The following is a 71,544-nucleotide window of genomic DNA, read 5'->3' as shown; positions in this document are numbered from 1 at the left end:
GGGCTTCTTTACCATTCTGCAATCGGCCGTTGTTTCTTGGCAAAGTTGAGACGTAGGTTTTGTAGTTTGTTGGGGAGATATAAAAGGCCTAAATTAAAGCAATAAATGAATTACCTCTCATATTTTAGGTAGCAGTTGAGAATGGTTTAGTCAGAAAAGCTATTTTGTTGAACATAGACGTGTAAACTTCCTCTCTAGTTTTAAATTTTTTCCCAACCTACACATTCCATGTGAGGTATTTTGTTGTTTGTACTGCCTTGTAGCGACAAGTCCCTGTTGTGACTTGTCTGACCGCTCCGCTCGATCTTAACAGTCCCAAATCTGTTTTTAATGAAATTTTCTTACCCCCCAGATAAAATGGGAGATCTATAAAACGTTATAGAAAAATGGAGCAAATACGGAGATCTCACTGAAATCCAGAGAAGCTAAAATTGTAAGTTTTCATTTTGTCTATCTTTCCTACGAGATTTAACCAATATTACTTGCACAGGTTGCTCGATGCTTGGGGTGTTTAAACGAGTACGTATGCAGCAAAGTATTGCTGTATAAACGCGCAAATGTGATCGAAAAATTCTTTCAGAATCTTCACAAAGGCTGCAAAGGTACTGCATTCTCAAATAAATTTTTGCGTAAATATTGATGACTTACGCGATGTTATTAATACAATTTGCACCGTTTGTACAACTTTCGCCCCGTCAGCGTTCAGCTTAGTCATTCTGACGTGGATGTGGAAGCCGAGGCTGCTGATAGCGGCGTGGTTGCAGCTCTTCGAAAGGAATGCAAAAGAAGATTTTATTAAAGTCGTCGTTCAAAAAGTTCTGTATCTTTGAACTTATTTTACATAATTATTGATGTATTGTTAGATAATGTAATTCACATGTTATGCCATTAATACAGATTCTAGCACGCATTATTTCACTCATGCAGTGTGTCTTTCACCTTCGTGACTATCGCCATCCTGTCTGTCGCCGTTCTGCCCGTTGCCGTTCTATCCTTCGCCGTTCTGTCCGTCGCAGTCCTCCCCGTTTTGATGTCATCCTCCATTCTTCCGCCATCGAATCTCCCAGGGAACCAGAATCTCCTCCGTTTTCCCCATTTGAAAGACCCCAATACTACCGCAAATACTGAGGAAGATGAAGGCGTAAGGTAAAAAATATATCTATTTAATCGCGAATCAGTGGTATCGATCTAACTGGTACCTTTGTTTTCTAAACAAGTTTCCGTTGTCATTGCACGATCACGAGTTTCAATTTTCATATTCGATTCAAATTTCTACTATCTTCCTCTGGCTGCGTTTTCGCCAGCAATTTAGGTGTGGTGATTGTAGGAGTGTTGGCAATATTTACGTTCGAACCCTGAGCAGCCTAGTCCTTCTGTTGAATTCGCTGGTGAAGAGCTGGCGACACAAAAAGAAATGAAGTTGGCTGACCCGTGTGTGAAAGTCGAAGGTGTTGCAAGCGGAGCGGAGGCAGCGGCAGCTCCACAAAAGAAAAAAAAACATGTTGTTCCTCCGTGGTTGGCCCGTAAACTTGCCCGTCGTCTTCTTGCCCCTCATCGTCTTGCCCATCGCCTTCTTCCCGGTTGACGTTCTGTCCGTCGCTGTTCTGTCCGACGCAGTCCTCCTTGTTTTGAAATATCCATTCATCTCCATTCTACCACCATTGAATTTCCCAAAAGGGAACTAGAATTTCCTCTGTTATTCCCAGTTGAAAGACCACATTACCAACGCAAATACTGAGGAAGATGAAGGTTTAAGGAACAAATAGATCTATTTAATCGCTTATGACTTGTATTGGTCTAACTGGCACCTTTGTTTTCTAAAGAAGGTACCATTATATGCACGGGTTTTGCACAATCACGAGTTTAACTTTTCATATTCAATTCAAATTTCTACTATCTTCCTCTGGCTGCGTTTTCTCCAGCAATTTAGGTGTGGTGATTGTAGGATTGTTGGCAACATTTACGCTCCAACCCTGAGCAGCCTAGTTCTTCTGTTGAATTCGCTGGCAAGGAGCTAGCGACACAAAAAACAGTGAAGTTGTCTACCACACATACAACAACTCCACCAAGGAGTCGAAGCCGTCCCAAGAGAAGAAGAAGGAGCCGTTGGAGGCGGAGAGAACAAACAATTGGGGGCGGAGAGAAAGAAGAAGAAGGAGCCGTTGGAGGTGGGGATAGCGAAGAAGAGGAGGCCTTACAGGTGCTGTAAGAGGATCTCTCAATGGAAGAGCCAGCACCGGCTCCCATCCCACCAGCACCTCAACCAGCAAAGCCACCACGGCAAGGCCGCAGCAGAGGGAGAGGATAGATAGATATAGAATATATATAAGATAGATTAAATGTGAAATTTTATGCAGACTGATTGCGATAGTGCCAATGACATCGAGATAATGATGCTAATTGGATCGACGATGTTTACTAAACCAATTTCTCATTTCTTCGCCAAAATAGACCTAAAATTAAATTTCCAGTCAAATGGCCGTCTCAGAATCTGAAAAAAGTGAAAAACAAAAAAGTTAAATTTTTCTCCGGGAAGGCTGCCTCTCTTGGCTCTAAATAAGAAAGTTAGTAGAAACACAAAAATAAACTGCATCACTAATTTGGTAAGGATCTTTAAACTGATGTGTAGCACTTAAAAATTAGTACATATTGCTAGCTAATACCTCAATCAAATATTAGATTTAAAACATTTATATTGAAGTTGTAACTGTACTGATGTACCCGAGAGAAAGATCCACTTCCAGGATAGGGTGGATAGGGAAACTAACACAGCAACAGGAGAATAATTAGTCGCTCTTCATCCTCCCACATGTATCACTGTATTCATGGGATGTATTTATAACGATAAATACAGGCCATGTTTCTCCTCTTTAAACTTTAATCTAATATAATAAAAAAAAACAAAAAAAAACTTTCTTACAGAATAATCTATTTAATCACTAATGAATTGTATTGGTCTAACGACACAAAAAGAATTGAAGTTGGCTGACTTGAAAGTTTTTCCTTCATCTTGTATGCCTATAGAAATCCCACGAATGAAAAGTAATCTCTTTTAGTTCGACAAGACCATGGATATTTCCCCCTGAATTTGAAAAAAAAATGAAGATTTGTTGTTCTTTAATTGCATTGCTATCAAACCGGAGCTGTTTGATTTTATGTTAGTTTTTGATATAACTATAAATTCTCCTTTTATAGATGATTTCTTGCATGCTATTCAAACCGTACAGAAGATTTTTATAACAGTATTTACAGGTAAATAAAACTATGAATACGATAGAATCATTATGGGAGCTGTTATAGAAGAGAAATCTGTTTAAAAATTTTGATATTAGTCTCTGACTAATAGCATTTATCATGTAAGCTCACTGCTGATGATGCTTGGCAGTATGCGCACAACATCGCCAAGAGGCTGACAGCCATCAAGGCCCATTGCAAAATCAGAAGATTAGTCGGGATAACCTGTCGTGATGGAGATTTAAAAAACATTTTAATGTAATAGTAAATTATGATCATATCAAGGAATTTAGATTTCGTTTGAAACGTTATTCTGATCAGCCCAAAAGCATTGAATTCCTCAGGTGTTGGTTGCCGCAGATGTGTTGGTTTTGCATATAGTAGCCTAATATTGCACCCTTGTCGGCGTAATGAACTAAATTCCTAATTGATTTCCACTGCCTATGCGCTGCGGTTTACCTAATAATAGGCTGTTGCTGGTCATTCTTTTTTCATGTCGTTGGCACTGAGCGACGCCCTGGTGGTGGCCCCACTCATGCACGTCGTTCACCTGCACGTCCAGCGATTGACAAACCCGTCGAGGACTTTTTTCTAATTCCGAAGATTAGGAATAAACAATACTTGTTTGTCGATGTCATTTAGCCAATGCATGTTCACGCATTTAATCTGGAATAAGTCACAAGCATCGGTGATGACTAGGAAGATCTAGATCTAGAACAAATTGGAAGAAATCTCACTGTAACGGCCACCACAAATCCTACAAATAACTCGTGTCTTTATCTTCATTAACATTGAAGTCTCTAGCAGAATTTGCTCCCACAAAAAGCACATTGCAAGCAAATGTGAGTGGACAAGAATGATTGAAATGGGCAGATGCACATAATCATTCAGATTCATGAATTTTTTGTTTTGCATACCGAGATTATTATATAAGATAAAGATTAGAATATTATGACAGTTTTCGGTTTGCATACATGAAGATTGGAATACGAATATGTGATATCATTTACACTTTGTCACACGTACGCTTAATTATAATTTGAATCGGGTGGGGTGGGGGTTTCTTCATCGGGGTTTTCTCGAGTTTGTTTCCTCTACACGGGGTTGATATCGTTGGTGTCAGTCCGTTTTGCGGCAGGATCGCTTGGGTTGCTGGCGGGTGGGCTGTGTGTTCTTTGGTCGTCTTTAGCGGGTGCGACGGGCTGGTGGTTGTTGGGCCGATCCGTCGGATGGTGCTTGTGCTGGCGGTTCTGGAGGAGTTGCTGTGACGTTTTGATTTTGGGTTGGTGCGGCTTGTTGGCCTCGCGCTGATTCTGCGCATGTCTTCGCTGGTCCGTGTGTTCCGGGCATTACGGGGAATCGGCAAAGGAGATGACGGCGGTTACGGCGGAATTCTTTTCCGTTTTCGGTACGAACCAAGTAGTCCCTGTTTGGTCCGACTTCGATTACCTTGCCCGGGATGGACCATCGGGAAGTGTCTGGGTCTTGTATGAGGACATGATCGTCGACTTTAAGGGCTGCGAGAGTGTGGGCAGTGGTGTCATGGAAGTCTCTGATTTTCTCGCGGCTGGCAGTCATACGGCGTTCCAGCTCCTCTGGCTCTCGTTGCCATTCGTTGGTGAAGGAGCGGTGGTGCGCCGGAAGACCATCGCGAATCGGTCGGTTGAATACACTTTCGGCTGGTGATGGTCCACCACCGCAGCGGCCACACACACCACAATCCTATAAATGAAAATCGTTAATTTGACTCAAAATAGATGATGGACCAAAAAGTAATGGCAGTTGATAATTGCTTCAAGATTTAAATCACATCGCTCGTCTTCCAGTAACACTTGAACACATTCAGACACAAAAGTTAGGCCCTCCATGTTCAAATAACACACGCACATTTGAAAAAGGAGAATTTTGGCAACGCATTACACCGGATTGCGTAACAGCACACGAAGCCGCTAGCCGAGTTCATCTCAAAAATGAATTATTCCATGGCGAAATAAATGAATGAACTACATTGATTCCAACAAACTTGTCAGATGTGATTCTTCAGGAGGCATTGGCCCAACATTTACGCGTCTGATTTACTTCGCCTTATAAATTTAATATCCCGAGCCCTACGCTATAAACTAAGCTAAAAAAAAGGTACACATTTAATTCAGTTGTTTCGTCGTTCATTTTTTTTCTCCCCGCAACAATAAGCGTCTTTCTTCTTTCACGAAATTTATTATAAGATTTTATTTTTTGGGACTAGAGGGGATTAAAAGAATAATATAATTCAATCAAACTTTGTAGTGCGGGTCAACAGAAACTTGGAAAGCTTATTTGTAGCGCTTCATGAGCAAAAATAGGATTGGATAATTTGAGATCAACTTGCATCTTATCTGGGCTATTTAAAAAAAAGTCTGAACTGAACTCATCGTCTTTGCCTTTGATGCTGTGATTTATAATTGAAATGCGGAACTCATTAGCTAATAGCTACGTATAAAGAATAACTTTCCGAAAAATTAATGTTGCGTAATTGCGTCTGGTTTACAAAAAAGTGAAGTAGAAAATGGTTTACTCGTTTCTTGTTTACAAAAAAGTGAAGTAGAAAATGGTTTCTTGTTTATTTGCTAAAAAGTGGGGTTTAAAAAAGTGGGGGTTACAGAGAAATTTGGCAGAAATATATACACTGGAGTTTTGAATATATGCCCCACCATAAATCTCAATTATGAAAATCAACATCAGTGTTTTAAAATATTTTTATGTATTGAAGAATAAGAAAACGATAAGCAGTAACATTCAGATACCCTTAAGTTTGGACCCCCCTTAGAACGAAAAAAAATTCGACTTATTCAATACAATTCTTTTTCATTTCTTTATTGTTATCTACGACAGAGCTATCTACTGACGAAGCTGTCGCCTCATTAACTGAAATGTAGGATTGCATGGGGCATTTACAGCAATGCCGATGTTGCCAAATATGAATATCAAAGGATGACATTTAATATATCCTCATTCGGCAACGTTGCCTATGTTGAGCGGGATTGAACATGGACAAAAAAAATACTCCAGATTCAGAACGGGACTCTTCGACGTTAATTCCTATGTCGGCCTTGTATTTTTTTCGGGGATATCAGAATAAGCGTGAAAATTTCATATTGGGAACAACTCCGGTTCTCTTTGGTTTGTTTGTAAACAGATGCCCATGCACTCCATATTCGAGAGAAAACCAGTCTGATTAATACATGTGCCATAAAAAAACCACCATAAGCTTTCAAACAATCATCACACCATCTATGGATACGTCTAAAAATCAGTATTAGCCCTACTTACACTGCTACATTTCCGGGTTGTAAAAAAGTGAATCTGGGAAGCGTTTTTCTTATTAAGCTTTCTTATGGTAATTGTGTGTAAACCAAACAATAACGGTATCATCCTTATTGAAATTTTGGAGCTTAATGGATAGCTGGTAGAGATACAACTAATTTACTTGATTTTCCCATATCTTCTACCAAAACATGAAATCGACAAAACTTTCTGGAGACCTTTCCTATCACACATAAATGTCAATATCAATGCAAATCAGTGAAGAATAACCTATTCTATGGTAATTATGCAAGATTACAATTCATATGTGATGGGTATTGTATTTGTATGGTGCGCCATTTGTAGCAACGAAATACAGAATCTTTTTTTCTTCATACATTTATTTCTACTTTGTCTGCTATACTCGTCTGCTTACAACTTTGCCATGTATTCTTTTTATGACTTCTTTTTTTCAATGTGATGGTAAATGCTACCCCATAATTTCAAAAATAAATAAACCAAAATAATTAGAATAATTCTTTAATAATATTTTTCATTTTACCCCTTTTGCAGTTTATTATTTTCAACTGACAATTATTAAACGAAGCCACCTAGCGGTTAAAAACATAACCACACGCCGCATTCACTTTCCTCTTTATAGCTAGTGAATATCGGAACGTAGGGTCGGAATGCAACGGCAAGTTCCGTACCTACTCACCGGCGGAACTCGCCTGCCAAAATGCCGTATGCCTAGCCAAATCATATTACTTAGACAAAAAAAAATTGCGACGAATAGTTGGATGAGAAGCACGCCCGCTATTTTATCACAAAGGGCCGCCTGTCCGTTGTTACAGGCGGGTATCTACGCGAAAATAATTAGGTTAAATATTTCACACTAGAACAAGCTCTAATAAGAGCGCATGGTAATAATTATTAAGTTGTGCATGATAGGATCAATTTAGCGCAATTCATTTCATCGTATGATCACGATAAAATAGGAAAGGTATACTCTCGGCTATCCCTAAGACCGGCGGATGTTTAGTAAAGTTTCCCAATATTCCCCGCCAGGTTCGCTAGGTTAGGTTTTTAGGGGTATAGGAAAATTAGGGGTTTTCTTTCGTAATCTATAAAATTACTAATCAATGCGTCCAGAAATTGATTTACTTTAAGCTTAATTTAATTCCCTATCCTTAAATACCGAATTCATCTAGATTAGGCAATTTTTTATATGTTAAATTCGTGATTGAAATTCTCAATTTTTTGAAAATTGCGCCTAAAAAACAAACAAATGAAATGAGTTTTTAATTACTAATTTTTGTTTATTCTATTTAAAAATATTAAAGATGAATTTTCGAATTCATTTTTCATATTTTATGAATATGAAAACCTTACTCCACCGTACTCCTTAACATATTCGGTCTTGCACTAAACGTTCAAGCGTTCAACAGGAGCGTATGAAGGCAGACCAGTATTTTTTGTATTAGGCGTTTACTCACACTTGAGTGTTGCCTTTGCCGATTGTGCACATCTATCACGTTTCATTGTTAGACAAATTAACAATTATTTCTATACGTGGACTTTGATATGTTTAATTACAATTTTAAATTTGGACATAAACATTCATCATCCTCTTGAACAACCTTCCATTCAAAATCCTTTTAGAATACTTTATCGCCGACGGTAATGCCCTTTGGCTCTTATGGAAGATATGGGTGGGTGTTCTTGAACCTTTGAGATAACTAGAGATGCAAAAGCTCTTTCTCTACCTCGCCTTCTGTCGCGTTTTGCTTTCCAAACTCTTCAATACTTGCTATTACTTGTGGTTTCAATCGCTAATTGACATTAATTGTACTTATATCGGCAATCTCGTTAAGCTGTTGCAAACGCAAATGCTGTTTTTTTTGCAGTTGGATACGCAGATAATAAAATAATATAATAAGACGAATCATTTAGTCAGAAAATAACAGAGCTATATGTTATCTCGGTTTATTCGCTATTCTTCCCGAAGAAGAAACTCCCTCACATTGATGGCTTGCCTTAAAAAGTTCCGAAAATATGTAATGGATGAATATGTTTTATTACAAATGTCTTAATAAAATAAGATTTTTTAATCCGTGAAAAAAAGAATAAACGAGCTTCAGTTCAAGAAACATGACATTAAATATACTATGATGTGTAACACATCTCGATAAACTGAAGCGCTTTTGAGCATGTAATATGAAAAAGGCGCTATATAAATCTAATACTTACTTACTTACTTACTCACTCAGTAATTAGAAGAAAAAATTTAAATTTTATTTTAACGTGGATCCCGCAAACCAGCTATTAATGAGACCATGGCTCTATAACTTCAAGCTCTAATTGTAAAATTGAAATAATAATCAGGACTATTGCCTTAGATCAAATTCTTTGAATTAACGATAATCTTGATATTAATGTCTTTTTATAATCACCATCTATAGAATTGCATAATATAACTTGGCGTGGCCTTTCCATATGTTATTATTGTGAAACCATTAGTTGAATCAATATTTTATGTATCAATAAGATACAAAAGGACATCTGTTTAAAAAAAAACTTTATCTATCCCTAAATATATCCTAAATACTTTTATCTTTCCCCATTCTGACTTTAAGAGCTCTTATAGTTTTCTTTAAACGTGTTTCAAAGAGGTTTTCATGCTTCGATTTGATTTTCTTACCTCAAATTCTTTTTCTTTGTTTAAAAGCTCATTACTAATATTTTCTTCGAGCACAATATATTGCTCGATTAGCTTTCTGAGACTGATAAAAAATGTTTGAACTTTCTTCCTTTTTTTAGTTCTGAAGCTAACCGACTATTACCAAACGGTGATGTGCTTTTAGTGTGTTTTTAGAAAACACCAAATTGGCCACCGAGCGTAACCTAGATCTAAAGAGAGTGTTAATGGGTGACTTTTCCCGATAGGCTGTGGGCATTTGTAAAGAGTCGTGTTATTGAAACGGCTGCCGCTGCCCAATATGGTGTCCCTGTTCCGGCCTTCTCAATAGCTCTCTCTTTCTAGGATGATGATATCAATATGATGTACTATGAAATCACTATGATGTATATCGCTATAGGAATAGGATAAACATATATCCATATTGATGTCTGAATTGGGTTTGTTTTTTAACTTAAAAAACAAACCCATTACTTACAAATTGATGCTCAATAAAGTGGAGTTTGTAATTTCAATGTGTTTTATTAAACAGGTTTTCTATGGTTGGGTAAAAGTACTTCGCTCACTACCTTGGCAGAAGTTTAGTCAGAGGTGGTCGCCTATGAGTTTATTACATTGACATCAGTTCCTGGCTGCATTCGATACAAGATTGACAGTGATGTAATAACACACATGAAGTGGCGATACTTAAATGCAATGATAATTATCAGTAACATGTTTTTTTTTGTTTACAAACGTCGTCTTCAATTTGATTTTTTCCCCTTTCGAATAGTAATGGCTGATGCTAACAAATCAGCACAGCACACTTGAGCAAATCGCTTTATTTTGATACTAATGATAGTAATTGGTTCCATTGAAAAAATTTAAATCCGATTGAATTACAAAAAACTTCTTTGTTCTTCTACATGAATCCGGAAATGGCTAATTTAAAATAACTAATTTTTTTGAAATTCCATTTAGGCTAGTAAATGCAATCAAAAAAAATATTTCATTTTACCTGTTGAACACGTAATGAATATATCCTCAAACCATGTTTCGTTTACGTTGTATAAACGGAAATCCAAAATTCGAAATATTGTTATTCATTGAAAGTGTTTGTCGAATAATATTAAATCCGTAAATTCTAAGCCAGTTTTGGTTTTTTGAATGTACAAATAATTAGTTTATTTTATGTAAATAATTTGTATTACCTTCAATACAAGAGCAAAAATTGAAACGTATTCCTCGTTATTTTTTTAATGAAACATAATATCAACTGCGTCATCATGACTATCATTAGTATTTGTATCAACAACTTCCAATGTATTTTCGGTGGCCTTTAAAAGTAGAAAAAGGATTAATATCGCCAACAATCAATTAATCGAATCCAAAACAACCGTTTGCTGTTTGGAGATGCGCAAATAATGGATGTTGGCTCATGGTGTACCGTAGGTAGTTTTTTGTCATTTTCAAAGTGTAGAAGATATCTCTCGAGCAATTCATAACAGCTTTGGAGAGAGAGATTCGAAGGGCTCTCCATCTCCATTTGGACAAGTAACTTACAATGCTTTTTTTCGCATGATCTTCAGCTTCTTTGGCCCGTCACCGATTACTATGAATGGAGGAAAGAAACTCTTGAAGTGAAGGCATTCGTTCTGTTTTGCGCAACATTTTGCGTAGCTTGTGTCAAAATATGTCCCCATTCAACGCTTTCCATGCGTTTATGAGTATATTGGTCTATGGATCAATCTATTGACTTCAATCTTTTCTTGGCCAGTTTCTTTTTTCCGACCAGCACGTCTGTTTCGAGCTTGCAGAACAGTTCGACAATTCGATTGGTTTTCACTCTAGTCCTTGGAGTTTGAGTTGATCAGCTGCCTCGGGACTTGCTGGCGTTCTTCCAATCCACGATATCCTTCTTGTTCAGAAATAAAAGACGTGTTCTTTGTCAAAGAAAAAACATGTCACTCAGGAGAAACTTCCACTTCTATTTGAAAACTCCAACCAATCATGGTTCGGCTAAAGCGGCTATTAATTGATTAGTTAGCCTACTGCAGGACGTCGTGTCCTTCTCTCTCTGCTAGTTATGTAACTTTGCTCTTTCTTTCTAGAGATGACTTGCCATGATTATGATTTCATTTGTGTGTCATCTTTCTTCTGAAGGTTCGTTTGTTGTTTAGAATGTTTTCATGTTTTGAATTTAACCTTGTTTTGTGTCTGCATGAAGTCTGGAAAGGTGGCTGTCTATATATTTGTATCTTTATTTTTTAGTTTGGTTGATGTGAGAAATCCCTTTCTGCAAGTGATAATTATTTTCATGCTTTAAAAATGCTCTTAATGCCGCCGCTTCTAGAAATATACGCCTGCTGGAAATGCTTCTGACGCAGCCGCTGCGGGGAATGAGCCTGTCAAAGCCGCTGTTTGTAGTTTTGTTAAAGAGCAGGTCGTCGTGAAAGAGCAGGCCGTGGCAATCAGGCAGGCCGGAGCGTTAGAGAACGCTGTGTCAACAAAGCAGGACGTGGCGAAGGAGCTGTTTTTATTTTCGAAAAAGCGGGACGTGGTGAAGGAGCAGGCCAAGGTGAAAGAGCAGGACATGGAGAAGATCTACCTCCATCCGATAACCTGCCGAAACCAGCTTGTGAAATCAGAGACGATTCTGAATGGGGACGAAGATTCCAGAATATTTTTAACGCCCTGGATGCACAACACCTGCGCAGGAGTGAAAATACAAGGGAAAGACTTTAACAAGATTGTCTAAGAAGACAACAAGAAGAGTGAATATTATTTGAAAGAGAAGTGGCCATGATTGAAGTACGAGAGGAAATTCGCCAAACAAGGAAGCGGCAACAATTAACTTATCTTTTTCATTTTTCTGTAGCAGGATCTCTGTAGACTTCCATTGAAATAGGATGATTGTTGTGTACAATTTTTGAATCCGAGCTTACTTCAATGCGTTTCGCTGCGTCTGACTGAAATCCTTTTGTTTGACTGTTGCTTCCAGAGGCACTAGCGAATTCATTATAGGCTTCTAATGGTCGTTCAAGTATGATTTGAAAATTTAAAGATTATTTATTTAGGAATACTAAATGAAGGTTTCGCAACGGCATTTTCACGACGGAAAACTAGTTCCATTCCACACAACGGTTGCTTGAACCGAACACATTTTACGGTTAAAAAAGCTGTATTGTAGCCCAGATTTTAGTTGATTAAAAACATTTCCTGTCATTTAAATTCACGAATAATATTATCGATAGGGATAAGTGTTTTCAAAATTCTCCAAGAGGAACATCGACATTTGTTTCTCTGGATGGAACAGACTTCACAATCATGGAGCCAACAGAGTTCGATCCCAAATGTCGGTCACACAAATTCAATTGCTCTTGTTTATGCTATGAATTAGCTTTTTGTATTCACACTGGGGACATAGTTTTGGTCGACGGTGGACTTCCTTGTGGCGAATGACCTGACCTTAAATTCACTCGGAATGCGGCCGTCTTCACTGTAGAAATGTGAAAACAGCCAGGGGGTCGTAAGTATATTTTTAATTTAATTTTATTTTGTTTAATTACGCGATTTTAGCCTTTTATTCAGCAATATCAATTCATCAAAGGTTTTAAACCATCAAATGTGCATGAGCCGTATGGTAGCTAGCCATCGATTAACTAACACATTGACTTATGTAATGAAACATGTGAGAGCATGATGTAGATGTGACAAGTGCAGTTGTCTTTATAAAATTTCATAATTTCAAAATTTCAATTATTTTCAACTTTTTGTTTCGAAGTGTCCGAGATTCAAACCTCGGACCTTTGGCATTAGAGCCCGGGCATCTGACTATTAGACCACCGTTGATATGATAGCCAAGGAGGGAAACATGGGACCGTATAGTATCGCCCAGGAAAACCCCCCTTTCATCACCCCTCTCCCAAGGGTGCGCGCAGTCCCCTCCTCTCGACCCCCCTTTAGGCCGGCTTGGGCAGCGTGTCAGCTCCATAAAACTCAAAACTTTGAACACGTTTTACGGGCACTTCCGCTCGTTTGCACACCCTAACCCCTGTGTTAAAAATGATCAGCGTAACGAGATCTACAATCCAGTTGTAATCTTTTTTCGACATTAGAAAATTGTCTTGCTAGGGAAGAGCCGAAACTTTCTGTTATAAATTCGGTTTATAAAATTAATTCTTAGTAGGTGTAAAGTTAGGATTAAAGTAGATTTACTTAATAAAATTAACGGAAAGTAAGGCTGTGCCAATGAAATACAACGAAAAAAATTCAATAATTCTCGATTCACATTTTCTTTTTCTTTCATTTTACTTAAAAATATCTTTTATATTATCTTAACTTATCTTAAGTTTAGCCAAAAAAAATACGAAAATATCTTATCTTGACCGTAGATAGAAAGATAATTACTTGTTTCGTATGGTCTCTAAAAACCAATGATGTTGCTGAAATTTCAGTTGAAAATGAAACCACCATTAGTTTTTAGAGATTACGTGACCGAAACTAATTTGAGCAACGAGGGCTCGACCGTAAGTCTTCTTCGTCTTTCCATCCCCATGTGTATTTTGTGGTCTTGTGGTTTGTGAGATCCATGGTTTATTTTATTCCCTCCAACTCCTTTTCTTTCTGGTTTGGTCGGCTTATAATTTAATTTCTTTTTATGGCTGCCGAGGATTTTCTAACCTTTATTTTTATGGAAACTGCGAGACGTATCAGGCGCTCTTATAGACAGGCGCCTTCATGCAAGTGGTCTTTCGTCTCAATGACTACGTACACACACACACACAAACGATGATCTGGAAATCCCGGTGGAATAAAAATAAAAATAACAGGCAAAGTGTGTCAAGAAGAAGACGGGGAAAAAAATAATAAAAATTTTAAAAGGAAGACACGTGAGAAGGATGGTCGAAGAGTCGACCGTCAGGTTCGTGACAAAGAACAGCAGTTTCAGATAGGCTGCTACCTTCTCGACGGAAGAGAGAGATTTTTTTTACTTAACCAACCGTCCAGATGTTGATATTGTTATTGATCTCTATTTATAAATTAAGTGATACGGTTAGGGAAATAACTTGACAAGGCCGGCTCCTGGCACGTGCGCTTCTTCTGCCTGGTAAAAAGTGAAGAAGAGCCAACAAAAATGTTGCTTTCTTGCTTCACATCTACTGCAAAAATTTGTTGACCAATCAGAACTCAGAACCAATAGCTCCCTCATCTCTGATCCATCCTGGTGATGTCTGGTTACAGGCCAGTTATGGAGATGTGCCACTATTTTGGATCACAAAAATGTCTCACAAGCCCAGCGTAAATAGTCAATAACCTCAGCCGATAACCCCTATCAAAGGTACAGAAAAAAAAATTATATGAAAATAAAAAAAAATGCAAAAAAGAAATTTTTTTTTGTTGGGGGGGATAGGGCTTCAGTGGGTGATATACCAAATATTGAAGCACAATTATGAAGCTGGTTGGTTGAGACATGACACACCAAAGTTTCAACGGGTTGGTAGCAATTTTGGCAACATTTTTATCGGATGCCAGTTTGCTGCCATCTTTGAAGTTCGTTCTTATCTTGGGCTCATGTCAGAGGTTGCCGTGGCACGTGCGACAAACTTGCCGACCATTTCCAGCTGTGTTGGTAAACCGGGTCGGTTAAATCGACCGAACAGCTCCGGATTTCTGCACAAGAGTTAAACAACAAAAAAACCTCCCATTCTTATAATGGTGTGCTTATTTGACTATCACCGTAGAACTCGAGAAGCGATTCTCCCCATAAGTAGATTTTGGTGGCGACCACGATCTCCTAAGGGTCCTGGCCTTGGTGACGTTGATTGGGTTGACGTACCTGGCCTCGATGACAGGGATCGTCTAGACGGTCCCGGCTTTGGTGATCCTGCTCGTAGAGACAACCCCAGCCAGTGAAGATGGCCTTCCTTGCCTATCTCTAGGGAAAAACTCTAAATCCCTAATTCCCATTGGATATCTCGGCCAATGATGACGAATAAACCCATAAAAATAAGCTATAAACTTGCGACGAGGAATAATTTGAATATTGTTACGTACTGGCTTGTATTCGACTAGTTACTAGAAAATCGATTAGAGTCTCACAATCCAACTGTATTTGACCTTAAACGACAATAAAAACACGGGCAGCATTTAGGAACGCGCCATCATATAGGACAAACAATGACTTTTCACCTCTTCGACAGATGTCAACGTAAATTGAGTAGTTGTTGGCAGACTAGCAGAATTCAACGGCCGATTTCAGCTGATCGTGTTCCAGATAGCACTTGCTAGCACGGCCACAGTCGATCACGCTGGTTACAGCCATTCCATGTTGCGCATGTCCACAAAGTGCGGCGTTGATCTCAAGATCAGCATGCAGTAGCCGTGAAACCAGCGACAGCAAATCCCGCAACGCAGGGCAAAACTCGATCCAATTACACGTTGGTACTTTGGAAATTGGCACACTTACTGTGCGGCCTTTGCACTTAGCTCGTTTTGCCGGATATTGTATAATTACATGTATTTGAACCAAAAACTCCATAACGTAAAGTATCCTACAAAAGAAATCCAAACAGCGATTTTTTATTTTAAAGCCACCTATTCATAGTGCGGGAAACTGTGTTTTGCTTGTGAGCCAAATTTTGGGGCTACGAACGAAAGTTGGGAAGAAAAAGAAACCCCAGCCAACAAAATAAAAAATGCGGATGAAACCTGACAGGCGCCTGAGATAGCCTTTGGTTCACTCATAAGATGGGGTATATAGAATCAACGTTTTTTTAACGGTTTTCAACGTTTCTTTTCACATGAAACCCACTCCCCATCATTAGGCCCACTTCCCCATCATGAGTCCCACTTCCATAAAGATTCTCAAAAATCCAAAATTAGGTAATAGAAGTGGGCTTAAGGATGGTGAAGTGGGCCTTTAAAAATATCTACCTGTAAACTATATCGACCTAAGGATAACAATTGGCAACCTGCCCATTTCAGGAAATTCATGAATCTAAAGAAAAGAGAAAATCCCCAGTTTTGTGACGCAATTGTGACAAACGGGAGGGGAAGTAGTAAACAGCGTGTGATGTCCAACATGCAGAGCACAATCTAACGAACAATTTATTAACCTAAAATAATAATAATAGCGAATAAAAAGGTTGTAATCATGGTAATTATGTACCTTGTAATTGTTATAATACATTAATAGTTTTAAATCAAAACCAGATATTTTACTCGCTTTTTGTCGATATTTACAACATTCCACCCTCAACGTATTACATGTCCAAATTTTTTTCATAAACCAACCCAAACACATTTTTTAACTAACTTGTATCGCTACGTCAAAAATTATAGCCTAAAGGTGTAAAATCCACCCCATTAACTACTAACAACGTCTAGTTACCCATCCCAGACAGTAAACCAGAACAACGTTATTATGACGAACTTAACAATCAATAACTGAATCAGCAATTCAATTGAGTTAGTGCAAGGTGGTTTATTATCCATTGGTCATCAGTGATTGTATTTAACTTTTATTGACTTTTAAGTGACATTGGCGTGGTGATTCATGTTTCCCATTGAAAATCTTGACAAAATGGTGCACATTTTGTCTGCCCTTCATTTTAAATGAAGTGACCATAAATCATCCACAGGGATTATTTACAATATGAAACAGAAGAAACAACTCGAAAAAAGGATAGTAAAGACCCATTTCCAGTGTAATAATACTTCCCTTCTGGTTCCTTGCCGAATCCTCTGCCCTGCAATTAGGATCACATGGATTCCAAAAATGTAAATATTTCTTTAGCTTCATTAGCACTAAACCAGCAAGACACTGGGGTTGGGCAGGTTTGGAGTGAAAAACACTGTTAATTAAGTATAAGGGCATTATTTGTACACCACGTGTGTGTACAAACAACGAGCACGGGTATCGGAACTGTCACGGTGTCGTCGTGATGGTTGTGATGGTAAGCGATAAGTTGTAATTAAAAATAGGTATTGTAGTTTGCCAATTAAGATTAAAATTAAAGTAAATCTTGTTCAGGACATAACTTTACTTTTTGACTTAACATTTTATCTCCTATTTTTATTATGAGTTGTTTTTTTACCTATTGGGTTCCCGGCGAATGTAATTTATTTTACGTGAAGATTGGGATTTCAACTATTTTTGTTTTCTTGTTTTTTTATTTCTCGATTTGGTGGATTTTTTTTTTGTTTCCAACTACAATCGAACTTGTACATAAAACGCAATAACGTACCTAACACAGAGACATAGAAGAGATGGATCGAACACTTACGTAAGTGTGTTTTTCTACTTTTTCTTCTAATATTTTGCTTACGGAGGGGATACCGGGCCACGGCTGGGCATTTGAAACCTCCAAGTGCTTGGTTTTGTCTTCTGTCGCCCTGCATTTTTACCCTGACCGCGAAACGACTGTTAAGGTGATGCATCTCGAAAGAATGGTATTGGTTATGCTTTTCTACAGCGGCACTAGGAAGGATGGCGATCTGTGTACGCGAACTCCAGGTGGTGCATGAAAGTGGAATCGCGCTATGCCATCGTTGAATTGGAGTTGATTGCGGAAGTGTGCCATTCGGAAATACCAATTATACTTATCTGGCCTCCTCAGCTTCACAGTGATGGTGGATCATTAGGCTCTAGGGGCCATCTTGGATCAATACAGCATAACTGCCATCGAAAACCCGAAGATTCAACGTTTGAAGTTGGCTGTCACCGTATTCATTCTGAACCATGTGGCGCATGGGAAAGTACCACGCTAAACTGGACACCCTATTCCCGGATCCGGTCACCGACCAGATGGCGGAGGACGAATGTAGCGGCACCGATCTTACTTATTCCATCTAAAACGTTGTTATACAGTGCGTGTCAGCTATTTGAAACCCTGACGATGAGCCACCCTCGATGAGCCACCCCAGTTTTGGGCAATCCGCAAGTTAGGAGCCGGATACTGCCATACCTATTTTCGTCACTCTTTGAGGATTCGGACGACCTGTTTCACACGGGAACTTTTGTAATTATTTAATTTGTCTATTTATTCTTTCCAAACAAAGACTTGAAAATAAATTACATTGCATTAAGCAATACTTGCTGATTATTTTTATTGTATTACCATATTTGTTATTTTTAACGTTAGTTAGAAACAATGGCATTAATAACACAGAAAATGCTTTCGCCCGTAGTTGAGATACATCCTTCTGACGGCAATATGATCGCAGTCGAACACCATTTGCAATTTTGCATTGATCAATCTTCAAAGTTTTGGATTAAGAATTCGTAGAATCTAGAATAGCGAGATTGAGAAATGGAAAGGCACATGTGCGCTCGTTTTTCGAAATCCAGCAGATTTTTTGGATATATCACTGTGTGATGACACTCAACAGCTTCTAGAAAACCATTTAAAAATTTTTTTAACCAAGTAAATGTTAGCAGTGAAAAAAATATACTCAAAGAGTACCACGGAATCTTACAGGGTTACAACAGTCATTGAAGTTGTGAAAATCATTTAATCGAAAGACAAACATTTTCTTACTGTTCTCTTAAAACTAACAAAACTAATATGAGCAAAAATTTCTAGCCTATACAGATATTTCAACAACCACCACATTTTGCCTGTGACGGATGAAGAGGAAATCAAAGGACTAGGTATTCATAATTTTTTGCATCTTTTTCACGTCATAATCAACTATGTACATTTTAGGATTGAATTTTTGGAGATATGCTTCAGCCGTTAAAGGTCAATCTTCTGAGATCTTTTTTGGAAGCCATCCGTTCTAAAGGAAATGATAAATCTCTGGATGAAGAATATCCACTTTTTCGGGTTCAGGGTGTCATCCAATCGTTTCTTCAGGACCAAAGGAATAAGACAGCGGAGATGTATGAACTTTATCATACGGTTTTTGAAGAACCATTAACAGGTGCGATCGGAGCACATTACGGGTATGTATAGACATTACAATGGTATAAATCATTGCATTATTGTATTTATATCTTTCAAATTTATGAAAGAAGTCAGTCGACTCATGCAGAAGCATTCGGCTACTACGGTTGATGAAAAACTTTTTCTACTTCGGAATGAAGAAGCTATATGTACTGAGATATACAAGGTTCAATGCCTCTTACAACAAAGTTGGAATGGAATTGGATGAAAGAATGAAATTTGCAACTATCTACCACAGATCCCCGTCAATGCTTTTACGAACGAAGATCAAAAATATAGTACTGGGAAACCCCTTCAAAGACCGAAATCCACAAAGACTCTTCTTTATCTGGGTGGGTTTTGAATGGGGGTGTGGGGATGAGATTGATGGGGGTTGGATGGGATGGGTCAGACAAAGCGGGGCACTATGCCTGAGGCTCTCTAGCAGATGATAAATTCCAACGACTGCTGCGTTGCCGCGATGGACACAAATGTTAAAAAATATGTCGAACAACCCTATAGATGCGATCATCCCAGGGAGTTTCGGCAATTTGGCTCTTAAGCAACAGATAAAGGTTGCCATGACTCAAAAGTTCAATCGTTGCTTGCAAGAAAACAAAATTTGGCTAAAAAAATACAATGCACTAAAAGATAAGTTGGCCCGAGGGAAGAAAATGGGAAAGAGGAAATTATGGGCCCCCTTTTTCATACTTTCCTTTTCTCCCTTTTCCTCCATCGGGCCGATTCTCTGTGGATTCGGTCGAGAAAACAGTAAACAACAGGGGAAACATTTAAATTTAACTGATTTTCTTTCAAATACGTAACAACAATTTATACTAATACTAAATGTAGCATGTTCAATTACCTTTCACATTAAATTATTCCAAGTTGTCTTTTGTTAACTGGAAACGTTTCACGAATATTTTTTCGCGACACCCTCTTTTTTCCTATGCGAATCACTCAAAAGTACACGAACAAGAGACAAACATGGCGGATTCCGCAGGAGTACGTTGAAAAACCAGGGGGGGGGGGGGGGTTCGCGTCAGTCACTTTCTCTATAGGGACTCTTCCGTGTGTGTGTACTCCCGGGGTTTTCGTTGTCAGACACTGTAAATGGTGGTCTGAGAATGTTGGTTTTTCCCGAATGTGTGTAGATTTTGTTTGCTCTACTAACTATTTCTATTAAATATTTTTTTTTTATTTGAATTCAATTGAAAATCTGACAATCTGACATACTTTGTGTAATAAAAAAAAAATTGTAGAACTTTTAGCCAGAGATAAGGAGATGGGACACTGCCGTGTTAAAGCGGCCATGACACTTTTTGTCGCGCCATCTAGCGGCCAATGCCCTAGATATCCAAAAGATGCGCTAGTGGCGTGTACTTTTTAGTATCGTTTTCGAGGGTGAAGCAAGATGAGGTCATGGTCCATGGCTCTGCTAGAGCGCAACCATTTCCAGCCACATCTGCGACGATTCTCAAAGGTATGTTACTTCCGACAAATTGCTGTATTTCCCTATAAATTTAAAATACAAAAAACCCATAATAAAAAGAAATTTAAGCATGAAAAAAAAGTTTAAAAAAAATTACCGTGTTCTATCGATGATCATATTTGTCAGGCGAACTTATATGTTCTTGGAAAGATGTTCTCCTCTTGAATGTCTTGTTATCAGACCGAGTAACATCACGGGATTCAACGTAATGCTACGGATTGGACAGTACACAGAAAAATGTCCTCTCTTCGAATTTTTTGTGTAGCCCGTTTTGTCGCATTTTTTGCAATTTTTTTTTGATCCAACCAGAATACTAGTTCCTAAGCCACATGCCTTGTTCTGGCAGTTTATGCCTGTTGGCTCGGAAAAAAATCCTTTCTGATAAACCCGTCGTTAAATTGAGCAATATGAAAGCCTGAAGGTTTGTCGATTACGACATGGTCGACTGTCTCCTTAAAACCATGTCTTTTTCTCATAACTCCGGAAAAAGTTGATTGCTTTTCACGACGCAAAATGTTTTTCAGTTTCTTTTGGAATTTGTTCACATCTTCAGCGGACATCCTTAGGTCATCTAAAGTACCATACAAAAATATAATTTAACGAAAGTCGGCTAGAGTTTCATTCGAACGAAAAAATTACCGTGTTCTATCGATGATCATATTTGTCAAGCGAACATATATGTTCTTGGAAAGATGTTCTCCTCTTGAATGTCTTGTTATCAGACCGAGTAACATCACGGGATTCAACGTAATGCTACGGATTGGACAGTACACAGAAAAATGTCCTCTCTTCGAATTTTTTGTGCAGCCCGTTTTGTCGCATTTTTTGCAAATTTTTTTTGATCCTTGATTGACAAGATTACAAAAAAGAACAACTTTTTAAAGTAAGCAAGACATTTGTAACTGATATTACTGTATTAACTAAAAATGGTGTATTTGTTTAAATAAACTTTCAGTTAACTAGCATTGAGTCCTTCATCAGTATATCATTTTCAATTGTGTCCGTCATCACTACTATCATCTGATGTGACAGAATAAATTACACCTCTTGCAACAGGAGAAAGGTCCGGGTAATCATCTTCAATTGCATGGATGGAACAGTTTCAACGATGTAAAAATAGTCTTCTTCTTCAAATGGAAGACAACTTTGGGCAGCAATACATTTGTAAATCCACGATGGAAGAATTAGCTTCATTCTCTTGGAATAACTGTTTGTGAGGAGGGTGACAATGTTAGCTACAACACAGTATTTTTCCCTGTGAATAAAATAGATTGAAAGATGCATTTAGTAAATTCATAAAAATAGATACAGTTATAGATTATATTTACCTGGATTGAACGTAATGTTCCCACCATGTTTTACAATAATGTTTTCCGCAGTATTTCTTTATCTGCATGAACTGGTGGCGGAATTGATTTTTTGACAACGCAGATTTCTTTTCCGGAAAATATCATTGACGATAGGAATAAAACATTAATTGGTTCCATGTTATAATCCTCACTTATAAAGAACAACAATTTATAAAGTAATTTGGACTAACAAGTGACAACAGCAGTTTTAACGACGCCGAGTACAAGCGTGGTTGCAATACTTGTGATATATACACACATTTCAATTTTTGATAGAGAAAAACGTCGAAAACAACGGGTTTTAACCTGTAGAAGACAAAATGGTCGAAACTTTCAAAAAACGAACGTTTTAAACTTGAGGTATCGGAAAATTGAATTCTGTTTTCGAAAACTGAAGGTTACAATAAAACCTTTACTTTTAGAAACCCTTTTTAACAGAGTGGATTAAATTCACCTTGAAATTAGAAGGTAAGAGGGAGGCCGGAGAGGGGTTGTTGGCGTAGTTTATCCAACATCCCACATCACGCCTTGGCCGAATAGTAGAAGGAATTGAAACTTTCTTTCTTGGCAGGATAACTTGGCCTTTCAAAGTTGATGAGAGCCATCAGCCGGGTATTAGAATCAGTGTCCCTGGTAGCACGCTTCTATCCATAGGATTTACGTCGCCCATCTAATCAGCCGAGTGAGATATCTTAACCCGACGTCCATAGGATTGTATATTTCTATACTAATATCGCGCTGTAAGACATCCAAATGGGTATGGCTTACAGCCGTCTTCAAATGTCGCTCTATAGGAGATCTGATTGTGGACAGCTCATGAATATCACCATGAGTAAATTTTTAGACATACTTTTTGTGTCCAGAATACATCCTCTTTCCCGTTTTCTTTAGACTGAATATGGACTTGTTTTGGACTTATTCCGAACCATTATTCGCCTCCCCAATGGCAGTAACGAATAACGAAGCAAACTGAATTCAAGAAACTTGTTTATTAAATGGATTGACACAACTACATCATCTCTAAATCTAAATTGATTGTCTTGATTGTCTTGATTGATTGTCTAAATTGATTGCCTTGATCCAGATACATCCGGATGTATCTGGATCAAGGTAAAGGTCTGAAAAACAAAAAGGATTATGACAGATGTCTAGGTTTTCAATTATGGAACACGAATAAATTTATCACCTGTCTATCTGAAAATTGACGAGAGAAAACATGTAGAACAAACTCATTTGCTCAGAATCAGGACAATAGTTGCTCAGGTTTGAGGTAAATTTTCCGAACAACTAGTTAACGAGATTTTAATTCTTAATTCAATCCGATGCTGCACTCACAGTACTGAAAAAGATATCACAAATTAAAACGTAGCTGATGATAATTGCTTAGTAATTTTTTTGTTTGTGCATTTGTTAACAAGTCGACCGATTCGAAATGCATCATGTGTGACGATGCCGTAGGTAAGGATCCAACCAATTTAATATTTTTTTAAATTTTACTTCAATTATTGAAGAATCCTAATATTTGCAGAGCTCTTGGATGATAAATCAATTGATGTTGCTTCTTACCATTACGATTACAAGGCTTACGACTATGAAGGAGAGGGCGACTATGAAGGAGAGGGCAACTATGAAGAAGAGGGCGACTATGAAGAAGAGGGCGACTATGAAGGAGATGACAAAGATGAAAATGTGATGCCAGATCAAAAAGGGGATAGTAAGACTGAAGAGAAACCAGAACCAGACAAAGAAATTGCCGGGCAATTTCAAGCCAAAGAAGTGAAATCACCAGAGATGGCTAGGCCCAGCAAAGAAGAAAGAAATTTCTTCGTAAAAAGAAACTGAAGAAATCGGCTAAGGGAGCCAAAACAGCTACAACCCTGGACGAAGAAATAAATGGGAAACTGGCATATGTCCTAAGCGACTGCAGTACTAGCAGTGGTAAGTTATTCTGATGCCAATAATTTATATACAAATATTTAACTTACCCATTTTCTAAATTTTAGATTGTGATGAAGATTAGTTAAAATTCCCACGATGGGAAATTCCCATAACCAAGCCTTAATTGCAACTGTTTGAGGTTCTTCGTTTCAACTTTTGAGGTCATGTTCTCGAATAAAATTCGTAAAATTTTCTTAGTGCTACTCCAGGATGATGATGAAAACAACCCCGAGACACCATAATACTATGACTGGAACAATATTAACTATGATGGGGATTGTGAGGATGGGCAAAGTGAGGATGATCAACACCAGGTTGGAGACAAAACCGAGAAGGATGCGCCTAAAGTAGAGGAATCAACAGCAACAGAAACTAAAGTCGTACAAAAGGATGAGGCAAGTTTGCAGGCCCTAGCAATTGGAAAAAGAGGCAAACTAGAAAGAGAGAAAGGAAGAATGCGAAGAAGCCCAGAGCTGAAGCATCAACTGATGAAGTCAATAACACTTTGGCAGATGAATTTAAGGAGAAAAGCGACTCGAGCAGTGGTAAGAATTTGATTTTACTTTTATCATTTGAAGAGAAAGAAGAAGATAAGATAAGAATTTAGCATTTGTTCAGTTTTACCTAATTTGATTTTTGATTACCGTAAGGAAATGGCTGATAAGAACGAAGAATTAGGATCCTGGCCCTGTGAAAGGTAAAGTAAAATAGTAATATTTATTTTTTTTAGTTATTAACTTATTTTTTACTCATGCAGGTGCTCGTTTCTTAACAAAGCTGAAGACTCGGAATGCGTCGTTTGTGAACCCATTACACGTAAGGTTTTTTATTTTAAGTTAATCTTACTAAATATATATTTATTTTTACTGTATTTTTCTTAGTTGTTATGCATGATAATTTAACGCATCCCGAGAGTCCTGACTATGACAACATCATGAATGATTATGAAGGGGATGGTGAGGATGAGCAAAGCGAGGATGATCAAGACGAAGTTGGAGACCAAACCGAAAAGGATGAGCCTAAAATAGAGGAAGCAACAGCGGCAACGGAAATTCCAGACAAACAGTGTGAGACAAGTGTTGCAGGCCCTAGCAATTGGAAAAAGAGGCAAACTAGAAAGAGAGATAGGAAGAATGCGAAGAAGCCCAGAACTGAACCATTCACTGATGAAGTCAATAACACTTTGGCAGATGAATTTAAGGAGAAATTCGACTCGAGTAGTGGTAAGAATTTGATTTTACTTTTATCATTTGAAGAGAAAGAAGAAGATAAGATAAGAATTTAGCATTTGTTCAGTTTTACCTAATTTGATTTTTGATTACCGTAAGGAAATGGCTGATAAGAACGAAGAATTAGGATCCTGGCCCTGTGATAGGTAAAGTAAAATAGTAATATTTATTTTTTTTGTTATTAACTTATTTTTTACTCATGCAGGTGCACGTTTCTTAACAAAGCTGAAGACTCGGAATGCGTCGTTTGTGAACCCATTACACGTAAGGTTTTTTATTTTAAGTTAATCTTACTAAATATATATTTATTTTTACTGTATTTTTCTTAGTTGTTATGCATGATAATTTAACGCACCCCGAAAGTCCTGACTATGACAACATCATGAATGATTATGAAGGGGATGGTGAGGATGGGCAAAGCAAGGATGATCAAGACGAAGTTGGAGACCAAACCGAAAAGGATGAGCCTAAAATAGAGGAAGCAACAGCGGAAACGGAAAATCCAGACAAACAGTGTGAGACAAGTGTTGCAGGCCCTAGCAATTGTAAAAAGAGGCAAACTAGAAAGAGAGTTAGGAAGAATGTGAAGAAGCCCAGAGCTGAACCATTCACTGATGAAGTCAATAACACTTTGGCAGAAGAATTTAAGGAGAAATGCGACTCGAGCAGTGGTAAGAATTTGATTTTACTTTTATCATTTGAAGATAAAGAAGAAGATAAGATAAGAATTTAGCATTTGTTCAGTTTTACCTAATTTGATTTTTGATTACCGTAAGGAAATGGCTGATAAGAACGAAGAATTAGGATCCTGGCCCTGTGATAGGTAAAGTAAAATAGTAATATTTATTTTTTTTAGTTATTAACTTATTTTTTACTCATGCAGGTGCTCGTTTCTTAACAAAGCTGAAGACTCGGAATGCGTCGTTTGTGAACCCATTACACGTAAGGTTTTTTATTTTAAGTTAATCTTACTAAATATATATTTATTTTTACTGTATTTTTCTTAGTTGTTATGCATGATAATTTAACGCACCCCGAGAGTCCTGACTATGACAACATCATGAATTATTATGAAGGGGATGGTGAGGATGAGCAAAGCGAGGATGATCAAGACGAAGTTGGAGACCAAACCGAAAAGGATGAGCCTAAAATAGAGGAAGCAACAGCGGCAACGGAAATTCCAGACAAACAGTGTGAGACAAGTTTTGCAGGCCCTAGCAATTGGAAAAAGAGGCAAACTAGAAAGAGAGAAAGGAAGAATGCGAAGAAGCCCAGAGCTGAAGCATTAACTGATGAAGTCAACACCACTTTGGCCGATGAATTTAAGGAAAAATGCGACTCGAGCAGTGGTAAAAATGTGATTTTACTTTGATCTCAACAATTACTAATTAGCCCTAATTTTAAATTTTAGATGACAGCGAGTAAAATCATTTGGGCATGAGCTCAGGACTACCCACTAATTACTTTTTTAACTTTTCGAAGCAAGTGTCTGTAGTCCCTTTTGTCTTTTTTTTCCAATAAAATTCTCAAACTAAATTATTATGTCTGAGAAAGAGAAAAGTTCGACCTTCCATGGCGCAGGTATAGTCAGTTGTAAGTTCTAACCTTTTGTGGATTAAAGAGAGGGGTGTTGGAAATAGGGGGGTGAGAGAGGGTTGCGAAACATTGCGGGGGGTACGGCATTGCAACATATATAATTTTGCCGCGAAACAGAGTTTTTGCCCCACAGCAGACAGCAGAACTGTAGAATACTGGTACCGCCACTTATATGGCGAGCCCTTCCATTGCTTTTTTCTCTGGGAGTGAAACCTGCTTGCATGTGACCTGCTCCTTAGCTATAAGCGCCACGGCGGGTGAGTGGGGAAGTAGGGTATAGGAATGGAGGGAAAAGTGGAGGAGTGGCAAGAAGCGAGATCGATATCTTAGCTCCAATTTTCACTATCGATTCGTAAAGTTGGCTTCAGCCCCAGAGAAAAAAAGGAGGAGTTAACATGGCAGTGGCTCTACCAGTATTCTATAGCTCTACCCACAGCACCATTAGCGACACAGCGGGTGTGTTTGGAAACGGGGTCCGTGTTAATTTAATGAGTCCCAATGATTTTATTTAAAAAAAAAACTTGGGCCTGAATGTCGTCAAAATTGGGTCTGAAAGGCACGTAAAAAAAGGTGGGCCTGTAAGACGCGGGCCTGAATGACTGGACCATGTCGCACCGCTTTTAGCTTCTGATGTAACTCTAAAATTGACGTTTATAAAGCATAAGAATCTAAAAAAAAATTTAATCATAACTTATTAAGAAAACAATTAGGTTAAGTAGAAAAAACTAATTCAAAAAAGGTCGGACGTAGAGGGAAATTCGCGAGCGAAGCGAGGGTTCGGATTGGCCTGAATGTCCCCGGACACTGTAGTCGAGGGTAATTAATTTTTAACCTCGAACAAAATGTAACATGTGATTTTTTACGTGTGCTTTATTATTGTAGTGTTTAAGATGTTACATCCAAAACCCTCCGTGAAAATATTAATAATTTCTGTAGAAAAAAAAACAATTTTAAATTCATTTTTTGTATTTTCGAAAAAATATGGTACTTCTAATTATAAATAAATTATTTAAAAAATTCCCTCGTCTTCTACGTCTTTTACTTAATAAGTTATCAAATGAAAACCGAGATAGGAAAGCCAACACAGCCGTGAAGCGACCAGGAGTCTATAGCTCTGCCTTAAAAGTTAAAAAAAAAATGTTCCTATGGAGCAGTTACACATCGTCCAAATTGTGTCAAATTTTGTCCAAATTGGCCAATCAGCGCACAGCGTTTTAAAGAGGCCGTACGCTGATTGGCCAGTTTGGACACAAATGAGATTTCCAGACCTGGCAACGCAGGATGTGTAACTGCTCCATTTCACGTAATCATGTTTCATCATTTCCGCCAGCTTTTATGAAACTTAGTTAAGGTTCCAAAATACTTTGTTTTTATTAATTAAGAAAACAACCAGACAGAGTGGCACTGGAGCATCTTAGCAGCTTAGCTTTCTGGACTCTGGAGGGCTCCAATCAGCCATATTAGCAAATCCATTCAGGTAATCAACTTATTTGCATAATCCATCAACAAATCAAAGGGAATCCGGGTTTTAAACTTTAAACCGGGGACAATCCGATCTGCAGTCGGATGCTCTACTAATGAGCTATATATTCATAGCCGTTATATATTCACACGTGAGATAAAAACAATTTTGCCAATAAAGGCTGAAATAAATAGAAAAAAGGTAATATTCACTTTCGTATAGATATCTTTCAGAGCACATCTTACGTACGTTGTTATGTAATCTGATTAACTAAAATAAATTTTCAACGCTACCATGCACTTCCCACAATATAAAAATACTTCCCGCACATGGAAGTTTTTGAAAAACTATAAAACCAAACTAAAAACTCTGGCACTCTGCAACATCTGACAATCGACATGGAATACAATCTCATACAATCCCATACCAGTAACGGCACAATAAAATTACAGAAATAAATTGAAGAAAATACTAAATCAGGAATAAAACTTCAATTGTGATGAAATTGCCCAATACACCGAGAGAACTTGATACCGGCTTCGCTTCTCCGTATCAGCGAGCAAGTACTGTGGGTTGGCAACTTCTTCAAATCAGAAAATTTCACTCCGGAATTCGACATTGTAAGAATCCGGACTGTCTGTTAGTAAAATTAAAACACTCTTGCTAAAAGAAACTGGAATGGACCGATCCCAAGTTGGCTCAGCCGAGCAACCCCCGGGGCCCCGGCCAACACAGTTTCTGTAACATATATGTCTTCCTATTTCCTCTTTTCCGTTGCTTTCGTTCCCTTAATGCTGGAAATGAGAGAACCGGGACCACTCATTGAGGTTAGATAGTCTCTGGGTATGTTCTATTTTGATTCATCAGCTCCCCTGTATATTTCAATAGTTTACTTAGTCAATACAATCACAGAAAGTTCCTTTTCTAATGGCCTCCTAAAATAGTTTGAATAAAAAATCGGAATAGTTAATTGGTCGAAAAGAAAACCAAAGTTACTTTATCATAACTGAGAATAACTAAATAAGAATTGATAGGATTGCAGCACGGGTGGACGGTTCTCCTTAAGTATGTCGCTGATGCTGCCGTGTGCTGCAACTCTGCCCGCTAGGATAACGCGATTCAGTCAAATAATTGAAAAATTGTTAATATCTTTGTTATTCTAATACCGGAATCTGCTAGTGTCAGCCATTCTGTCCTACCACAGAAAGTGGGTTATTTTTCAAATACATGTACCGAACAGAGTGAAATGGAATCCACGCAGTAAGTCCAGTCCGACGGCATAACCTGCGGCTATGGGTAAGAAATGGTAATGGTTATTTCGTTCAATCCAGATTGAAAGTCGTGGAACAGGGTATAGTTAATATATTTGCCACAGACAGAAGTTGATGGAATTTAACGACTAAAGTAAATTTACATCCGGTGACACAATGAGCTTCAAAATCTGTTGGGTAACGTATTTCTCTTCTACCGGTATTGTAGCAGCCAAGGAAACCTCTTGAAAGATGCAAAGAGGCGCACAGTCGTTGCTGAACAAATAGTAGAATCTAACGCCGTACGACTCCGTGACGCCAACCAGATGATTTTTCTTTTCAATGCGGCTGACGGTTGTTGGCTAAACGCTTTCAGTGCACCCAATTGGTGTATTTGCCCAATTCTTCCCAAGGGAAGGCCAGCTGTTGTTTACTCAATACTCATGCAGCTAAACCTGACAAGTTTGCTGTGAAAAAGTCTTTCCAGCTAGGTGGCCAGATTGTGACGCTTCAATTGCCTGTTTCATTGCTGTAGTTGTTTCAAGTTGCTCTCAATTGCCGAACCTGCTGTATTTTTGGACAGTGTTAGTCGTGATTTGATGTAAATGATTAAATTCTTTAATTAGGTGAAACTGTTTCATGTAATTTCCATCTTTACTTACGTACGTTTATTTACACACAAGTCTATTGTGTGAGAGTTGGCATTAATTGGGTAATTTCACAATGAGGTGATTAGTTTACTGATGCAGCAGTGCTGCATCTGCATCAAGGATTCTATCTACTCTTTTTTTTAAGGATCCAATCCAAATTGCGATCTTTTACACATGTGCTACCGTCAAGGTGACAAGGACAACTGTTTTTATGTTAGTAAAAGTTGTTCTTCAAACCCAAAGATTTTGGCGGCATAAAAAAATTATTAAATAAAATAAATAAAAATACAATATGGTTGTGGCCATTCCCCACTAGGGGATGCTAGTCACTAAACATCAACTATCGTTCCTTGCAAAGTTCCAATATCGATTTGCAGGACAAAAATTTCAAAAGACAACTACAACAAAAAGTAAATTCCCTTTTTTTTTAAAATGACGGAATAAAAAAAAAGTATTATGCAGTTAACAAACATTCGTGGAGGAGAGAGAATTTTGAAAAGAAAGGCACTTATTTCTTTGTTACACAGGCTACGATGAAATCCCAAGGGATTCCCACGTAATATTGACGTTCCTGTTTCCGCTTTATTTTTTCCTTGAATTTCATGAGTGTATCGCCTTGTTTCTTGCCAAACTGCATCAACGTTAATCCTATTTTTCTTTTTCAGAATCTCGTCTGTATAGTGGCGATACCGTTTAGTGGCATTTGATCTAGCGCGGCGTGAACTGCATTTCTGTTTCGCCGAGTTAGCGTGTGCAAGAAAAACGGGCATCACGAATATTAGCAACGACCGAAAATGGAAGTTACTAAAAGAAAAACCTCAACTTCCCCAACCGTGGAACCTGGTCAAGAAGAAGAAGAATTTGCGCAGCGGTGTAAAGAGAATTTTAAAGTTGCCACTTTAAATTGGTTGATATTCTCGAATTGTATTTCATTGTTTTTTTACGTCTCTCACATTGCTTCTAATCTTTATTGGCTAACTTACTATTACAACCAAGAAGAAGATTGGTATTTCTTGTGGTACTTGGAGTTTTGTTTAACATCTGCAGTCGTTGTGGCTCTTCGAAGTTTCTTATTTTACAATAACGGTTGGATATATGACAAAAACACATATGACCCCCGAGATCGTTTGCCAGAGGAATCCTATACCAATTGGGCTTGGTGGAGCAAGTGGGTTCTCGGTTTCGTCTGTCCTATTCCGAGGTATGCTCCAAAAGCTAAACAATTTATTGGCTAAATTAGAGTAATATGGAAATTTCCTTGGTTTAAATCCCTCACAGGTATTTGGATCTCATTCAGTATGCCAGTAAAGCAAAACAAGCCAAGAAAATAGACGACGACATGCAAAACATTTATTTCATCGCCATGATTTGGGAAGATGCAGAGGTAACCCAACTGCGCCAATTTGACAGTTTCATGGAATCTGCGCCTCAATTATTGCTAAGTCTATACATTGCTTTAAAAGGAGGATTCCATTTTGAAGGTAATTCTTATTTTCCGATTACAAATGTTGCCATTGAAAAATTATCCATCTTGTTTTTTAATAGTTTTATCGGTGATATTCAAAATCTTCTCTATCGTTAGCTTATCATGGGCGTTGGTCTCGTACGATCAAAAAATATGTTTAATGGATGAAATAATAAAACACGGCAGTGCGAACCAACGAAACCGATCAAATGGCATCACCATAGACTTCAACAATGATGCAGCTATTAATTGTATTAAAGACGTAAACTGGACCAATAGCGCCATTCTATTTTTAGCTAATTTTTGGTGGATAGGTAAATTACTTAAATTGCTTAATTTGATAGAAAACCTTTTTTAAAAATTACTTTTTTTTAGTTGGCCGACTCATGGCCTTAAGTTTGTTCGCGTCGGCATACGGCTGGGTTATTTGGCCCGTCTGCCTGGTGCACCTGATCCCAATTTTCGTTTGGCACAGGAGAAAAAAGTACCGGGTCATGGACTCATTGAGGTTGTCATTTGTAAACGTTTTCTCTTACCTGTACCCCACAGAAAAGGCGGGAGAAAAGGAGTCTGATGCACACCCTCGATTCTCACCTCCCATGTACCAATCTGTGAGTTAACAATTCTTGATTTAAAAATATTATCCCTTAACTATATTACCTTAATGTTTTGATATGGTCATAGGTCTGCATGTGCGAGAATGTGATCCTTATGATCCTGTGGATGGAAAGTTGCGGTGACGACGGGCCTTGGAATAAACACATCTGCATCATTCAGTTCGCGACGACTCTTACCAGTTTCCTATTATTTTGGTGGTTTAACGAAATGCGGGAACGCGACACTTTACCACCCGACTCCAGCCCACCTCAAACAGAAGACACCTGAAACAGTCAACATTATATTCCTATAAATCGTTGATACCGTCTTGATTTTCTATGCCATATCGTACTTTGCCCCCTGTTTAAGCGTCCCTTGGTTACGTAAAGAGACATATTACTACTAATAGGCCTACAGAATGACACCTGTCTGCCCCTTCAGCTGTAAGCTGACGATGAACAAATGTAGTCGCGATCTAATGACATGCAACATTTTTCTCTTACGCATTTTTATTTTCTTACTTAGGCCTACTCTGTTTTTAACCTAAGGAACGGTAGATTCGTAGATTATTTGATTGGCACTTACCCTAAGACGAAGTGATCCACAGGACTTGATTGGATTCCATTCAGACGTGGCACTGCAGCATCAGAAGCTACGATACTACTCCCGTCCCGGGTGTGACTCCTCCCACCCTCCACAGTATACTCGATTGGATTTCAGATAGACGTGGCAGTATCAGACGTCAAATACAGCAGGCTAAAACTCTCGTTCCAGAGCAGTTATTATAGGTTATTAACTTATTACAGGTTATTACTTATTATAGTTCCACAGCAAGCTATGTTAAGGACGATTGCGAATCGGTCAGTTATTTCCTCTTGCTTATTCGCAACATCGTACACGCCCCGGAAGGTTTTCGTGCTAACTAATCATCCTCATCATGACTAGACCAATGAAATGACACGTTTGCGGTTGTAAATTTGCAGGGTTACAGTGGCGGTCCACTTCTCGTCCAGTCGTCACCAGGATCCCCTTGGATTTAGGCTGGAATCGTCAGTTGGGGAATCGGATGCGCCCAAGCGAAATATCCTGGCGTGTATACCAGAGTGACGTCATTCATGAACTGGATCGGGAAAAACACCGTCTGAAAACCTTAAGCTATCAGATCAGAACTCCATAAGGCCAACAGTGAGAAGGGGGTGGTAGGGGATAAACGGAACGAATTTTTTCATTTTCAAATTTGAAATCATAAATATTTACTATATTATTTGCCCACCAATTTGCGCACGCCGGCACGCGTGAATGCAGCACCATATTTTTGTTTTAGTAGTTTCTCAGCCAGATTCATTTTTGGAAATAATAATGAAGACAATAAACGGGTTTCCCCTCAAAGTTAATGCGTCCTTCAAAAAATTAAAATTTGGTTTTGTCTGGTTGCATTCTAGCTCTTACGCCCTTTTTTTTACATTTTTCTGACTTAGCCCTTTCCTTTTACTTTTTTCTTTTTCATGGGGGTTTATTTTAACACCCATTTACCTGGCTGCTTTCTTTCTTCTTTTTGGCGTAGTAAATTTGCTTTCTTACTGAAAAAGGACCCCTGCGGATATAAGTTATTTCAATTACGGCAGGTTTTAACCCGTGGAGGTAAAATCTGCCCGACATCATACTCCGTTTCTGTTAACGGAATTAAAATCCATTTGAAAGACGTTCCAGCAAGTACAGATTCCCGAGAAGAATTTTAGCGTCACAGGACCATTCCGTTTGGCTGCACTTAAAGAAAACGCGTCTTGAAAGAGTTTTATTAGAGTTTTTCTGTTGCTTTTGCTTTTTCAGCAGAATTCTCAATTTTCTATTTTTTGTTCACGAAATAATCGGATGTATTTTGAAATTTTAACAAACTTACACTTCCCGTTTTTTATTGTGATATAAATGAGTTTCATTTCGTTTTTTATATCCAGTAAGGCTTTGTTTATTTATTTCAATTAAATCAATTTCTTTCACGATATCTTGTTGGTTTATTTGATTATGAAATAACATGTTTACCAAATAATAGTCTTAGATTAATTTTGAGGGGTAGGCTTTTCGCTTTTAGAATAAACGATTCTCGGGATCTCATGAGAAATTTCTAGAAACCTAATGAGTCAAACAGTCAGCTGAAACAATTTATTTCTTTTCATATCCAATTTCGGGTTTGAACCATAGTCTCTTTTCATAGCAAGCCAAAGCTATATCAATAAGCCATACTCGATATTTCATTTGTGTAAAAGGGCTCAAAAGGATTGCTGCACCATTAAATCGTCTTCACAAATTCTTCTACTTTTGACGAAATAATCTAACCTTTTAAATTCCTTTTCTGTATTCATTTTGAAGAATATAACTGATTTGTTTATTGCATATTCATTTTGGTTTATTAGTGCAACAATCTTACACGTAATATAGCTAGATGCTGATTAGTCCCAATCACCGTGCTTGTTTTTTGAAATTTTCTAAAGTCGTCTGCTGTTGATTTTGACAGTTTAACAGAGTTAGTTCGAATTAGTAGCTGTCAGAATTCTTAGATTATGTGGCTTCGTAAGTGTTTTTATTTATTTAAGTTGTTTTTAAATTTTGTGGTTGTCATTTATTTAGATGTTTTGTATTTGAAGTAGACTATCTGTTTTTCATAAGCAAAGTGGTGAAGAAGGGGTTCCATAATTTGAAAAGGTTACTACTTTCAGCAGTTAGCTGAGTTGGAGTTTACATTATTGCTCTTAATCAACCAAGAAGTGAATAAGCTATGGTGATTGACTGATTGCAGTCAATTAGTTTAATATAGGAGACAACCGTGATCCTGTTAAAGTGCATTCGCTATTTCCTTAAACACTAATGCACAACTTTCTGTAACTTCTGTATACCAAATTGGGATCTACCAGCTGATGTGTTTCGTTTCACTTTTGAACAAGTGTGTGTGTGTGTTTTCAACGCTTTTCTTCTTAACGAACGTTCTTGTTCTTATTCTAGTCTGAATATCGTCAACAGACCAAATCAAAATTTGCATTTAGGTGTGATTCCAGAATATGTGACAGCAATTTTTTAACTTTGTCCTCAAGGTATTTGCTGTGTGTTAAAATATCTTGGACAGTAGTCTAACTTGATTTTTTTTAGATAGAATTCGACAACTTTATAGTTGTGAATTCTTATTAAGTGAATGTTCACACACAGTGTCATTACTGATATCATTCATATAGGAAATAACCGAGAAACATAAATTTATGTTCTATTAATCTATGCAATACTTTGAGATATTCTACAAACAATAGGTGATGATCACCATCAACTTTAATACCAGAAACAACTCAAGCGACTCGCCTCATTCCTCGGCCAGTTGGCGAACTTTACCCAGGAAAAGAATGGTCCTTTGGCGCTGTGAAACACGAAAATTTATTCGGAAAAAGTCCATCAGTATAACGAAGCCGTTCGGGCTGAACTACGGTGAGTAACTTCCTAATATATGCACAAAGAAATCTATAGATTAATAATTTATTTCTTTTTAGGAGTTGACCACCCAGAAATGCGAATCATACATGGGATTCAAGTAATTCGTTGGTTGAGGAATACATCCGTGGGTGTGTTCACTTTCAGCAATGCAGCATGCAATTTGGGAAGTATCTTCTCTCAGATCCGGATTATTCTTATACATTAACTGCAACAATAACGCCCACCCAGCTTATTACTCGGACCAACCGCTTGCCACACCAAACTCCTTTTTAATGACCTGGTGATGGTAACAAATTTGATTTCCCATTGACATTACACTGGCGTACAAGTTAATATTTTTTTTTGTAAAAGGGGAATTTCGGTTTGTAACCGACAAAGAGTTTTCCTTGTCACAATGGAATAGTAAAAAGGCAATATTCGTTCCGTTATTATTTTAAAAGTTTTATTCTCCTTCATCCGGGCGTTTGCGACCATCGCTACCATTCCATCACCATCGACCGATGCAAGTTGTGCCTTTAACGAAATATTCTTGAATGACCAATCTGATAGAAAAATTTTATTATTTTCTTTCAGCTAGAGCTAATACGGAGGCGCATTTTTCGTTGGTGGAAAGTTATTTAGCCTCAGGACTAAAACTGGAATAGCGCAACTAATGTTGCAATAGGCTACAACGAAATGTCATTTCATCTTACACATGCTAGCTAGCTGATACCTGAAAACACTTCGATGCCCTTGAAATTCGAACGAGAACCTAACGAACTGCTATAATTAAAGATCCGCACACGTGCACAGGTAACGGGTATCATGATATTCAAGGGGATTTCAGTTGGAATTTGACAAAATGGTAGCTAAAACACCGCCAACAAATTTCTGGATTGTAGGCCTACGTAGCATTGTTCCTTTTATTTTAAGTAAAACCATTTACCGATTTGCACCTTCGTAGCAAAACTTATCTCAATATCTCAATTTTGTTTTTCGTTTCATCGTATTTTTCTCTGTGAAATCAGGCGAAATTTTTCTCAGTTATTAATGTGAATCACTTGAGAAAATTAGGCCTTCATTTTTTAAAATCAGCTGCAAAGAGACCTAAACGTCAAACGTGATCCGTTTGTACCGAAAGCACACTCTGTTTATTTTATTATGTCCATCTTGTGCAATTTTAGTGTGAAGCGTTGCAACACCACACTCAAATGGAATGTATTAATGTTGGGCGTCTTCTTTTTTATATCATGCGTGATTATTTTAATCATTTCTGCTAGAAATCATCTTCAGAAGACAGCTGACTGTTGGCAGCCTTTATGTTCGGATTCCCCAACGGGCGCATTTACGTAAGATTAGACTATAAAATTATTTCTCACAACTGTAATTGTTCACTTTAACGGATTTATTAATTTTGTTATATAGTGTAGAATGGCCCGGTGAAGAGCTTCGCTATGCACGGGGAATTTACTAGATAAACGGGAACACCCTTCAGTTCATTTCAGAAATGACTTTAGTCGAATTCAAGAACTTGATAAAGGAACTTATGACATGGCATTTATTAAAAACCATGCAAAGAATAATGTTGCGTCCCTCACATATTTTCCAGTAAATATTAACAAGATATTAACTTAAATCTGAGCGCAAGTAACGACATTTATTGCTTAAAACTAATTCAATTTTACTTCTCATTCAGGGCTGAGAAAGAGAAGTGAAAGTTTCAGCAGGAGCTGTTTCATGCTCATCATTAAGTTGAGTCAGCGAACAAAGATAAGGTAAGATCCCATTGTAGATTGTTGAATACGACGGTCTAATTATTCTTAAATCATTGTTTATTTTTTCAGGCAAGATGAAACGTACACCAACGAAGTAGAAAAGTCAGAGTTGTTCGTGCATGAGTACAAACTCTGAATGGAAGAGCTCAAGAGCACTAATAACGTCATCAGCAGCAAAGTACGAACATGCCTGCACTTTTCACACCGAAGAGATCAGGTAGGACGTCTAAATTTCCCCTCCGATTTCATGAAAACGGTTCGTGATTCATTTCCTGTACTTTTTAGGCGCAAATTTCACATCCAGGTGACTGAATTGGAAAAAAGACCAGTACTTTAGTCTCCAAATGCTCAGGTTTGGAGATGAGCACGTCACGTCTACAGAGTGAGGTAGATGTTCTTATTATCGATTTTGAGAAGGTAATTTATCAAAATACTAAAGAAAAGCGAAGTATCTATTTTATAATTGAAACTTATTGATCAATCCAGGCTGATAGCACCACCTGAGAGATGCAAAAGCGCAGCAAGCAACTGGAGCTCATCAACATTGAATTCAAATCCAAGTTGGATTAGATTGAGCAGACTGGCCTATACGACGCTTCCCAGAGAGATAATCGTAACAAGGCGACAGATATTTTCCGTTTGACTCACGAACTTGACAAAACGTGCGAACGAAAAGATCAGCTGACCAGCGAAAACAAGAAATTGGGCGGTAAATTCATATTTTCCGAGTTTAACTTGTTATTTCCTGACAATATTTCCTTTACTAGATGAGAACGCTTAGCTGAAGAGCCAGTACTCTGATCAACAGCAGATTCCGTGAGTTAGACGACGTTAGACGACAAGGTTTGGGTGAAACGAGCTTTCTTAGTAACAAGGCCTCGCCCTCAATGAAATTTTGAACTTAACGAATTTAACTCATAGTAAACTTGTTTGCTGATTTCGTTTTACTATCATATGTCACTCTCGAGATGTTATTGTAAATGACTGGAAAATAAAATATCTGTAATTAAAAATGCTGTGTGAATTTTAAAACTTATTATCGATATTTTAAGTTTAAAAAACTGGATATCGATTCGATTTTATGACAATAATTAAACGGGATTTAAATGGTCCGATTTACAGTTTTAATATAGTTTCAAAACGGAAACAATCAGCGTTTTTTACTAATTGGAAATCCGCTTTTATGAATTGATTTCGAACGCTTTTTGCATTGATTTGAAATATTTAAATCTGGTTTCCGCACGGAAAAATTCTTCTCGGGTTTATGGTTTTTATAAGAGAGGGTAACGAAAAAGACAAAGTAGCTCGGCGCCCACTCGGCGCAATTTAAGCTGCCGTGAAATTTTCTGTTTGAAAAACGATTGCCAAATGTGTTATTTATGGTCAAAATAGTAACCAAATCCGTTATAAAAGCATTTCACGAGCAGATTTCCGACATTCTTAGGGGTGGGTAACGAAAAATAAGACAAAGTAGCTGGGCGCGAACTCGGGCGAAATGGCGGTACAATTTTTTGTTTGGAAAAAGGATATTAGATGCGTAATTAAAGATTACATAAGATGAAATCGGCGATTCAGAAGTTACGTCTCGAGTTACGAACATTCCACAAATTCTAAGCACATGTAACAGATCTGAAGCAGGGTTTGAACCTAGGACCTTTATCTTATTAGATATGAGCTCTAACCACAACACTATATGAGATATATTGATTGTAATCATTATTTATACATTACAAATAAAACGCAGGTAGTCGTCCAGTGATTGGATTTAGGAAAAGAGAATAGGTGGTTCGAAGGGAGTTGAACAAAGATTTTTTCCCTGACTGTGTTGATGTCTGTACAGGACGCTCTAACCACTATGCCATGTGAGAGATATGATGATGTATAAAAAATAAATAGCGTTGGAATGTTCTTGCGAATTTATCCGGAGAAATACCAAATGGCTAACATTCAGTGATTAGGTTTTTAAGAAAGAAACAACAGGTATTAATTCAAAGAATTGAACTTTTAACCTTTGCATTGCCAGCGAGGTCCTCTAACCACTACACTGTGGCTGACAAAGCTATATGATCGCTATCGTTACCATAACCTGATCGTTACATAACCTTCATGACTCTATATTTTACTTATCTTAAACTTTAAACTCTGTTATTGCAGGGATACGTCATACCTCAGGAATAAAAGATAGATATGATAAAAGAACTCTACTATTGATGTGCATGATGTTTGATAATTGTTTATTTTACCTTTACTTTTTATATGAGTGCAATAACGGGACTAAGTACCACCTAACTTGCACTTAAGTAAATTAACGGTATCGATATTAAATCAGGTGTGTTCTCTACAAACAAACGTCTTTGGGTACCCCATTCTTGCACCACACCTTAATTATTTTTGTAGCTTTATATCGTAATTTGGTATTTGGATATATGTCGTCGTGGCTGTAATTCATCAACCAAGTCATCAACAGTGCGTTTTCTTGTCGACGCTAAAATAGCAGTGCAAGTGAGAAAATTTTCTACTTCCAAATTTGTCAACTCTTTCGTGCACTTTGGGGTGGCATATGGCTTCAGCCTCTGAGAAAACAGTTGAATAACTTGACTTTAGACTACGTGATGATGACGACTGGCGTGATTTACATTGAGTCAAAAATACTGCTCATACTTGTGATAAACAAAGAAAGCAAATTTGAAATTTCGTGTAAAACTGTCAAGGGATTCTGTTTAGCATCACGTCGGCACTTAGCTGTCATCTGTCAATTTGGCATTTGGCTATAATCTCGGATCGGTCGGTATGAAACTGTATATCCTTTATTACGAATTTCGATCTTTTTTCTTCATTCTTCTATTACTCAGTCAGTAGTATATAAGGTAAGACAAATTTAAGACGAGGACGTTGTAGGGTTGTGTTATTTATAAAATATTTTCAAAAAATTAGTCCAGGTCAAATTCGCATATGTGAAGTTAATCTGTAGGACACATGAAGTCATTACAGGAAAATACGACCGACAAAGAAGATCAACATAATAACTTGTTACTGTTAGCACTGTTAGTATTCAAAGATGTATTAATCAGGTGTTCAGTTCAACAACATCACTATGGAGGAGACTCCTCATATCCTCGTTAGGTATACTTTGTCATAGCAAATAGAGTTCGTTTAATTTAACCATACCATTTCTATTTTCAGCTGGTCCTGCAGTTTTCAGGTACAAGCTAGTGACAATTCTCCAGGTATTAAAAGCAAACATGCTATCTGGTAAAATTTAATCGAAACTATTTATGGCTTAAATTTATTTATTTGTGTATACATTGTCTTCAATCAGTTGTGTTCATTTTTTACAGGGGATTGAGTCTTTGTCAGATGGCATGGTTTGCCACCAGTCAATGTTGAACAAATTGGCCGGTAGCTGGGAATTTATTCCTAACTTTGAAATTTGACAAGCAGGTAAAAGATTCATTTGTCTAGTTTTGTGGTTGAAAAAGTTGTTGTTTACTTGATTATTGTGATTCTTTAGGCTGTTTCTATCTTTGACTAAGCTAAAAGAAGTCATTGTATCATCAGCCCTTACTGATGAAACTTTTTTTTTGAATCCCACAACTATGACCGCCATCTAGCCTTTCCAGTCAATGAGCTTCGAAAATTAGAAGCTGTCTGAAAAAAGATTGAAAACGACGAGGGCTCAAGTAAAGATTCTATTAATCCAGCAATAAAAGTTTGCTGATGATTTTTATTAATTTGTGATTCAGGACTTGTTCTCTGAGATGATCCCCATTACTGACACCAAACTCCTTGCTTTGTTGATCAAAGAATTGGTTCTGAGTGGAAAACTCACTGAGATGGAAGCACATTTATGATTCTTGTCTTACCCTACCAGCATCTGAGCAACTGTTCACCTCACGGGAGAATCTCTTGAAAGAGAGCCTCAACATAAAGATCAAGTAGGATTGACGTTACATTTTATCCGATTTTATCATAATATTTTTCTAAATTTGTAAATTGTAAAAAATAGGGAACCGACACCATCAACAAGTACATCATAGCATGTCATGCAAGTCGTTAAAGATCCACACTGCGTACTCCAACTTGATGCCTGCTTCACTCTGCGTAACACCAACTTGATCCCTGCCATTGAGCAATATGAGCATCTTATGGAAAAACGCATCTTGAGCATCTCACGTCAAAAGCGGGTCCGTTCTTCACGCCGTCCACCTCACGTCATCTTTGCTCTGCAGCTCATCGCCGCCGTTAACCGCAACAATTTCTTGCCTGCTATTCTCCCCCTGATTCTGAATGCCACCGAGATCCGTGTATCCGCTATCGTTCACCTTGTTCTGCCGTTCTGCTTTCATCCCCCTTTCCTCGAGCATCTTTCCCCGTGTCTGTTATTTGTTTATAAAAATACAATCATTTGCTAACAAACCCTTGAACAAACCTCTTTCGTATTTCTTTGTTAATATGAAGATAAAATGAAAGCGCTAATGTACGCAAACTTTCATGTTAAAATTTCTAATAAAATCTATCTTAAAATCTAAAAATTATCCAAAAATGATGCATTAATTTCTCTAAAAATCTGAGTTCAGTGAACGCTTTTGGGCTTTTGGGACGGATTCAAAAAATGACTCCAAATCTAGCTCAGAAATAGAGAATTCGGTCGTATACTGCGTTCTTGAACTATGGTTTGCCGCATTTCTTTTCACTTTACAAACGCGTTCCCGCCAAATTGCACGCGTTTTAAATGGAATCAAAATGCATTCCTGAACAGATTTTACCTCCACGGGAACCACTGCAGTTTGGACTGCATTGATATTCCATATATTCCACTGCACTGAAACTTCAAATTATATAATTTAAACCTTGATACGAATAGTCCATGTCCTACGACTGTGAGCATTGGTAGCTTTATTTTAAATGGGTTCAATGCGTGATATAGGACGAAAAAACGCGAAAAAATCAAACTTAAAGCAATAAAGAACCTATAAAAATTATGAAGATGTTAACTTTTATAAGTTAACTGCGGCAACCTTTTTGAAATATGAGAAATCGCTACAAAATAAATTTTTTTAAGCATTGATGAAAACTTAGCAGATGAGAGATAACTCGATAAGCCTTGAGTAATGAATTTGATAGTTGATATTTTACATCTCTATATTAGTTTTGGTAAATTTGCGAATCAGTTTTTTACTTTTTGCATCTTCATTTTCATAGGCAGAACTTTTTTTGTGTATATTCCGATTGCCTATTTGCCTACAAAGTAAAAGCCCTTAAAAAAACGAATTCCATCCCTAAATGAATTAGAATCTAATCGAATCTAATATATTTTTCTTTTCGTTTTCTTCCATTCCCTCTCCTATTACCCAATGGAAAATTAATTTGCAATTGTCATTTGTCAGTCGATTATCATTTTGCCGCATTTTGCGCATTTCTGATGAACACAAATCTCATCAGAGGGACGCGGCAATTTCCTCCTCCAACATGAAACCAGTGAAATGTGTGAGGTGCTCAACGCTGTTGTCCTGCAAAAACACCGCTGATGATGATGATGACGTATGATAATTCTGCACCCAGACTTGATCGCCCGTCTTCAAGTTCAACGTTGACTGTATGGTTAACGGAGCCATTTGAGAACCAGTAACGTACTTTTGAATTCTACCCGACGCGATTTGAATCCCGTTAACATAAAGACCAATTCCTATTTGTGTAAATGAAGGGAAAAACGCTGCTCCCGTGAACGAGAAGAAATAAATTCCCGTTCGCGATGCCGTGAATTTCCCCGTTGTCAAATTCATGGCATTTCCCTCGTTCACCCGCACCAACTCAAACGGAATCGGAATGTTTTTCGTGGAGAACGAAAAATTTCTTTGAACGTAGAAATGGACGGGCGCTGATTTGACGTCGGCGTATCCGATCCATTTTTGTGTTTCTGTAATAAAATAATTAGACAAACCAATAAACGTTAAACGTTAACATGTCGTACCATTTCGATCAGGATAAAAGTCACAGAAAACTATTTCCATTTTCTTCAATCCTTTCACTAAAAAGAATCCGTTAATTTTATATCCCATTCGCTGCAGATCCGAACAGGAAGTTGGCATTCGACCAATGCTGTCAACTATTTCACCCGTTCTCGCTGTTGGTGGAATGATGGGAAATTGAAATTATTTTATTCCTCTCGTTTAAAAACAAAATTTTCATGTATACATTTTGTTGTCAGATCCGCAATGACATTATTTGCCGTGTTTCTCAGTTCTGTTCTTGTTGTATTCAAATTTGTTGTTATTGAAGTTTCCAAATGACTAGAAGTTGCTGAACCATTTCATTCGATTAGTCTACATTAAAATAATTTGATTTATTTGCCGAAGAAAGTCATATACCTCTCAGTTCGTTTCTCAACTTGTTTTCGGTGGCTTTGAGCGAGGCTTTGAGTTCGAAAGTATAATCGTTGCGAATTAAAAAAAAACACGCAAAAAATTAATGAATATATAAAGTGATATTTCAATCTAGCAAAGAAATATTAAATATCCCAAAGATATTTTTGTAAAGGTAGGCTAATTTAGTTTATAAGATATTCTTCTCTGCTTGATATTTAATTTCAATATCTGATTTACCTTTGAGTTCAGTTGACAAATTTCCGGACATGATTTTCGTCTCATTTTCTGTCGCTAAATTTATTAAAAGGATATAATAATATTTGGATCTGTTTCTTACATATTAGAAATAAAATAACATAAATACTGTTTATTTTTTTCGATAAATCATTGACATGGGACCTCATTTTCTCGAATTCCTACTTAGTCCCTGCATATAACGCAACCTTTTATTTAATTCACATCAGACAGTTTTTGTCGATTGTTAAAGTGTGTTCAAAATACCATTTAATATATTAGTTAAATCATCTTTCACATTACTCAGTTCGGTATTCGTTTTTACCAAGTTCATCATATTTGTTTTTAAGATGGTCTGAAGTGACTGCAATGAAATTAATAGCCTAACAATTTAATTAATAAAATATCTTGGGAATGCCTCAAATTGTTTTAAACCTTTGAAATCATCCTTCAGATTGTTCCATTCGTTAGTGACGGTCAATTCTGCGTGTTCCGTAAATTTGATCGGCACCGACAGTTCAGCGTTCGTGTAACGAACACGAATGGTGCGATCCTGAAACGATTGGGAGTCACGAAATTTGGCCAAATTAATTCTGCTCAGTTGCAAGGGTTTGGGCACAAATTTCTCTCTATCCCATTGGACTTGGTTTCTACTTTCTTGCAATAATTTTTTCACGTCTTCTTTCCACATTTCTTTCCACCATCGGGAACTATCGGAATCGTTTGCGTCGTTTGCCATTCTCTCTGATGAAATGGCTGAACTGATTCTGTCCATGTCAGCCCAACTGTCGGAGTCATAATTGTGTTGCATTCTTTCTTCATTCTCTGCATTTCTATTTTGATCAGTCGATTGATTTACTGCAAGTTCCCATTTCTCGATTTGATTGCGGCTGAAAACTTCTTGATCCACCTGTGATCGCCTTCTTCCATTTTCGTTCGATTGACTTTCACGACGAAGATGTTTCCCTCCTCTTTTCTCGTTTTTATTATTCGAAGTCTCCACTTTTTGAAACATATCCGTCAGTTTATTTTGAGTTTCCGCGTCCAGTAGGTCGACGATTTCATTCAAAGTTTTCGTCATCCTGTCCGGCCGGTAATTTTCCTCACGCCAGAAAACAGAGTCCCACATCTTGTCACCTTGTTCCTTGATGGTCGTCCTGGACGTGACTATTAAATCCTTAAGAATATTATAAATTTGAGACTCCGTGTCCGGAGACCCGACCTCGGAGTCATCAATATGTTTCCATTCGGATGTTGGTGGCCGTTTCCGTCAGCATTTTCTTCTCGTCATTGGCCGTCAGGAAAACTTCTTTTTTCTCCGCAAATTTCTGCAAAAGTTGTGTGACCATTTGACCGGAAGTAACGCTTTCAAAGCTGATGGTTGCCTGTTTGGTTTGTGATGTCTGCGATGACAAACTGTACAGGAGTACAAAATGGTGGAATTGGGTGGGATCGTTTCGCAGTTCATCGACTAGCTCGTCACAGGCTCTCCGGTCATAACACGACAGATAAAACCGCAGAAAATTTTACTCTTGTCATAATTCGCCCACACTGGAGAGAGCCAATAATCTACTATGGGCGTTTTGCTGATGAGAAGAACCTTCTCCAAGGGAAGAACTCTCACTTTGTTGGACTGGATTTCATGACCGACGATTTCATTCAAATGTTTCACTACTTCGTTTTGGATTTTGTCGTTCCACATTTCAATGCGGAATCTCATCTCTGGTTGTTTTGTAAGCCTGTTGTATGTGCTTACTGCGCTTTGGTGGTCCAAAAGAGCAATTGAGAGTAGAAATATTTTTTCTCGTTGGTCGTCGTTGGCTTGTGATTATTGACGTGTTCATAAATTTCAATGAGAAAATTGCCATTACTACAAATTGCAATTACTCCACAGAACTAAACGTATCCGGTGAAATTTGTAGTTTCGTCCAAGAAGAAGGAACGCCGGGGTTATTGATGATCCATTTGCAACGAGAGCAGCAAACCGCAAAAACCAAAAAGATGGCGAGGATGGATTTGATTGTTTTCGTAGACATTCCCAGTCAAAACTTTTTTTTCTAGAAAATAAAAGAGAGAGAATTGCGAACATAATTTATCAGATTAACTAAAAGAATAATTTTTTAAATTGAAATATTATATGCAACATACGGGGACACAGACTCTGCTGCGCAACGCAATTCTTATAACTGAAGGGAATGGAGTACTTATTGAGGAGAAATTAGTATGTTATCCCCGTAGCTTTTATTGACCAGACTGATTGGGAAAATGTTGGAAACTGCAATTTTACTGCGTGTTCATAAAGAAATGTGATTCCAGGTTCATTCTTTTTTGGTTTTTCCAAAGTTTCGGCATTGCGTATGCTATTTGGTTTCGTGTGATTAAAGTCCAGCATCTGGTGTACGATAAAACAGATTCTGGGTCATAGGAAAGCAGAACATATCGTGTAAACAAACAATTTTTCCATATAATCATATACTTTTATTCGATAAGCCATAATTAAAACAAGCTGAAAGTTTATATAGAAATCTTTAATGCCACACAACAAATATAAATCAGTTTGGTATCGTTTTAAAATATGGTATTATTGCGCCTTAAAAATTTTTTTTTATGTCTGGTAGCTTTCAGACTCTCACCCTTTTTGTCACACAATACTTACCTAACCCTTTCATTTTTTACTTTTTCTTTTCTTTGTTTCTTTCTGAAGTGGAAAATTGTTGTTATTCGTAGTTTACGTCTCCCTCTAAGGACCCTTGCGGCTGTGCGACAACGCAACAATTCAGTCCGTTAGTTATCTAACTGTTGTCGTCCACAGCCAATGTCTACCAGCTACACTGTTCAAGTTCACATCGAAAAGTGAATCAAAGGAAAATGCAGTCAGCCTCGCAATATCCACGAATATCCACCCTAATGCAGCAGTCTAAATTCATATCAAATTTGTTTTGTCCTGCTCCGTCATCAATATTTTACTTCTCGATTTGGAAAACTACTGCAGCGGGTCTTTTAAAGAGTTTGGTTTGATTACACAATTTTTCATTAAAACAAAATCAGGCTAGTAATAATCGCTCATTAAAATTTTTGTTTGAGGTTGAAGAGAGTCCGTCGCTATGGCAAGCCGTTCGGGGCACCTTTTTCGTAAATGCGACGGTAATCTTAATGCTAAATGTAATGGTAAACAGCTATGTAATGGTAAATGTAATGCTAATCCTAATGGTAAACAGCTTATATTATTGCGCATTTTAAATTTATTTATAATTTGTATTAACACAGACAATAATTGTTGCATTAACTAAGTTCAATCCCGAATTAGATGGCGGGTCACGTGACCCGTCACAAAGGATTTCGTTGACACTGATCGGGAAAAACACCGTCTGAAGACTTTAGGCAATATGATCAGAACTCCAGAAGGCCAGCAGTGAAAAGGGGATGGTAGGGGATAAGCGGAAAGACTTTTTAAAATTTTCGAATTTTGAATCATATTTACTATTATTTGCCCACAAATTTGCGCACGCGTGAATGCCGCACCGCCTTTTTGTTTTTATTTGTTTTTTTTTCCATCGTGAAATCAAGAATTTGTTTCCCATCGCAATGGAATTTGTAATTAACAATAAATGTATATTTTCTGCAGATAGCTCAGGGTCTAAAGCGGTGGAAGTTTCAGTTGGACTAATCATTCGGCCCTGCTTCCACAGGTAGCCGTTTCGAATCCTGCTCTCCGGACTCCAAGCGTAACTTTCTTTTTAATATGCAAATTTGATTTCCTTAATTGTTTCATTAACTTAAATGTGCATTCTTAATGCCTTCGAAACGAATTTCAAATTTTCGATTTAGATTGGAACGTTCTCTTATTATCCACATTATATTCGAAAACGTTTCACCGTTGGTGACGCCCCCGTGCTGATGTCGATTTCAGTGATGACGACTGCATTTGTCATCAACCCTCGTTTAAATTAATTCCTCAATCAGCATAAAATAGTTATTTAATATATTTTTCAAACGGGGAGCATCTCCAAAATAGATAATGTTAATAAAAATGATGTATGGTTACATAAAAGTTTCACAAAATAAACCAGATTTGAACCACTTTTTTTAAATAGAACAGCTCATATGTTGCTAACATTCTATTGGGAATTTCAAATATATAATTATTCTTTTATTTTCTTAAAAGAAAAATAAACAGGCATGTCTATATTTAATAATACACTCACACACAATATGTGTAGAGACTTTTCTATCCATCTCCCCCCCCCCCTTTATCAGAATAATAATTAATAATTTACATAATTGGATCGAAGATGAACTCGCCCATGAATGCGAACCAAATGGTCGAAGGCGAATGAGCATAAGTACAGAACTTTCCGCCGAAAAGAATTTCATTCATAAGCGGGAAGTGTGTATGTGTGTGTGCGGGAGATGTTTTTTTCGGGACGATAGTAAACACGCCCCAACTGCGCACCGACAGAGCGGGGTGTAGTTTCGGAGGAAGGGGGTATATAGAAATAGAATAGAATAATAGTTAAGGGTGGGAAATTATAAAAATGGGAGGCGCGGGCCGCGCGGGAAGGAGTGCTAACGAGATTAGACCCGAAGATGCTTTTCATGAACGTCATTCATGAACTAGATGGCGAAAAATAACACCATGTGAAAACCTTCTTCGGCCGTCACATCAGAACTCCGGAGGGCCAGTGAAACGCAGCAGGGGGTGGTAGGGAAGGGGGTGCGTGGAACACTGGTGGAACGACTTTTTTTTCACTTTCGAATGTTTTAATTATATTTACTGATATTTTTTACTTAGTATCTATTTATAAATGCGTGAATGCAACACCGCATGTTTTTTTAGGTTTTATAACCGAGTGGTTTTTTGTCGTTTTTTTTGGGGTGTGGGGGGGGGGGGGGTAATTAACAAAACTACTCGAAGTTAACCTATACGCCCTTCAAAAAAGTACAACATTTTGGTTTTACTTTCTTACTTAGCCCTTTTATTTTCACCTTTTCTTTTCTTATTGGTTTATTTTAACACCTCTTTACCTTATCATTGTGCTTTCGTGGGTTTTTTTCTGGCGTATCAAATTTGCGTTACGAAGTCTATTGACCCTTACAGTTGTGCGGCAATAACGCAACAATTGGATTTTTTCATTCATAGGCGTATGAGGGTCGATCCCGTTTTTCGTGGCGGGATTACTAGGCTTCAGCGCTTCCTACAAGCCAACAAGACCAATGTGAGGCTCATTAAAAGACAGTTCTAAACAACATTTTAATTTCGTTGAAATTTTCAATCAACAAAAACCGACTAGTAATTAATTGTTTAATTATTTTTGCTTGTGATATTTCATAATTATTTCGACGACGGTTTTTTCGTCGCTTTCAATCTGATTCGCTCTCATTTCCGGATGTATAACTTGGGTTTGAGGCTTCAGGGAGTTCACTTACTTTCAGAGTCATTCCGGGAATAATGGTATTAATCCTTTAGATTTTGTAGGTATTTGGAAATGTTGACAATCAATAAAGGTGAAAAAATTTCTTGGTTGCTTGTATACTTTCGAGTTGACCCGCTAGTCTTGGCCATCGCCAACCTCTTCTCTTTCGTTAACAACTGTATCGTCATTGTTTTGTTGAGTAGAGTCTTCGTCTGTAAATGTTGCGTGTCCGCCGACAAGTCAGTCCCAGTTCAGTTGGTAGTTCAGAATCCACCACAGCCGACGCCGTTGTGGGTCATTCCCCCAGCTGGAAAGCAGCCACAATTTCAGTCTTACCCGACGGTGGTCTACTCGCCATACCAACAGCAACCGGGGCACCAACAAGGGCAGCAGCAATGGCAGGCGGATCAACATCAACATCCACCCGGATTCATGGATCATAATGATCCCATTTGTCGGTGACTATCACGGAGATATCGCGTATTAATAAATAGCGCCAGAAATCTGGCACATACAGTATAAGTAATACACATTGAACCTTAACTTTGGGTGCCTGTTGGTTACGAATCTGAAAACGTTGGGACTGTATGTGGATCATTGACCCTTTATTCTGGCATAGATGGCGTCTGGCAAAGGCAATTACAATTTGCATTTGACATTACAAATAATAAAAAGCTTTTGCCCCAAATACTTTGTTCAGTTTGTTGACTCTTATCGTTGCCACTTGCGCTAGGCAGTTGGCATGCAGTTGAACAAACTCAACCTCTTCGCAACATTTGTTATCGATGGATAAATTGTATATTTTGGATAATATATGAATGCCAACTCGCATTCACAAATTCATAGTGTACCTGAAACTCTTTCAGAGCACGCTCTCCGGAATGAAAGGGCTCACAGTTTCCATCATTTGGATTGCAGTCTGCTATGCCGCAGTCGCCGTAAGTTCAAATGTTTTCTTTTTCTCAAATGCTCAGATTCAGCAGCATGCAAATTTATTTGTTATTTGGTTTCAACAAGGCATTCAATGGACTCTTAAATTAAGGATTGATTAATTTGTTCTTTCAAAAAGAAGGCGCAGAATTTTCCGCACAACTCCAAAACGGACTTGACAGCTGAAAATTTCTGCTATACGACGGAAGGTGAAATTGGCAAATGCACATCGGTCCGTTCCTGTCACCCGGAATTAAAGTTGTCCGAATTGAAAAATTCGAAATTGTGGGCTACCAGTACACGCGTTACTTGCCATTAACACCGTCTGAAGACCTTATAGGCAATCGGACCATAATTTAAGAAGGCCAGTGAAACGCAGCAGGGGGTGTTAGGGAATGCGCGGAACACTGGCGAGATGACTTTTTTTCACTTTTGAATTTTAAATCATTTTTACTATTATTGGCTCATCAATTTTCACACGCGTGAATGCAGTACGCTATTTTGGTTTTAGAGATTTCACAGCCAAATTGTTTTTTTGTTTTTTTCTTCTTTTCTTCGAATAATAAACAACACTTAATCCAAGTTAGTACGTCCTTAAACAAAGTATACAATTTGGTTTGATCTAGTTGTTTTCCGACTCTTACCCCTTTTCATCACATTTTTTTTCTTACTTAGCCCTTTGATTTTTATACCCTTTCTTTTTCTTTGTTCATTTCAACAACCCTTACCTTTACACGGTGCCTTCTTTGTTCTTCCGACGTAAAAAAATTGCGTTACGAAGTCTACGGACCCTTGAGACTGTGCGGCAACGCAGTCAACATTTTGAAAAGCCTATTTCGTATTTTATTACAACCATTGTCGTCTACATCCACTTGCTCGAAGACATTTTGAGAAAGCTTAAAGTCTTTAAGATAATTGTATTGTACATTTAATCAAATATTTGTTCGTTTATATCGCCTAATAGTTTGATAGATATACATAGAACAGGAAGCGCATTGCTGAATATTCAAATTGAAGTCCACTCCGAAAAGTGATACAACAATTCAATCAGTAATGATTAATCGGCTTTTCAGATGGGAGCGATTGGATACGAAATATCGCGTGTTTCTTACAATAATATTCGCCCTTGAGCTATACATTGGGTCTGATCTGTTTGCTCTTTTCTTACTCTAACCCCTTTTTTTGTCCGATTTTTCTTACGTATAGCCCTTTTATTTTTTTAGACATTTTCTTTTCTTTGTTTATTCCAACACCCAGAACCTTTTTTATGCGGTAAAAATTAAACGAGTATGTATTTTGAATAATAAAAAATGGATTGAAAATAGATAATAGAACACAAGCGATCCACTACTCAAGTAGATCGAAATCCCGGAGCGGCTTTCCAGATCTAGATTTTTTGAAAAGGCCTTAAAAATATATAAAAAATATGGTCATGTTCGTCTCTGCACGCCGGGTACTTTTTCATCGCTTTTCGTAAAAATGGGGGAGCTAGATCAAAAACTAATTTTTAAATAGGTTTATTGCCATCTCAACCACCGGAATCCAAAAGGAATTTCCTTTCCGGATTTTATTGGTTGAGATATGACTAATTTCCTGAGAGGCTCATTTTTCCCTTTTTCCTCTCTGCCTGGCTGCCATTTTTTTGTACTCTCCTCCACGCCCCTTGCGGAATTCAGATTGCTTTATACGTCAGCATGGTATTTGTTACGATGCGGAAGGTGTTTTTCATCTCCGTGAATTTTTTGCTCTTCATAGCGCTGCCCAAGGTAACTAAAGACTTAGTTTTTCTTGGATAATTACTAATGAGCTTTTTTTTATCTCTAAACTGAGACTGTGCTCTAGAAGAATTTTTTACGCTCTCCGCCACGCTCCTTGCGGAAGCCAGCAGAAGGTTTTATCTGTTGGCCTTCATTTTAGACCCATAGAAGTCATATCGGCCTTAGTGGAACCAACAGTGGTGTCACTTTCCAGGTTTTAACCTGTTTGCAGTTTTTTCGGGGTCCCGACAAATTTTTTTTGGGACTTGCAGGTTTACAAGTTTTGCAGGATTTTGTCACTTTTTTACGTTTTGGCAGCCTTTTTCGCAGGTTTTTCCAGTTTTTTTCTACTTGATTGATTTTTTAGTTTTAAAGGGGGAGTTTGTTAATTTGAGGAATTGACAACGCCACCAGAGTAATAGATAATGATAGTGTTGCCGCTAGGATGGCCTTCCATTCCCTTTCTCCCTAAACATGGTATAAGAGGGGTGGTACAGCTGTAGAAATTTCCCGCAAGGGTTTGTTGGAGCCAGAGATAAGGAGATCGGTTACTCTATGTACCAGCAGTCGACGTTTTCATCCCTCCTCCTCCCTAGCCGACGAATTCGACTGCCCTGCTCCTTTCGGCAAACTCCGGAAGCTTTGCCTTACTTGGCGGTAGGGGTGGTCCTGAAGGGAGAGAACTACTGGAAAATGCTTCCGGAGCTGGCCGTTACCGGTTGGTGGCGGTTACTTCAGCTCCGAGTCTCAGGATTAGCCTAATAGGCCTTAATTTCACTCTGAAATTGGTAATCGCCGCGTGAAGAACAGTGGTCGTTCTTACTTGAAACATGTTTTTGATGTAATTTGAGTAATTTTCCTCCAGCTGCTCTTTTATTTGGTTGCTCAATCGATGAGAAACGGAATCCAAAACAAACAGGAAACGATACATCAGTTCCGTCAAATCGAAGGTTGAATCTGAAGCACCGAATTTGACTGAAGACATCATCGATGGATTTGCGAAAAAATTGGCCACTCTCCCGATAAACTGAGTGGGCACTAGGAGATTGCCATATGAATAAAGTTCTTGTCTTTCAGAGCTGTAAAGGTGACTGATAAGAAAGTTTGACAAAATATTTCTTCGTTTATCTTCCATTAAGAATCCATTTATGTAGAATTGGAATCGGAAGAACCTGACGACCTCTTGTCTAAGCAAATTACTGAACCCATCAACAAAACTCCATCTCCCGTCATAGAGCAGGTCAAAGAAGCTAAAGCATCGTTGTCATCATCTGGAAGCCTCTCACGAAGAAGTCTTAAATTTGAGTCTCTGGCCACCAAAGAGGATCCTAGTACGATTCAACCAATTGTGGATGATCTACTATTGATCAACGAAGCTGTAAATTCTTTTTCACTATCTATTTCATTTTTTCAATATCTTGTACCTAGAACTAAATTTTGTTTGGAAATTCGTAGGAAGTGGAGGACACTCCACCAAGTGAAAACGATTCCATAGACGAAAAGTCTACAGAAGAAAATAATGAGGAAGAAACGCACGAAGAGTTATCTGCGAAGTCGAGAATATTAACGCATTCTTTGCCTGAATCCAGCAAGTCTTGTTCCCGCAAATCAGGAAAAATTAGGATTAATCCAACCAACCAATATCCTGCTCTTAATATAGTTAGTGTTGCTCTTAGTTCAGTGTGTTCATGAAGACATCGAAGGAATACCGACGAAGCAGTTTCGGATCAGTCCAGTAACTTCTTCTAAGATCAGCAAGCAATTTCTTATTAAGATCTTACCACCGTTTACACTGTCCAAACGTAAAACAATGTCCAATACACTTTTATGATACAGCGAATTTGATTGGCCGCTATTGGCTTGACTTGATTCTTCTCTTGAAATATCCTAAACAATATGTCCAAACACCACAGCAAAGGTGACAGATTGAACCGACACGTCAGGTGTCTTGGGCAGAAGAGGTTCATAAGAGCATGATGCGAATTCTTGGAAAGCGGGATGTGGGATTAGTTTAAGAACTTGAAACATAAGATACAAGGTTTAAACCCAGCGAATATAAAAATTATTCTCGTTTCTTTTCTGCTTTTGGCATATTTTGAAGGTGTTAGTTCAAACTCACAATACAAGAAACATTTTCTTTTTCATTTGAATCTGCATTTTGGTAAAAGTTATATCGCATGACATACATTGTTTATGGGCTTCGGAATACATTTTTTCAAATATAATTAAAAAACGAGGAAATATCTTTTAACTAAGCAATATCTTTTATTGACAATGTATTTTATACATCTAATAAATTTATTTTGAACAGCCTGCTAGCTCTTGTGCTTCTTCTTCTCTTCTGCGACTCTATAAATATAAAATAACGTGTTAAAATAAAAAGGAAGTATTATAAAAAAATGAATGTGACCTACGCAAAGTACCGTACGTATCAAGGACAACAGAAAGATGAAATTCCCTGTTATTCAATTAAAATTGCCTTAGGAAAACATGATTCGTGTACATAGCTGTCACATGATCTGCACTTGTTACGTGTTTAGCTGCAGTTTTCTCCCTACACCAGCTACAGAGAACTTGTATTTTTTCCAAAACATTCTCAAACATAACATGGTCCTCCGGATCCGAGAGTTCATCCGAAAACTTATTCCTTCAGATCCACGACTTCCTCCAAAACAACTGATTCCTCCAGATCCACGACTTCCTCCAAAACAACTGATTCCTTCAGATCCATGACTTCTTAAAAAAAAACTGATTCCTTCAGATCCACGTCTTCTACCAAAAAACTGATTCCTCCAAATCCACGACTTCTTTTCCTTTAACTTCGATTTTGTTAGAAGTCTGAAAGATCGTCTAGTACCCTTAATAATGGCCTTTGCAGTTTTCTGCGTTCTCTTTCCTTTTGCTTTCGATTTATTCCATTGAGATATTTGAAAAAAGGATGTGAATGAGCTTAAACTTAAATTTTGTAGAAATTTTCGTATGCTAATATCGAACCATAGGATTCAGGAACAGGATCTGCCAGATTATCCAAAGTCTGTTTTTTGGATCCAGAATGCAATGAAACCTTCAGATTCCTGTAAAATTGAAATTATCTAAATGGATCCTTTCAAAATTTGATTTTAAGAATTTATGTTTACATTGCCATATATTGATGATATCCCTCGTCTAAATCTTCATCGAAATCATCACAAACTTCCTCGTCTGACAATTTTTCTTTGATCTGTCTTTCTAGCTCCTTTTTCCGTTTTTCTTTAGCTTCCAGTTGTATTTTGGCTCTCTCTCTCCTGTAAAGATCGGCGAAGACAATTGTCTTCGATCGAAATCGAAAGCGTCTGTTAACTTCTCAGGAAGAAGAGGAACAGAGCCATGATCTCGTTTTTTTACAGTTGTTGCCAATGAAGATTTAAGTTGACTTGCTAAGAATTAAAAAAACATTGAAAATAAGCCCGGATTGTAACTATGTGAAATGGACTTACTACTTATGTCTCCAAAATATCTCCTTATAAGACCTTTCCACAATCGATATTTCATCTTGTCATTTTCACTATAATGGGTTTTCCAGGCTTGTGATATTTTCACTGTTTTCCTCTTGTGCTAGAATTGAGACATGTTGGTCGATCTCACAAGCTGAGAGGGAACTTTCAAACTCCGATAGAATTGCATGCCCAATCAGCTTGCGTTTCAAAGGCATATTAACTACTACAAATTTACCAATTTAAACATTTGTCTTACGTCAAGGTGCTTAATTTCTAAATCGGTTGATCTCTTCAGAGAAGATGAACTTTTTCCAATAATAGGTGCAGAGGACTGGACCAATGTCAAAGAAGAGTGATTGTTTTCGTCAGTTTCCCTCTCATTTTCTTGCACCTCTTCCTGTTACTCTTTTGCAGCACTTGAATCGTTCATTGAAACACACTTGGAGATTCTAAAAATAATGGAGGTCTTAAACAGAATTTTTCGCAATATCACTAGCAGGTGGGAAATATCGAAGAGTCATGGCTTCTCTGCAGCACTTCAGTTCAATCAATGAAGAAAGTTTATTGAATATTAGGAGCAGACCAATCAATTCTAGAGCAATAATTTTGTTCTGTCGAGTGAAAGAGGTGGACCTGGTGAAAACTTTTACAATGAACCAAAAAAAGGAGCTCATGTTTGAAGGACATACAAAAAAAACAGAATTTCCCGAATACAAAGTCAGTGTTATTACTTCGATCCGCTATGAGAAAAAACCCCTTCCTATTCTCGGTCTTAAGCAAAAGTTCCATTGTCCTCTACTAACCCAATTTTATCCTGAAAATTGTTATCATTTACTCTGCGTTAAACGAATCCTGTTTATTGTCACGACATGGCTGACTATTTTCATTGTAATGCTTGGCAATTTAGCGTTCAGAAAACTTAGCGAACGTAACCGTAAATTAATAATATTAATGTTCTTGTGAAATTTTTGCAATGTTACAAATTTATACCAACTAGGGCAGTCCTTTTGACTTTGAGGATTGCTGGTTTGGCAGTGTTGAACCCTTTGAGACTGCATGTCGTAAACTCTTTCCCATAATTGGGCAGGAGTTCATAATTCTTGCTGTTGGCTTTTTGAAGTCTTCTTTGCCATCTTCCAGAAAAACATTGCTTCGTCGAAGATGTAGGACATCAATTCCTGTATTTAATACATGCAAGAGTTCCTCTGTACAAGTCTTCTACAATATCAATATATGGCCTATGTACTACGTCATCTAAGTCAGCTCCCTAGAAAGAATTACCTAATTCTCGGTGGACTTTTGAATGGGAAGAAGAAGCCAGAAATGATTTCTTTCTTTAGAAGCCCTATCAAAGATTTTGTAAAGCTATCTATAGAAGGTGTTGAGTAGCAGCCACACGGGGAAAACATATCTTCCAATTTTTTGTACTAAGGGCCTGTGTAGATGCAGTATAGCAAGTTGCATGATGCAAAAATTTATTCAATTAATGGAGTTTTTGACTGTTCATGGGGCCATACACATCGCAAAAGATTGCCTTGTCAGGTAAAGAGTGATTTGCATTTCTGTTTACTTTGCTGGAATAAACGTCCAACCCAGATAAAAGAGAGATTAGTCAGCCCAATGCTAAATTAAAAAAAAAACAAAAAAACACTGATAGTTATGAAAACATCTACTCGAACTTTGCCCTTAAGGGTATGTCATTAAGAATAGTTCCAAGCTCTGTGCCAGCAAACACTTACAGTCCCCTCTATAAGTATGGGATCACCCCGCGCCGTTCCATAAGGCGGCGTGTATTTTTCTAGTTGGTTTTTCGGGTGGTAAAAAGTGAAAAAATGACATAAATTCACAAAACTTGGAATTTATGTCATTTTACCTCTTTTGTTTTGTCTGAATTTTTTCAGATTTTTTTGTTCATGGGATAGGCCTCTAAAAGTGGCTCCAAAAGTATCGGATCACTCCGACGCCAACCATGTTATCTTATGGCCCGAACTTGTTTTTCACATAGATTTTTATATATTTAATTTTTAAGAAGGAATTTTTATTTTCAAACTGTGTATACACTACCCTTTCATTAACTAACTGTGAGTTTTGCATGATGATCCGAATTGTTTTCGAATTTTCCCATATTTATTCGTTTCCCGAGTTTCTGAAATCAGAGACTGCAGAAAACTTCATTTACGGTTTACAACCTCTATCAGCTGGCGTAGGCAGGAAAATTAGTGTCGTTTTTATACGCCCCTTAAGTTAAAAAGGTAGCAGAGCGCCAGTGGTGTATAGAAACGAATTCCAAGTTTTGTGAATTTATATCATTTTTTCACTTTTTACCACCAGAAAACCAACTAGAAAAATACACGCCGCCTTACGGAACGGCGCGGGGTGATCCCATACTTATGGAGGGGACTGTAGTTATTGTATATGTTTCTCTTTAAAAAAATAATAGGCAAAATGTTGCTTCCAAAAGCAAACCAATTTTTTTAGCATGAATTTAAGTGTTAAAAGTATGTGTTACATTTATATGAAAATTTTAAGAATAAAATAAATAAATGAAATTTTTGAGCCCAACACAGCTTTCACGAGTTTTCTCCGAAATTTCTCACTTTAAAACAAATTTCACTTAGTTTTTCACTTCAGTTTTTTTAAAGAAATTCGTTTCACACCATGTTTACTGTTAACTAAGCAATAGCTACGCATGCAGACGCATGAAAGAGATATAAGGGCCAAAAAAAGTCTTGGTTCTTTAACAAAAGAATCCTTTATTGTAGCAGATGGCGTTTGATAGGTACCTTTTAAAAACAAATAGACGATCACGCTTTTTTCCGTATGTGTGACAATCGCAATTTTCTCTGGTCGAAACTGGTACTGGATTACGTCAAATGGATGTCTAAAATAACGAAATAAGCTTTTGGTTAAATATGAAGTATGGTTTAGCACTCGAGCACTCGAGGTGTGGTCAATAGTGCAAGAATGCTGTTCATTCCGGTCTGAGACACAATTTTTTGCTAAATTGTGGGATAAGTTACCGCAGATAAAGGGATGATCCACATCAAGGGACAAAAATAACAAAATGTGAATACACATCAAAGAATTTTGACCCACACCTTCACATACAAAAATTACTTTGGACTTTCAAATTCATGTCAGCCAAAAATTAAGTAAGAAAGAACGAAAACAAATATCATAGCCTTATTGTCGTAAGCTTCTCGACTAGTTAAAGCCAATGTTTTGGAGGTATCCATTATCCCAAATTGGAATTTTGAAATCAGAGCCTTTTGCTCTCCCAGCTCAGTAGTACTTTGATTCATAACTCCAAACTTTCGATCCCTAAAAAGCATGAAAATTGGATAACGGATATCCCTGGAACGGGGAAAGGGGGCTCTAGCCTTCCGACAAGCGACCACAGGTTACAAATAAACAATACTTATTTCCAACAGACCTCATTCGATTTTTTTTTACCATGCAACAGACTATTTTATTCGCTAGAGACCCTGAAGGCTCGGATTACAGAAACCCTAGGTAAGTAGGGATAGGGCTTAAAGAATAAGAAAACTAAGAACTGACCTGTAGTCTATATCTTGCTAATAATTCTCTTTACAGACGTCTTTTCATTTATGAAAACTCAATCTCAATACTCAGCGGTTGCCAATATTACATTTTTAAAATCTAATTCTCTCAGTTCTTTAAGCAAATTGCGAATTTGTGATGTCATCTGCAAACTGAAATACACCCAAGTTGATTGTTTCGTATGGTTGAATAAAGAATTCACAGATGTTGACATAGAATTCCCTTTCAAGTCTCATCAGGGGTATAGAGAAATCCGACTATACCCATGGCCTCAGCATATATGTTGAGAAGAACTCAACATGTAAAAGACAAAACTAGAATTATAAGAATCTTTTTAAAGCTTTGTTAAAACTTTTTGCAAGAACAAATAATTCTACTGGGGTCAATAAGTTTGTTTTGTAAACTCTTCATGAAAAAAACAAAACGTATTTGAATTTTTTTCCTTCTTTAGAAAACTTATGAATGCGATGGTCAGTCATTCACTTCTCCTCTTGATGATCAGCCTGGTAATATTTTTCGTCAGCTGCTTCAATTTCATAATAAGCGAATTACCATATATTTTAAACAAACATTTATTAAAATTTTGAATAGACTTTGTAGTAGGGTTACTTACCCGGCAAGTCACATGTTGCAAATCCTTATGAAAGGAAAGGGGTTGGTAATGAAATTTTAGCAAAGAATATGTACTTTTACGTGGCTTTCCTCAATTCAAATTGATCACTTCGCAAAAACTACGCATACTAGGTCAAGTTTCTAGATGTTTGAGTGCAAAGTACAGCTGCAAATATTCTAGTTAAATCCCTTGAAACTGTTACTGGAATTATCAAATTTAAGCTGTTTTTTTTATACGAGAGGATTCTGGATACGCAACACGGATAGAAAATTGATGTAACTGACACTTATTTATTATCTATATGATGTTCTTAACATATGGACAACAACTGTTTCCTAAAAATCATCGTTTTCATCCTTCTTTACTATGAACTACGTCTACAACATTAATATTTAAAATTTTTAGTGAATAAATTTCTTCAAAAAGAAAACAAGTAAAGCTAAAAAGAAAGCAGCAAGAACTATCAAAATGACAAGAAAACAATTATTTTTTAGGGGCATCTTACTTCTATCATTGAATTGACCAGTAACTTATTACTTTTTGGTCGGGAATATCCATAAATCCCCCAAATCCTTACCGGTTTTTTTTATTACTTATTTTGCTCACTTTTTTCGCACTATAAAAAGAAAGGTTTGGACTGCGAACAATATCTTTTAGAGCATGCCACAGACTTAGTATTTGAGATTGATCTCCAAGATGCCTATTTTGGTATTCTTGTTGTATATTACCGTATCCTGCACAAAAATCTGAATGCGATTGTTTGCGACGAATTTCGTGCAGGATGCTGTACGTCTGAACATCGAAAGTGTTTGCTTTTTTATGGAAGGATGTGTGATAAGAATACTCTTGTTTGCAGTTCGGGCTTTGTTCTGCACCTCGTGGTTTTTCAATAAATTGCTTAATAAGTTTTAACATTTAAGTGAATTGGGATTCCATTAGTTTTCTATTTTGATGATATCTTATGCTGCCTTATTATACGATTGGTCAACAGTTGTTGTTCTGCTTGCATTTTTTGATTTCATTATTAATTGGGATTTTAGGGTTTTGGTCAATTGTTCCATTGCTGTTGCTTTGCCTTAGGTAAAAGTTGAGTTGATTATCCAGCTTTGTGACTCAACATTCACAAGGACCTAGATGGTATCACCAAGGAACCTGTCTAATGAAACCTGTCATGGGAAGCTTTTGGTGGGCCATTTCTACAGTGCCTTTCCCTCAATGGCATTTTCGCCAGCTTCAGTCGTTCTTTCAATCATATTCTCAAGGGAATTTAGATTTTGTTGTGACTCTTCCCTCCTGGGCAAGAGCTGACTTATTGAGTGAGTTTATCATGCTAGAAATACTTGAAAGCTCCTCTGCTGAGAAAGCTTTTGTTTCCGTCTCAGCCAGATCTTATTATTATCTCAGATGCTTCTTTGAGAAGATGGAGATGATGAGCGCGCGTCCTTTTTGTCGTCGTCATGGAAAACTCGGAGAGACATTATTTTAAAAAATACTAGTTAAACTTATATTTCACATGTACAAGACCCAAATAAAGAAAATGCATTCGCATGGATTATAATTACTTAAATTATAATTACTAAGAGTTAGCTGGTTAACGATAAAATGAAAACTTTGGAATAAAATAATGAAATGGTCTCAAACGTTTAACTGAGAATAAATTTGCCTGGACTTAGTTTTGAGACGTCCAATATGGGTCAAGGCATCCGAGTCGTACAATAACCGACACTAACTACAACTAATAAGCGACACACCTCAACTTTATTTTATTTTAACGGCTTAGCTAAGTGTACTCTTCTACCGACGAGTCACATACACAATTTTGGACTGGAATTTGCCAAGTCGGATACGAATGCAGGTAATCAACACGAAACCAGAGTAACAACTTGTCAGAAAGCAGCACACGATAGATGATTCTTGGACGTCAAACTTAACACATTTATATAAATTCATTCCGCCATCGGTGCCGCAAGACAAATGCCTGGATTTTCTGTGACAACTTTCCCATGTCCCCCAACACTTTCTTTACAAATTCTTTACTAGAAAAATGATGAAAACCGAATGTGTCACTTACGTTGGACTTTATGACAACTTCAGTGATAGCGAAGAGGAAATCTGTGACTCAGCAGTAAGTGGCAGGGTAGATGGCGTAAATGATGGAATCATTGACGACCAAGACACAGTTAAAGCAGATAAGAACTTACTGGATGAAGCTAAAAGATAAGAAGCTTTTTCAAAGAGTTCAAAAGGAAAAATTGTGATTGAATGTAACATTCATAGATGTCACGTCAGCAACCTTCTCCGAAAACTGAAATTAGATTACGGGCTGTCATTTCTACCACTGGACAGTCGAACTCTGCTGAAAACAACGAGGAATAAGCCTACTGTCAGTCTGGTTTCTCCTGGACAATATGCCCATTTTGGGCTTGTTAATGTCCAACTATTTTTATTGTCCTACCATAGAGTCGACGACACCGTAACTCAAATACGAATTGTTACTCACATTGATGGAATTCCCATCGCTAAAAGTAGCGGTAGCCAATTTTGGCCAATTCTTTGCTCGATTTATGGCTACGAAAAAGTTGTCATCGTTGGTATGTATCATGAACTGAAGAAGCCGGAAGACGTCAATGAGTTCCTTCTAGACTTTGTCACTGAAACAAAAACAGTCTCAAAGATGGGTTAAAATATGGTGGCAAAGTTATTGTAGTTACAATTGCTGCTCTCGTGTGTGACGCATCAGCAAGGTGTTTTGATACCAATGTAGTTTCACACAATGCCTACTGTGGTTGTCATAAATGCATAATCGAAAGAGTCTGGATTCGGAATAATCTGCCAACCAACCACGGAGGACGGGTGACATATCCTGGAATAAATGATCGTCTTCGGAGTAATGAATCCTTCCGTTCGCGTTCTTAGCAACGTCATCACAAACAAGGAAGATAAATTTTTTAGCAATTGCCCTTTGATATTGTTAAAGCTGTCCCGGTCGATTACATGCACAACGTCTGCATTGGCATTGAAAAAAATTGCTAAACATCTGGATTTCTGGAAAATGGAATGTACGAGAATATCGAAGGCGCAGTAAAATTTGTTTCTGATATCTCAGTATACACCAAGAAATACGTACTGGTTGAATTTCCGAAAAAAAACAAGAACTCTAGACGTCGCTCTCCAAGGGGTCCTTCCACAAAATATGTACGACCATTATGTTATTTCACGTGGCCATCAAGATACTTACTCTAACCACTGTAAAACCTATGCAAGCTATGCCGAGAGCCTTCTTAAGAAATTTGCCAGTGATTGCATTAGAATTTATGGAAGAAAATTTATCACATATAACGTCCACAATTTGACCAACCTTCCGGGTGACGTTATAGAAATTGGTTGTCTTGATAGTGCTTTCCCATTTGAAAACAAGCTTCAGTCAGTGAAAATGTATTGAGGACTAGTGCAAATCCATTAGCACAAGTGGTCAGGCGTAATAAGAAAATTGAAGATGTTGCGATTGACGGTTTCGCTGCCCCCATGTCACAGAGATTAGCTGTTCAGATTTACATAGCAACGTACCAACGCATCCCGACTTCAATGGATATGAGTATAACTTAAAAAAGTTGGAAAATTGGAACAAAACGTCCAAATGACAGATTTTTCTTTAAACGGAAATGTAGCTTTGGGAAAAAACATTCTTAAAACTTTGAACGGTTACATTTCAATCCTTTTGCAAAAGTATGTGCAATTTGAAAATCTATATCTTTCTCCTATTTGTTCAAATGATTTTCAAGAACTGGTAGTATCTGAATTACGTGCCGAATGTAAATTAATTGATGTAGATGACATTGCTTGTAAAGTGATCCAATTTTCGATGACATTACCTAAAAACGGCAAATATTTTGTTACGCCGCTTCTCATGTCATTGTTGTGAATAAGGCTCGCCGTGTTTAATACATAATGTATACAAATAGGAATGGATTTTTATTAATAAATTTAAATAATGCGCTTACAGTTGTAAATTGAAGTTATAAGAAAGCGATTGCGATAAAAAATTAGTATTTGCAACGCTGCCTCATTGAAAAAAATTTGACTAAGTCCTTGTAGTCTTCGTACGTCTATTGGATATATTTTCATAGACGTCTTATAAAAAGCAAATTCCATCTCTACATAGGACAGACGATGAACGTCCGACTTGGAATCGGAAATGGATGTCCTTGCGGATCATTAATGATCATCCCTGGAATTTACCCATACAGACGACTTATTGCCGTCGTAAAGAGATAATCCATAGGATGTCCAATTTCCGTCATGGACGGGACGGATCCATTTAGGAGATTGCGACGGCCATGGGGTGGACCCTGAATGGAAGTGTGCTACCAGGGTGCCATTATAAAGACATAATTGGTGCGTTCTCTTCCAACTTGTAGAAAAGCAAAACGTTCAATCCTTTTCGTTTCCCTTAATATTTTGAAATTATTAGGAAATAAGAAACTATGCTTTCTTGCAAATAGCAGTTTCAACACAATTAAGTTTAAACAGAAATAGGCTGTCACTGGCTGATATTTTTACTGTTATATTTTGAATTTGGACAACCGATTTATGTTTTTATTGAGTCTTTGAGGTAATTACTAATATTTTTGAAAACGTCTGCTAAATAATAAAATTGTCAATGTTAGTTTAGCTAAACTGCATATTTACTTGAAACCATGCTTGAAACTGTATACGATCGAGGAACGGAACACAAACTGAATCACATTTGACATGAGTAACAGGGAAAAGAAAAAAATGCTGCTCAAAAGGAGGAAACCTGAAAGTGGAAATCATGAATCTTGTGTTTCCCGTTCTTTTCGAGTACGGCCCACAAACTTTAAAAACTCCCAGCCCTTCGTCTTTCTTCCTTTTCCCATCAGCTTTTCAATTGTAAACTAGTCTGTTGTCGTCGGCCACCTTTAAAAGTTGCGTCAAACATTTTGGACGGTTGAATGAGGACGGAGCCCCGTTTTGGGTGGGGTGTCGTCGCCTGCTGAGCGCCGGCCGGCTGGCAAGGGCTCCCAGCCCTTCGTGTTTCTTTCTTCTCCCACCAGAATTTCAATTGGAAACTAGTCCGTTGTCGTCAGCCACCTTTAAAAGTTGCGTCAAACATTGCGGACGGCTGAATGGGGACGGAGCCCCGTTTTGGGTGGGGTGTCGTCGCCTGCTTCTACTACGGACCCTTGCGACTGTACGGAAACGCTGATTTTGTATTCTATTACAACCATTGTCGTCTATAGTTATATCCACTCAACCGTAAGACATTGAGAAAGCGTAAAGTATTTAAAATAATTGTGTATTAAATCAACTATTTTTCGTTGATATCGCTAAAAAGCTTGATAGATGCATAGAGCAGGAAGCGCATAACTCAATATCCAACTTGAAGTCCAGTCCGGAAAGTGATACAGAAATTCTCACCCAATTAGACCCAGAATGTGCACCCAAATATCAGGCCAAATTTCGATCCAATTTTCTCTTAACTTGTTCCATCGTCAACGTTTTGATTAAAGGTGAAACACCCCTGGTAATTGCCATGAAAGAGAAAATGTTTCTCTGATTGATGAGTTGGTGAAGTTTTTATAACTATGTGATCGTTTAGTTGAAAAGTGTCTTTGTTTGCCATTGATAAATATTTTTTATCACCGAATTCCAATTATGGATTTGATTTTTCACCTGATTTACCATTTCTTACCCTACAAGAATTTTTTGGTTGGATGGTTAGATTTCTTTGCCCAAGTTGTCTTCAAGTCCACCCCATTATCTTAGACAGACAAGATCACTGCTCTTGAACTGATTGGTGCTTCTCTTCAAAAAATTATGAAGATTCTGTTGCAGTGATGTTTAGGTGCTGGAGAAATGCCATGAATCTTCGTTACTTCCCTGCTGATGGTGAACCACCTCTGCCCAAGACACCTTACGTGGGTGTTACATTTGTGGCATCTCCTATGGTTTTCGGACATGCTGTGGAAGTCATTTTTATTGAAGGAATGAACCTTTTTGAGGAGTATTTCGAGCGTAACATTGTTGACCTTGATTCGCGAGTGTGACTAAGATGTAGAAATCTAATGCGATGTCAATCTCTTCTCATGATTCGAAGAATCTCCAGCCAAGCCAATCACGGGCCTTCATTTTATATTCAAAGTTTATATGAGTTTTGTACGTATAAAATTCTTGATTACGGGAGTAACATCGAACGCTCTACTGAGTTGAAGAGGATCGTGATCAACACTTTACTGCTCATCCTGGAACCACTGAATGGATCCTTCGAACCTACTAACGAACCACAAAAATTACTATTATTATTATTGAAGTGTTAAACGCCGATGCACTTACAAATTTGGGAACAGCGATCTCCACAATTCACCATACATCAACTGAATTATTGGCGAGGAACGATATTAAAGGGTGCTGAGCAATATTGGATGAGCTATTCCCAAGACAATTCTTCTATCGTCTGAAGCTTACGCCTCCCTATTCCGGAGGTAAGGGCAAGCCCAGATACACTGCTAAAAGGCAGCTTGGAAAGGAGCACGTGCACCGGCCCTTAGCTTTCAACTAACATGCGACATAGCGACCATCTAACACAAGAAGCGAAGGAAAAGCTCTGTGAGCTGGAAGAAGAACAACAACTCCAGGACACGCTGTCCAAAGAGGCAGCCGCGAGAGCCGCAATAGAAGCAGAGCAGACCAAGGTCTTGTATGAGATGTCTAATTTTGAACGAAAACAGGCTGAACTACACAGAGAAAAGATCGAACTATCTATCAAATACAAAGAGACTTTGGCAGCTCACGCAAGTTCCAGCGACGTGGCCGTAAATACAGTACTGATAACTCCGTCGGTGACCCCAGCAAAAGGGCGCACAGATCATTTCCTGTCGGTTTATAAGAAACGAGAGCTGGACAAAGAAAAGGAAGAGTTGGAAAAACAGAAGAAAGAAAAAGAAGACAAATTGTTGAAAGAAGTCAATTCTATGGAAATTGAAACTGTAAATCAAAAACAGAAAATAATAAAAGAATTCATTGCATATTGTGTAAATTGTTCAGTCAATAATCGATACTCGAACAACTGCTTCCCCGCGATTCAATCGATATTTTTATGAAATTCCTTGGTTTTGCGTCTCGCTTTTTGGCTTTGCTGGCAAAGACACCACCTGGATATCTTGAAAGAGAAGATCTTTCACACGCCAATCCCCTGGCCATCCCCCATCTGCACGATTGCAAAGAGGTCCCCAAATCCAGCAATAATTTTTACCATCGACTATGACGACGAAGGTTACATTGATGAAGGAGCCCTTTCTGAAACCATCGCAGTAATAGCAGACTCTACCATCAATGAATACTACCATGATTTTGAATTCCATCTCCAAATTAAAGTTCAACATAAACAAATCAATTAACATTTTGATGCTGGGTTCGTTTACACAAAAATATTTGAAAAGTAACAATTTACATAAGTAAAACTTTAATCTGATAACATAAATAATTCTAAAATAGGTCACAAAAGATCAGGTCAAGGAGGAAAGAAGGGAGTTCTCAAAAGGAAACCTATGGAAGAACACCACCTTCAACTGATAACAGGTAATGATATATAATCCAAAAAAACCATAAAAATAAATAATAAAATGATAACAATTAATACAATTTTGATTATTTAGATTACCTTGTTGATCTTTGGAAAAAGATTCCAAGAGCTACTAGACAACAACTTGAACAATTGATTAACAAGTGTCTAACAACTTTTTTCAACAATTTTGGTAAAAAATGCAACACACAAAAAAAAAGATTGTAGCTACTTAAATTTAAGATTTAAGTCACACACACTATCAAAGACAAAGTATAAACAATTTGATTTATTTCAATCTTCAAATTAAAATATAAAATTTATAAAAGTAAAAATTCGCATTTTATATTCCCTTGATCAATTAATTAATTATTTTTTTTAAATTATGCATAGGTATTAACCAAAACTGTTAATTGGCAGTCTAAGTTTAGTTTTACTCAAGAATGGCAAAATTAACGATTCACTGGTCGAAAAAACTGAGGCAACATGTGATCCAAGTCGAAAAAGAAAATGATAATCTAAAACAAGAATTAGCGCTACGTAACGAAAAATTGAAATTTGTGGCACACCAATTAGCTGAATTAGAAAAGGTAATAATCAATTAGGATATCAATCGAATACTACCTTGATTGAAAACTTAGCATATGTAGTTTTTACAGAAAATGTCTTTGACTTTAAATATAGATTATGAAGAAACATCTGATAACAACTTAATAAAATAATGCAATAAGATAAAAACATAATTTATTCAAGGAAGAGAAAGCGACTGAAATACAAGGAAACGTGTAAATCGGGTTAGTTTTTTCAATTATGCTATTTAACATCAGACTAATTCATTTTGTAATCTTAAAACAGATGATGGGGATCCCAACTCCCAACTAAAAAAATCTTTGATTTAGCAAGAGCTGTTTTTTGAGTTTTTGTAGCTAACCATAAGAGTTAGCTAATTGCATTTAGCAACCAACGAGAGTAGACTTCCAAGTCGTAGCTAAACCGAGAGGGGACTTGCTCTCTGGTTTCAGCTCGCTACTTCCTACGGTGTGAGCCATGCGACATCTGGCGGTCAAATATACAATAACACAACAAATTCCTAGTTATCGTGTTGTCGTTCGAATAAAATCTATAGATGTTATTCTTTTTGGTTAGGATAACATCTATAAATGTTATTCCTCTTTGGTGGGAATAACATCTATATTTCAACTAAAAAACAGACAAGCAAAAAGTCGTGCGCAGAATACGCCGATGCACACCACTACGACCAATAGCAGAATGAAGATTTTTATTTGCCTTGACTGACAGCGCACGATAAAATTATCGTACGCCATCTATCATTTATCATTTTTGTAAACGTTCCTACAGTGTACAAAAAAAGACGAAGAAGAAACTAAGAAGAGGTAGGAAGGGGTGTACGGGGTTCTCTCACTCCTCGGGGCAGGATATAGAGCGGTTTGAGGTTGCCATCTAGGATCCAAAACCCCAAAACATTGGATATTTAGGGGTCGTTTCTATTGAGTAGTGAAGGAAGGGAAGAATGTAGTGGGGAAGGAAGGGGTCGTTACTTCTTTTTTTCACTCTCTTTTTGTCTTTCTATTCGTACCCACGGTACCCCTTGCTTAATGAAAAAGCCAAAACATGCCAATGCTTTGGTGTTGTGGCTGCACCAAACGCACAAAATCTTGAATTCGTATTTTCCCATTTTTGGTGCAGTCAAACCCTGGGAAAATGAACTGAACTGACTTAAAAAAAGACCAGTGAAGATGGAGCTGCAATTTCACAATTTTTCACAAAATCAAAGCTGTAAGAAAATTTGACCATGGGCTAAAATTACGTCTATGAGTGGGATTACAATTCCAGAAATACACCTCTCGAGTCAGCGGGAAATCCCCAATATTCTTGTAAACTCATTTCTCAATTCTCGGACGGGTGCATTATACTCTCTAGCATCATACCTCGTCACTTTGTTCCCATAACAAGTTGTTCACAACAACAAGAACACATTTACTTTGTTTCTTCATATCCAGTTTGTTGTTCAAATTGACAAAACCATTGGGTTGAACAGTGGCATTTGATGAATGAATGGTTGATAAAATGAAGCTCACTTATGATATTATCAGGAAAACAACCAGTGTAGACGATAGCTCTTAATTTTTGAAGTAACCCATCAAAGGACAGCAATCATTCGTGATTCTCAGGAAATTTAAAGTCAGAACGAAAAAAATTATTTTATTAATTAATATTTTTGCCAAAAAATTAAAACATTTCTTGATGTAAAAGAAAGATGAAGAAAAATTTCTGTATTTTTTAGCTTTTTATGGTTTGGACTACACATAATTGATTCTTAGGGTTCTGAATCGTCATCATTGCCACCATCAGATTGATTTTCTTTTTCTTGGCTTCTTCCTTTCTTTCTTTTGGATCAGCTTCTTATTGCCTTCCTGGTTCTTCATCATCTTCTTCTTTATCATAATTTCCTTCATCATAATCCTCTTCATAATTTTCCTCTATTTTCATAGACATCGTTGACAGAGAAGGGAGCATCAGTTTCTAAAAAAAATGCAAACGATTAATGTGAAAATGTTGGATGAAAATTCAGTTACACTCAATACGACGACTTCACTGACGTCTCAAATAAGGGTGAGGACGCCTCCGGGATGTTGGTGTAACGGAATTGACGAAAGAGGTGGAGGAGCTCGAAAGTTTTTCTGGCTCTTCCGGTTTCCTTTGACTTATCCGTTGATGTATATCTGAGCTATTTGGCTCATTATACTTTATAACAAAGACAAAAATCATAAGGAAAGTTTTGATTATTTGGATCTGTAATGTTGTTGACTGAAACCGACCAAGTTAAATACTCAAAAAGAAGGAATGAATTTTGTGAATTGAAATTGCCGAGTCCAAAAAATTGTTGGGTAAAAAAACATAAAAATTTTCGGTTTTCTTATTTGTATCCTCATCATCTGTAGAAAAAAATAGTTGAATTATCAATACTAAAAATCTAATCTGAATTGCATTTATCTTCCAATAATTCTGCCAGGATGTTGGTTTCATCTTCAGTGATATTTTTCTTCTTAGTCCTTCTTTAACTTCTTTTTCTCCTTTTTCAACTGCCTCTTCATCGCTTTCTTTTGAATTACTGAAGTTATCACGAGATGACTCACAATAAGTTTCTTAAAAAACAAACAAACAAAAGATTCAAGCATGCAAAATTATGAACTTAACTTACCACATCTAAGAAAAAGGTAGCATACAAATTTTGTTTTACGTAATTTTTTATGTTACATTTAGAGAAAAAATTATAAATTGATATTTATAAGTTACTTTAAACAAATCCATGGCTTTTTTAAATTCATTTTGAATAGATTTACAGTTTGACCATCAACTCACTTAAAGACAACGCGAAAATTGCTGATATAAGTTATTAAGCGATAGTTTCATTCTCCTCAACCAACCATGTTTTTTCCTGAAAATTTTTATCATTTACTCTGCGTTAAATGAGTCCTGTTTCTCTCGGATATGGCTGGCCATTTTCATTGTAATGTTTGGTAATTTAGCATTCAGGAAAACTGAGCGAACGTTCCTGGAAATTTAAATATTAATGTACTTGTGAAATTTTAGCAATGTTACAAATTTATACGAACTAAGGCAGTCTTTTTTACTTTGAGAATTGCTGGTTTGGTGGTGTTGAATCCTTTGAGACTGCATGTCGTAAACTCTTTCCTATAGTCCTATATAGCTAGGAGTTCATAATTCTTGATGTTGGCTTTTTGAAGTCTTCTTTGCCCTCTTCCAGAAAAACATTGCTTCGTCGAGAATGTAGGACATCAATTCCTGTATTTAATATATGCAAGAGTTCTTCTGTACAAGTCTTATACAATATCAATATATGGCCTATGTACTACGTCATCAACGAGCTCCCCAGAAAGACCTAATTAACGGTGGGCTTTTGAATGGGAAGAAGAAGCCAGAAATGATTTCTTTCTTTAGAAGCCCTAATAAAGATTTTGTAAAGCTATCTATTGAAGGTTTTGAGTAGTATCCACAAATGGAAAGAATATCTTCCAAGTTTTTGTACTAAGGGCCTGCGTAGATGCAGTATAGCAAGGTGCATGATGCAAAAATGTATTCAATTAATGGAGTTTTTGACTGTTCATGGGGCCATACAAATCGCAAACGATTGCCTTTTCCGGTATATAGAGTTATTTGCATTTCTGTTTACTTTGCTGGAATGAACGTC

The 71,544-nt window shown here is 37.4% G+C and overlaps 3 protein-coding genes and 4 long non-coding RNA genes across 14 annotated transcripts; 5 read left to right on the top strand and 2 right to left on the bottom strand.

Moving 5' to 3' along the window:
- Positions 1–28,311: 28,311 nt before the first annotated feature.
- Positions 28,312–30,298, bottom strand: LOC124321285. Of its 2 annotated transcripts, XR_006914239.1 has the most exons (4): positions 30,105–30,298; positions 29,603–30,005; positions 29,355–29,478; positions 28,312–29,292 (listed from the first exon to the last, which is right to left on the bottom strand). It is a non-coding gene; the product is annotated as an uncharacterized LOC124321285 (long non-coding RNA). The 2 variants fall into 2 exon arrangements; XR_006914238.1 differs by having other exon boundaries at positions 29,355–30,005.
- Positions 30,299–30,672: 374 nt separating this feature from the next.
- LOC124326190 (XK-related protein 6-like) lies at positions 30,673–32,735 on the top strand. The gene is made up of 5 exons (XM_046784892.1): positions 30,673–31,289; positions 31,367–31,569; positions 31,634–31,867; positions 31,929–32,164; positions 32,238–32,735. The coding sequence occupies exons 1-5, from the start codon at positions 30,883–30,885 to the stop codon at positions 32,436–32,438; spliced, it is 1,281 nt and encodes a 426-aa protein (XP_046640848.1). The 5' UTR covers positions 30,673–30,882; the 3' UTR covers positions 32,439–32,735.
- Positions 32,736–34,607: 1,872 nt separating this feature from the next.
- Positions 34,608–38,383, top strand: LOC124320966. Of its 2 annotated transcripts, XR_006914092.1 has the most exons (12): positions 34,608–34,718; positions 35,148–35,236; positions 35,447–35,618; positions 35,681–36,130; positions 36,198–36,416; positions 36,884–36,952; positions 37,029–37,211; positions 37,300–37,378; positions 37,448–37,595; positions 37,664–37,795; positions 37,865–38,087; positions 38,146–38,383. It is a non-coding gene; the product is annotated as an uncharacterized LOC124320966 (long non-coding RNA). The 2 variants fall into 2 exon arrangements; XR_006914091.1 differs by lacking the exon at positions 35,148–35,236 and having other exon boundaries at positions 34,610–34,718.
- Positions 38,384–39,805: 1,422 nt separating this feature from the next.
- LOC124326924 lies at positions 39,806–41,794 on the top strand. Of its 4 annotated transcripts, none has more exons than XR_006915941.1 (7): positions 39,806–40,245; positions 40,313–40,501; positions 40,562–40,580; positions 40,717–40,819; positions 40,890–41,058; positions 41,122–41,313; positions 41,385–41,794. It is a non-coding gene; the product is annotated as an uncharacterized LOC124326924 (long non-coding RNA). The 4 variants fall into 4 exon arrangements; XR_006915940.1 differs by having other exon boundaries at positions 39,807–40,245; positions 40,562–40,630; XR_006915939.1 differs by having other exon boundaries at positions 39,810–40,245; positions 40,562–40,605.
- Positions 41,795–42,494: 700 nt separating this feature from the next.
- LOC124326902 lies at positions 42,495–46,263 on the bottom strand. 3 transcript variants are annotated; one of them, XM_046785628.1, is made up of 9 exons: positions 46,126–46,263; positions 44,413–46,034; positions 44,245–44,360; positions 44,108–44,170; positions 43,981–44,034; positions 43,747–43,791; positions 43,574–43,678; positions 43,350–43,502; positions 42,495–43,295 (listed from the first exon to the last, which is right to left on the bottom strand). In XM_046785628.1, the coding sequence occupies exons 4-9, from the start codon at positions 44,145–44,147 to the stop codon at positions 42,817–42,819; spliced, it is 876 nt and encodes a 291-aa protein (XP_046641584.1). In that variant the 5' UTR covers positions 44,148–44,170; positions 44,245–44,360; positions 44,413–46,034; positions 46,126–46,263; the 3' UTR covers positions 42,495–42,816. The 3 variants fall into 3 exon arrangements, with proteins under 3 accessions (XP_046641584.1, XP_046641590.1, XP_046641578.1); XM_046785634.1 differs by having other exon boundaries at positions 44,108–44,186; positions 44,245–44,341; XM_046785622.1 differs by having other exon boundaries at positions 44,245–44,341.
- Positions 46,264–50,216: 3,953 nt separating this feature from the next.
- On the top strand, positions 50,217–50,903 carry LOC124312790. The gene is made up of 2 exons (XR_006910634.1): positions 50,217–50,329; positions 50,461–50,903. It is a non-coding gene; the product is annotated as an uncharacterized LOC124312790 (long non-coding RNA).
- Positions 50,904–52,689: 1,786 nt separating this feature from the next.
- Positions 52,690–53,975, top strand: LOC124326354. Its single transcript, XM_046785122.1, has 3 exons — positions 52,690–53,165; positions 53,233–53,456; positions 53,534–53,975. The coding sequence occupies exons 1-3, from the start codon at positions 53,132–53,134 to the stop codon at positions 53,768–53,770; spliced, it is 495 nt and encodes a 164-aa protein (XP_046641078.1). The 5' UTR covers positions 52,690–53,131; the 3' UTR covers positions 53,771–53,975.
- The last annotated feature ends 17,569 nt before the right edge of the window (positions 53,976–71,544 follow it).

The sequence above is a fragment of the Daphnia pulicaria genome, chromosome 1, assembly GCF_021234035.1.
Source record: "Daphnia pulicaria isolate SC F1-1A chromosome 1, SC_F0-13Bv2, whole genome shotgun sequence".
Taxonomy (NCBI): domain Eukaryota; kingdom Metazoa; phylum Arthropoda; class Branchiopoda; order Diplostraca; family Daphniidae; genus Daphnia; species Daphnia pulicaria.
This window is presented reverse-complemented; position numbering and strand designations above follow the sequence as displayed.

Coding starts and splice junctions, on each gene's coding strand:
- LOC124326190 (XM_046784892.1), top strand. CDS start 30,883: ATGGAAGTTACTAAAAGAAAAACCTCAACTTCCCCAACCGTGGAACCT. Junction 31,570..31,633: donor AGGAGGATTCCATTTTGAAG/GTAATTCTTATT, acceptor GTTTTTTAATAG/TTTTATCGGTGATATTCAAA. Junction 31,868..31,928: donor AGCTAATTTTTGGTGGATAG/GTAAATTACTTA, acceptor ACTTTTTTTTAG/TTGGCCGACTCATGGCCTTA.
- LOC124326354 (XM_046785122.1), top strand. CDS start 53,132: ATGAATAAAGTTCTTGTCTTTCAGAGCTGTAAAG. Junction 53,166..53,232: donor TGTCTTTCAGAGCTGTAAAG/GTGACTGATAAG, acceptor CCATTTATGTAG/AATTGGAATCGGAAGAACCT. Junction 53,457..53,533: donor TACTATTGATCAACGAAGCT/GTAAATTCTTTT, acceptor GGAAATTCGTAG/GAAGTGGAGGACACTCCACC.
- LOC124326902 (XM_046785628.1), bottom strand. CDS start 44,147: ATGAGGTCCCATGTCAATGATTTATCGAAAAAAATAAACA. Junction 43,792..43,980: donor TTTGTCAACTGAACTCAAAG/GTAAATCAGATA, acceptor TCGAACTCAAAG/CCTCGCTCAAAGCCACCGAA. Junction 43,503..43,573: donor TGCGGATCTGACAACAAAAT/GTATACATGAAA, acceptor TTCCACCAACAG/CGAGAACGGGTGAAATAGTT.